Genomic DNA, 63786 nt, shown 5'->3' with positions numbered 1-63786 from the left:
TGCAGTGGTAGTTGCTACTGCAAGCCATATCTGCTGGGTTGAGGAATGTATACATGACACTGTATGCAGACTGTCAAATCTGGGAGGAAACTGGCCTGCTACAGTTTGCTTTTTGGCTTGCTGATCTGCTAACCATGAAGAAGTGTGTAGGAGCTCAGGGACAATATCTGCATATGTAGGTTTTGGTGCACACAGGACACTTTCCATTCTAGTGTGAGCCTAAATACTATTGTATCTAGCTGCCAACACTGTGTAGGTGGGTAGACTTGGGCTCCGCATTGGAAAGCCTCAGGAGATCTGGGCTCAAAAGATTTTCTTGTTGTTGCTACCTTACCCCTGTCCAGTTTTGCTTCCTCTCCCACCCCTGTTCTGCCCATCCTCCCCTGCTCTGTTTCATCCCTTCCTGCCCCTTTGAGAAGGGGCCGAAAAGAAAATTTGCACCCCCTGATAAAATTCCTCTCTGAGGCTCTGACAGAGTGCTAAGTGATAAATGCTTCTGTCTTTAAAGCAATGTGGATGAAGAGAAACTGAGCTTTAGATATTCTATTCTGTCACTCATGAAGTACACAGAATGCACATAAATGCCGATTTTGTAGAAAAGTAAATTTAAACCCCAAATTCAGCAAAAGAGGAGAAAGCTGAAGTGAATATACACTGGAGACTTTGAATCTTTAGCTATTGGACCTAATAAAACAGATTCAGCTTCACTATTTTGAAATGTGACCTCCAGCTATTGGCTCAGCTACTGAAGCATTATAGAATGTTTATGAACATTGTAACTGTTCAGAAAGTTTTTCTCCTTATAGATTAATTTCCCACCAGATTCATCCATCCAAAAATTCTTTTCCTGTTCTGCAAATTTATTTTTCTCCATGTCCCCCATTCATTATTCTGTTCCCCCCACAAAAAAAATCTGCACACTTGACTCTTATGCATGAAACCAACACTCCTATCCTCCTCCTATCTCTGTAGCCTGATAAAAGGACAGATCTGTAAAGAGATAACCATCACTAGGTATGTTGTTAAACAGTGGATCACCTCTTTACAATGGTTCTGGAGACAAGGTTGTATTGTGAAAATATTATTTTTTGGTCAGTCATTGCAAATCCTTGGAAACTGAAGTTTCTGCCAAAGAATAAAACTAATAAAGATTCTGCCAAAGCTAAAACTAAAACTGATTTAAACTATAACTCTAAAACCAATTTAAAAGGTGTCTGCTCTTTAGGGGGCCATGATTATTATTGTCATTATACAACATAATGTAATTATAAAACACAAATTACAAGGCTGTATTTTTCTCTCAATACACATAGCCACAATGCTAAAAATGCTGCCACTAGTAAGTGGTGTATCTAGGGTGTGGCAAGTGGGAACATCTGCCCTGGGCTCCACTTCAAGGGAGGCACTGGGTGCTGACCTCCTCATATTCTACCAGTGATGCGTTTCCACACCACCACCAATGGTGCATTTTTGCACCAGTTTCAGGGGACCTCCAAAAAGTGGTAAATGCCTGCAGAAAAATTTCACTGTTTCCATACACCTGAAAAAGAGGCATTGCAAATGTGCAACTCTTGTAAGAAAGCGAATCATTTTTTGCAGTACTGTCCAGGGTTTTTACATATAGATCCTAATCTACAGCATAGTCAGAAGCTGACCTCAGCCAAGAAAAACTCAAAAATTAAAAAAAAAAATCTGCACCCACCCCATTTTGCCACACACCCCTTTCTCTGTTTGATTTTTTTTATCAGTGCTTTGTTCTGTCCCTTGCATTTTTCCATCAATTTTTAAATTATTATTTAGCCTTTTAAATAAATGCCTTTCATATTTACAGCTTGTCTGCACTTGGGAAAGATGAGTTTTCCCATCTACCAGACCTCATGGGTTCCATTACTGGTTGGCTTTAAGGAGATACCCCAGTCTCCAATTTGGGGGCTTTCTGTTTATCTGGGAGAGATTGTTTCTCAGGATGATTTTTTTTTTTTTTTGCCTTGGATTTCTAGCTTTAGGTGGTGGCAACAAACTACCTTTCCCCAGTTTATTTTCAATTTCACTAGTAGAAAAAAGAGCAAGGGAGAATGGTGCTATCACTAACTCTTAGGTGCTGTGCCCGTTTTGTTCTCTGTCCTATAGTTCATGGATGATGAAATTCCCTCCGATGAGAGGAGTGTTTTGTAGCATCTCTGATGGCCTTCGGCTGCTAGATTAAAACTTTTTTGTTCCAGCAATCGATCAATCTACTGATTGTATGTAGGTGGGGCTCCAATTTGAGCTGTGTGACTACACAGCTGTACAGCTTAGAGCAGTGATTTTCAACCTTTTTCATCTCATGGCACACTGACAAGGCACTACATCAATTTCTTGACAACTGACAAGGCACAGCATGCTGCAGGCAGAGGGCTGACATTCTCCAATGGCCTTAATAATAAATCACCCTCCCCCAAACTCTTGGGGCACACCAATGTGCCATGGCAGAGTGTTGAAAATTGCTGGCCTAGAGGAAACAGTGGCTATGGAACAGAAACATGTGCTATGAACACACATATCATTTAATATGTGGGGCTGGTTTAGGAGGAGGGAGGTCATCTGAACCAGCCTGTCATGATTTTAATTTGATTTGATGCATTTATACTATTGGTTTTGTCTGTCTTTGTCTTTTTAACATTTGTATGTAATTATAAATCATTTATGCAGATTTTATCTGGAAAAATGGTATACAGCTACATTAAACAAGTAATATGAAGGTAACACAGAGGCTAATTTTTGCCAGGGCTCAACCTTGCAACATAGGAAAGAATGGATGAAAGTACCTCTGAGTTGGTATAGAGCACATTTCTTAAATCACAAGTCATTGTAGAGAATCTCTATGACTCAGGGATTGGGGGAAGGACTTCCAGACCAACTTGAAGCCTGGCATGCTTTTGCTTGTTTTTCCTAGAAAGAACTGAGTGTGTGCTGTTTGAACTGAAACTGAAAGGCGGGGTAGTGGAATAGCCCTCTCCTACGTACCTTGCATGAAATGTTGCCATAGTAACAGTAGTGTACAATGCTCACTCAGTGGACTATCACACCTACTTGCATGCAGAATATCCGGATGGAAATCTGAGGGTGTCTGTCAGTTTTTATTCAGCATTACACTGCAATCCTATGCATACTTCCTTGGAAGTGAGCCCAATGTATGTTAATTGGGCTTACTTTCAGGTAAACATGCATAGGATTGCACAGCACAACTTTATTTGTCAAGAATATAGGGTGACTTTTTTCGAGCACAAGGGAAAAATATCTCCAATGTTTCCTTCACAGTTTACTGGGCATGCACATCTTTTATTATTTTTTGCATTGTTGCCAAGGAAGAATTCTTCATCTTACAAGTGCAGCAACCACCTGTTACTTGCTTAATTGACATCTAAATTTTCCAACTGGTTTCCTAAAAACACAACAATCCACCTGATTCAGAACTCATCACAGTCAAATCCAAGGTCAACCACATTCTTCTTCAGCTGTGAAAGCATGTCAACAATACTGGTCATATGACCAAATATGACTTGGTTGTTTGTTTCAATCATGCCAAATTAAACAGAGTACAATATCAGTACATTTCCTCTGAAGGAAACAGTTTTGCAAAAAGGTTGTGGCTTATTAAAAATAGAGATCTACACAGCAGATCTTTTAAGACCGTGATCACAGCTTTATGTTTCATTCAGCAAAAGATTTAAAGGCTGTATAATTAATACAGTTTCATTCATGCAAAGAAGTAAATTTATGGCCAGGATCCAAAAAATATTAGAGAGTATGCCATCTGCATGTGTCCCAGAGCTTCGCAGGCCCTAAAACTAATCCTGTGAACTGGCCAAAGAACTTTTTAAAGTGGCATTCTCTAAAATTTAACAGAAAGAGAGCAGCTGACCTTGGATATATCCTCACATATATCCAGGGAATACCTTTTTGAGCAAAACAGAGCAAGGATAGAAAGACTGCTCAGAAGAGGGCAGTCATGTGAAACAAGGGTTCATATGACAAGAGTTCAATCCCTGTGGGCACATTCATTGGGTAACCAGATACAATGTGGAATAGAGTTCCTATACCTTTAAACATTGTACCAGTTGAGCCACCTTATCTGTGGATTTTCTATCTGCAGAGTGGATTTTCTATCCGACCCACATTGAGCCCAACATGGCTCAACCTGAAGCCTCCAAAGGTGACTGGAGCTGTTCCCTTACCCCAAGGAGGGATCCAGGGTCTAAAACTCTCCCACAGGATACAGCATGTGCCCCATTGGCACAGCTGTATCACCACGCAAGCATAGGAGTGGAAAACGTGTGTGTAGTAACCCACTTGCCAGCAATAGACAACTGTGTGGTATGCTCCTTGGGGTACAATGAATCTGAATTACCAGGGCCTTTGATGTGGAATTACCCTCTCACATCAGTGGAGGTAGAAGCTGCCTACATGCACTTAGAAAACAGCACCTATGTGTGTGTGTGTGTGTGTGTAATTATTATTATACAGTATTTATATACTGCCTTTCTCTCAGCAAGTGAGAGTTTTCCAGACCCAAGGCAGTTAACATAGGCAGGCTATCACCAAACTCCTTTTTTTTTTTTTTAAATGCTGTTTTTACAATTAATGTTCTATGAGAAATACATAAAACTCATTTTCCAGATATCTTCCCTCACAGAGTGGTCATCATTCTTTTTGCTGCAACTTACTGTCCGAGCTACAAGCAGCCACATCTTGCAGCTTATCACAGTGACTCCTTCGTCCTCTCATGGCCCAGTAATCAGCAGCAACAGTAACAGCAACTCCTCATGGCTCCATACTCTCCCTATGGCTTGTCAAATTCATCGATCTTTCTTTCAAAGAAAGCCTTTCTTTCAAAGGCTACTGAAAAACCTCCACAGTCAGGGAATTAGAGGACAGGTCCTCTCATGTATTGAGAACTGGTTGAAGACCAGGAAACAGAGAGTGGGTGTCAATGGGCAATTTTCACAATGGAGAGAAGTGAAAAGCGGTGTGCCCCAAGGATCTGTCCTGGGACCGGTGCTTTTCAACCTCTTCATAAATGACCTGGAGACAGGGTTGAGCAGTGAGGTGGCAAAGTTTGCAGACGACACCAAACTTTTCCAAGTGATGAAGACCAGAAGTGATTGTGAGGAGCTCCAGAAGGATCTCTCCAGACTGGCAGAATGGGCAGCAAAATGGCAGATGCGCTACAATGTCAGTAAGTGTAAGGGCAAAAAGGCACATTGGGGCACATTGGGGCAAAAAATCAAAACTTCACATATAGTCTGATGGGTTCTGAGCTGTCTGTGACAGATCAGGAGAGAGATCTTGGGGTGGTGGTGAACAGGTCGATGAAAGTGTCAACCCAATGTGCGGCGGCAGTGAAGAAGGCCAATTCTATGCTTGGGATCATTAGAAAAGGTATTGAGAACAAAACTGCTAATATTATACTGCTGTTGTACAAATCAATGGTAAGGTCACACCTGGAGTATTGCATCCAGTTCTGGTCGCCACATCTCAAAAAAGGCATAGTGGAAATGGAAAAGTGCAAAAGAGAGCGACTAAGATGATTACGGGGCTGAGGCACCTTCCTTATGAGGAAAGGCTACGGCGTTTGGGCCTCTTCAGCCTAGAAAAGAGGCACCTGAGGGGGGACATGATTGAGACATACAAAATTAGGCACGGGAAGGACAGAGTGGATAGAGAGATGCTCTTTACACTCTCACATAACACCAGAACCAGGGGACATCCACTAAAATTGAGGGTTGGGAGAGTTAGAACAGAGAAAATAAAATATTTCTTTACTCAGCGTGTGGTTGGTCTGTGGAACTCCTTGCCACATGATGTGGTGATGGCGTCTGGCCTGGACCCCTTTAAAAGGGGATTGGACATGTTTCTGGAGGAAATATCCATTACGGGTTACAAGCCATGATGTGTATGTACAACCTCCTGATTTTAGAAATGGGCTATGTCAGAATGCCAGATGCAGGGGAGAGCATCAGGATGCAGGTCTCTTGTTATCTGGTGTGCTCCCTGGGGCATTTGGTGGGCCGCTGTGAGATACAGGAAGCTGGACTAGATGGGCCTATGGCCTTATCCAGTGGGGCTGTTCTTATGTTCTTAACAGCCAGGGTTTCAGGCAGCCCAATCCTGAGCTGCCCAGAGCTCCCAGACCCGGAGGCTCCATGGAGGGCTCCTGCCAGATCCTGTGCCTCCTACACTATCATGGGATGCTCCTCGGGAGAAGGGGACATTCATCCCCTTCCCCCAAGTAAGCGAAGCAGCCCCGCAATGGGGCTACTCACTTTATTGGTGACCTTTTGGTTGCCGCTAAAGTAAAGGCGCTCATGTAGGGCAAGCAGCCCTGCCCGAGCGCCTTGGTTCCTGCGGGGCTCAGCTCCATGGATCCGCCTCTCCCCCTCTCCCCGACATGCCTCCCCCATGCCTCTGGCCATGCCTGCCCCCTTCCCGGAACACCTCCCCCACGCCCCTGGCCACGCCCCCACCTCCCGTTCCACAGCCTGGTGGTCCAGGGGACCGCCAAGCCACGGAACCCAGGCACCCGCCATGCACCAGCCCAGCTCTAGCTGGTGCTGGGCTAGCTCTGGCAGGAGCCCGGCGGTAAGCCCCACAAACGTGCCTTACGGCATGTCTGCAACTGTGGTCCGCACCGCGGAGCCACGGCACAGACCACAGGATCGGGCTCTTAGTTTCTTCAGGCAAGGCAGCAACTTAACCTTCTGGCCACTCCTCCTAGATAGATAGATAGATAGATAGATAGATAGATAGATAGATAGATAGATAGATAATCAGCAATTGCTCTGGCTGCTGCAAATGAACAGAAAGCAGATAATTACCAACTTTTTTTAAAAGGGGGTTTTAACTAGGAAGCTACTATTCAAAGGATGGTGGTAGGGAGAAGGTGAATGGGACTTAACAAAATCTTGTTGAGTTTTAACTCAAGTTTTACATTTTTCTTTCTGGATCATCAGTCCAAAATAGTCATCCCTAACCTACTGCAGCCTGTTCTTTGCATCCTCACAGGGACATTTGAAAGAAAGCCCATTAATTTGTGGGTGGGAAAAGAAGTTGGTCCTCCTTCTCCTGCCTTCCTACTAATCAATGGGAACATTTGTTTATTTTTCAAAATTATGCCCTGAGCTTTCTCTACTGGGAGACTCCAAATCCACTAAAGGCCCACTGATGATGCAGGGGTCCTGGAGAATGCTGCCGTTTGTAGATGGGGTGTGAAGTGCAGTGATGTTATGAGTTTCATGATTGACTCATGCCGCCAGCACTGGGGCATTAACTAACTTTGGTTTTTTAACTGCCTTCAAGGGTAGCCCTGTGTAGAGTGCACTGCAATAGTCTAATCTCAATGTCACTATAATATGGGGTCACTGTGGCCAAGTCCATATGACTGAATGTGCACTAGTGTATGGCCTGCAAGCCATCTTTTCTCCATACCTTCCATTTTCTGAAAGTTGTTTTCTCACTGAACATTCCAATGAGAAGTTGGTCCCAAAAAACAATGACCACAACTGCAACATTGTTCTAAGCACATTACATAGTGCTTTCCCCAGAAATGTAAGGTTTGTTGTTACCTTTTGTTTGTACCAGCCTCACCAATTACTTGGTTGCACCTGTTTGATAAGAATTTCCCAAATAATGAGAGCCTGGAATGTTGTTATACATAGTTTATATTTTCAGTAACACATATCACCTTGCTGTCAATTAGCCTATCCTTGGTAATTTTGATGATTCCCTATAGAAGTAAACAATCAGCCTATATAACTATGTAATTAACCTAGTATAGCAGCTGTTACCCTGCACATGCCTGATCTTGTCTTATCTTAGAAGCTAAGCAGGGTCAGGCCTGGTTAGTACTTGGATGGGAGACTGCCTGGGAATACAGGTTGCTGTAAGCTTATACCATAGTCTTTCGAGACTGAAGGGTTGCCAACCAATTAACCTAGCTTGTTGACTAGACCTGGCTGTGAGCACCAGTATGCAGTGTTAGTTTGTGAGCCCACCTGATAATAGTAAGTTTTACTCTGTATGCTTTGCTCTTAGATTCAGAGATAATAAGGTTTTTTTGTTTGTTGCATACTGACTGTGAACTGAACATATTTTCTTCCTCAAAATTCAAAAGAAACTCAAGCCCACAGCTGGGGCCTGAGAACTAGTATGCTGACTCTTTTTTCCTGACTGCTATGTTGGATCTTGTTTCCTGTTAGGCTTTGCTTACTTATGTACTTCTGGCTTCTCTGATTCCATTTGCTACTCTAGAACTTGACCCCCCCTTCCTTGGATAACACATTTGCTTCTGGCCTATGGGCAGTAATGTAGCTAGAGGGGGTCAAAACATTAAGTACTGCAGGCAATGTGCTATGTAAATATTCCCTCCCACTCACATTGTAGCCATTCCTGGCAGCAATGGCAATGCGCAGGAGATGCCTTTGGTTCAGCTGGCTCCTGTGCATTGCCATTGCTGCCTAGAATGACTCTGACAGTGAATGGGAGGAACCATTTACACAACGCACTGCAGTGCCTGCAGTATTTACCGTTTTAACCCCCCCAGCTACACTATTGCCCATGAGACTGAGCACCAACTCTCTTAGATCCTAAAATGCGACTGCTAGACACTTGACTCATGACATACCTCACTTCTGTGTTACTATAATAGGAACAATAATGATCCTATTAAAATGATCCTGATTTTTTTTAATGTCAGTTACTCAGATATTAAGTAAATGCAAATTAAGAGACCCTAATTACCCTGGTGCCTGTGCTCTTTCCCTCAGATCAACCCCTTGACAATGTGAAATGTTATAATTTCAGTAGACCTGCATTGTTGCATCGTGAACACAAACAAGCAGCACACATAATTATGTGTTTTGTAGAGCTAGTCCTTCTTACACAGTCCTACTCACCTCCCCCTTTATTTTCCTTTTTTTCTCAGAATACAGTATGCCACTTACACGTTCCTATAAATACACTATAAATCAGCAGTCAATATTACAAAAAGGGCATATGGGGGACCACTACTTAGATTTTAGTGTAAGAAAAAAGAAGATTCCTTTTCCATTTTTTTTAAAATCAGGATGCTCTTCTTGCCATAAAAGACATTTTTTCTAACATCTTGTCTTGTTGTATTTAAGAGGCAGGAGGCATTAATGGCACACATCGTTGTCATCAATAATATCAGGTGGTTTGGTTACTAGTTTTAGTTCATTACGTCACAAATTAAGTGTATCCAGTTCCTACAAACTGGCAGGTCATCAGTGCCCCATTCCGCTATCCTGCTTTTCAGCACATCAATTGGGGACAATGGCCAGGCCAAGCACAAATCTAAGATGCAATGTTGACATAAGTATTGCTTTGCTGGCTCAGACCAAAGTTCACCTAGTCCAGCATTTTCTTTCCAAACAACAGGCATTAATTATTTTTGTTATTTATCTGGGGATTTATACCCTATCTTTCCACCCCCAAATGGGCTTTTCCTGCACCATTTTGTGCAGACTTCTCCCAAACACTTTCAGGTTTGATGCTAAGAGACGTCCCTGTCCTGGCAGCTACACCCTTACACACACCTGCAGTTAGCACTCATGGTGTAAGTAAAATGCGTTTTATATCTGAAATTGCTCTTCCCTTCTGTGCTTGTATAATTTCATCTTCAGAAAATTCTTGGAGTTAGGTTATTTTATCCTTTCCAGGAGTGTGTCAGGAACATTTAAAATGTTCTGAGTTGTTGCATTACCTCTGTGTGATCTGGACTATAATCAGGCTTTCTGGAAATTGAAAAATGGCAAATGACTGGCTTGAACTGGCACTGAAATGACTGGCATTTCTAACAGTATGAAGATGAGTATTTCTAACAGTGCATTTCTAACAGAGCATTTCTAACTGTTAAAATAAATAATTTTACATGAAGCAATTCCATTTCACAATACTGTATCATCAGTTTGGAAAAAACGTAGAACAGTGTCAGCAAGTAAGTGGAAAATACTCAAGAGCCAAGATGAATAAATCAGTATCCATACATCAGAAAAATACTCGATTTTTCACTGAATATTTCCACGTGGGTAAAACTTTGATGAGTTCCCCTGTCCAACACCAGTACTGTATTTCTACCTTTGACAGCCAATCCTAACCTGCACTGGCACAGCAAGCCACATGGCCTGCACTGTATCCAGCACAGGTTAGGAGATTGTTGGAGCTCTCCTTGATGTAAGGCAGTGGTTTTCAACTCTCAGGGAGAGTTTGAATTGCAGTAAGTTCTTGCAGGGGCAGTGGGGAGAGGCAGCGATGCAATTCTACATTCTGTATTCTACAAAATAGAATGGGATCTACTGTTACAAGGTGTCATAAGAACATAAGAACAGCCCCACTGGATCAGCTTCCTCTAGTCCAGCTTCCTGTATCTCACAGCGGCCCACCAAATGCCCCAGGGAGCACACCAGATAACAAGAGATCTGCATCCTGGTGCCCTCCCTTGCATCTGACATAGCCCATTTCTAAAATCAGGAGGTTGCACATACACATCATGGCTTGTAACCAGAGCTTTTTTTGTAGAAAAAAAGGTGCAGGAACTCACAACTTGTTAATCTTATTTATTTATTTATTTATTTATAAACCATTTTTTTTATTGGAGAAATAAAATATTTTTATGTGCTTCCCCCTAAAGATGAACTTACTTCTGAGTAGACATGCATAGGATTGGGCTGTCAATCTCCACATCCCCTTCCCTGTAGCTACTTTTTCTAAGCATGGGGGAAAATACATTAGAGTCAATGGGGCTTCCTCCCAGGAAAGTGTAGAGAGGACTGCAGCCTCAGAGCCAAAGCCTATAGCTGTCTCCTCAGAAGTCAGTCCCATTAGAGGCAGTGGGGCTTCCCCCCAGGAAAGTGTAGACAGGACTGCAGCCTCAGAGCCCCTCCTGTGACTGTCTCCTCAGAAGTCAGTCCCACTAGAGGCAGTGGGGCTTCCTCCCAGGAAAGTGTGGAGAGGACTGCAGCCTCAGAGCCAAAGCCTATGGCTGTCTCCTCAGAAGTCAGTCCCACTAGAGGCAGTGGAGCTCACTCCCAGGAAGGTGTGGAGAGGACTACAGCCTCAGAGCCCTCCTCTGCCTGTCTCCTCAGAAGTCAGTCCCAGTAGAGGCAGTGTGGCTTCCTCTCAGGAAAGTGTGGAGAGGACTGCAGCCTCAGAGCCTGTTCCTCTGCCTGTCTACTCAGGCTGCAAGGCTATGACACTTTCCCAGGAGCAAACCCCATTGAGCACAATGAGACTTACTTCTGAGTAGACACACCTAGGCTCGTGCTGCAGATTGGCACGGGGACTGCACGAGCCAGCTTCCTTCCCCTCCTCCTCTGCCAAGCCAGTACCTGGGCATTCCGTGGGTGCCGCAGCCCGTCTCCCTGGCTGGCTGGCTGGCTGTCCATCCTCCTCCTCGGCGTCGGCGCGTGTCCCCCGCGCCCTCCACTGGCTTGGAAGCGGGGAAGCAGAGCGTGGGGAGAGGGGAGGCAGGCTGGGCTCAGGCGAGAGCTTGGGGATGGGGGCAGGAGGGGGTCGTTGTGCAGTCAGGCAGGGGCCAGGCGCCTGCCCACCCTGCACCCCCCACGACCCACCCAGCGAATGCCTCTGTTTTGCTCCCCCCCCCAGAATGCCTCCGAAGGGGAGGGGCCCCTGCAAAAAGGTGCAGGAACTCAGTCCCCGGGTGTTCCATTAGAAAAAAAGCCCTGCTTGTAACCCATAATGGATTTTTCCTCCAGAAACTTGTCCAATCCCCTTTTAAAGGTATCCAGGCCAGATGCCGTCACCACATCCTGTGGCAAGGAGTTCCACAGACCAACCACACGCTGAGTAAATAAATACTTTCTTTTGTCTGTCCTAACTCTCCCAACACTCAATTTTAGTGGATGTCCCCTGGTTCTGGTGTTATGTGAGAGTGCAAACAGCATCTCTCTATCCACTTTATCCTTCCCATGCATAATTTTGTATGTCTCAATCATGTCCCCCCTCAGGCGTCTCTTTTCTAGGCTGAAGAGGCTCAAACACTGTAGCCTTTCCTCATAAGGAAGGTGCCCTAGCCCAGCAATCATCTTAGTTGCTCTCTTTTGCACCGTTTCCATTTCCACTATGTCATTTATACTGATGTGATGCTTTTGAAGTCTGAGCTCTCAGAGCTTTGCTAAATCAGTAAACTGTAGTTCCTAAAGATTAGGGGAGACAAAGAAGATAAAATGGCATACTTTATTGGACAAACTTAGGTTGGTGAGGGCATGGTCATTCATTCATTCATTTCAATGCTTTATATCCTGCTTTTCGATCAAAGTGGCTTACAATATTACAATACACAAAGCATAGTGTAAAAACATCAATTACAAAACAAGCATGGTAGATAGCAGCCATCATACTGAATATAATTAGAAATAAAATCACGAAGCATACAACTTAATTAAAAATCCAGCACAATAAAGAGATATCATTGGCAGAAGTCCCATTCAACCCAACTTCCATTCTCTCCAAAAGCTTTCCAAAATAAGAATGTCCCAATCCTATCCATTTTTCCAGTGCCGGTGCTGCTGTACCAATGGTGTAGGCACTGCTTCCTGTGTTGGGAAGGCAGTCACAGAGCTATGGAAACATTTGTTCCCTTACCTGGAGGCTGCATTGTGGCTGCACAGGTGCTGGAAAATTGGATGTCTGGGCCCCTAAGTCCTCACCAGAACAAAGATAGCATAGTTCTTAATGCAAAAGGGAGAGAGTTCCAAATTAGAGGTGCTAACAGTAATAATTAGAGGTCTGTAACAGTAATAAAGATTTGATATGATTTATAAAATTATTCTTGTGCTTTTTTCTCCAAAGGGAACTGGACTCTGATCCACATTGCCCCTTGTACTTCTCACTATTCAGGGAAGTGGGGTGTGCCCATAAGTGTTATTTATTGTCACCTTTATGGCAATACTTTTGTTGATGGATGAAAAATAGACCAGTCCACCTTATTGTCTGGATCAGTGTTTCTCAAACTGTGGGTTGAGACCCACTAGGTGAGTTGCGAGCCAATTTCAGGTGGGCCCCCATTCATTTCAATATTTTATTTTAAATATATTAGACTTGATGTTACCATGATATGTGACTGTATTTAGGAAAATGTTACAGACCTGTACTTTTATTAAGCTACTATGTATAATCTTTTAACAATGATAGTGAATGAGATCTTGGGGTGGTGGTGGATAGGTCGATGAAAGTGTCAACTCAATGTGCGGTGGCAATAAAGAAGGCCAATCTATGCTTGGGATCATTAGAAAAGATATTGAGAACAAAACTGCTAATATTATACTGCTGTTGTACAAATCGATGGTAAGGCCACACCTGGAGTATTGTGTCCAGTTCTGGTCACCGCATCTCAAAAAAGACATAGTGGAAATGGAAAAGGTGCAAAAGAGAGCGACTAAGATGATTACGGGGCTGGGGCACCTTCCTTATGAGGAAAGACGCAGCGTTTGGGCCTCTTCAGCCTAGAAAAGAGGCGCCTGAGGGGGGACATGATTGAGACATACAAAATTATGCAGGGGATGGACAGAGTGGATAGAGAGATGCTCTTTACACTCTCACATAACACCAGAACCAGGGGATAACCACTAAAATTGAGTGTTGGGAGAGTTAGAACAGACAAAAGAAAATATTTCTTTACTCAGTGTGTGGTTGGTCTGTGGAACTCCTTGCCACAGGATGTTGTGATGGCGTCTGGCCTGGACGCCTTTAAAAGGGGATTGGACAAGTTTCTGGAGGAAAAATCCATTACGGGTTACAAGCCATGATGTGCATGTACAACCTCCTGATTTTAGAAATGGGCTATGTCAAAATGCCAGATGCAAGGGAGGGCACCAGAATGAGGTATCTTGTTATCTGGTGTGCTTCCTGGGGCATTTGGTGGGCTGATGTGAGATAGAGGAAGCTGGACTAGATGGGCCTATGGCCTGATCCAGTGGGGCTGTTCTTATGTTCTTAATGTGATTTTTTAAAATTCGCATATTGCGCTTTGGAAATAGTCAGGCTTCAGGGCCCAGTCCTATCCAACTTTCCAGTGCTGGTGCAGTTGTGCCAAGGGGGCATGCACTGCATCCTGCTGTGGAGGGCAGTCACGGAGGACACCTCAATTTACCTTTGAGAATGTTTGTTCTCTTGCCTAGGGGCTACATTGTGGCTGCATCAGTGTTGGAAAGTTGGATAGGATTGGCTCCTTGGGCCCAATTTTATCCAATTTTCCTGTGCTGATGTAGCCATGCCAAGGGGGCAGGCACTGTGTCCTGTGGTAGGAAGGCAGAGACCTCCTCAAGGTATCTGAACATTTGTTCCCTTACCTCGAGGCTGCAATGTAGTGGCATTGGTGTTGGAAAGTTGAATGGGATTGGCTTTTTAGTGCCAAATCCTATCCAACCTTCCAGTGCCGATGCAGCTGTGCCAAGGGTGGATGCGCTGCATCCCATGGGGGTGGGGGGAGAAGTCACAGTGGCTCCTCAAGGTAAGGAAATGTTTGTTCTCTTTGTGGCTGCATCAACGCTGGAAAGTTGGATAGCATTGGGCCCTTAGTTGCTTCTGATGTGACTCTGAACTAACTCATGAGAGTTCCCACCTCCTGATTTTAATGCTGTGGCTCAAGACAGGGACGTGCAGTGGGTGAGCCTCCCCAGCAGAGTCCTTTGAAAAGCTTCAGGGATCTGTGGGTGGAGAGGTAGGTGAGGCAGAGCCTCCCCACGGGAGTCATTCAAAAAGCGTCAGGGACGTGTGGTGGGCGGGGAGGCAGAGCCTCCCCAGTGGAGTCCTTCGAAAAGCCTCAGGGACGTGTGTTGGGTGGGGGGCAGAGCCTCCCCAGTGGAGTCCTTCGAAAAGCATCAGGGACTAGTGGTGGGCGGGGATAGAGCTTCCCCACCGGAGTCTGTGGAAAAGCCTTGCCGCCACTGCCGTTTGAGGTGTGCAAGCACTCACGACCCAAGCGGGTCGTGGTGGCTCTTTGCAAAGGACTCCGCTGGGGAGGCTCTGCCTCACCTGCCTCCCCACCCATGACACCTCCCTGGATCAAGGCGGCATTCAAGTGCAGCCTGCAGTCCGGGAAGCGGCATACTGTGGCGCTGATGCTCACAATCAGTGCGGTGGAGTGTGCATGTCACAACTCTGGGGGGGGGGCACATCCCACAGGTTGTTGTTGGCTGTGGGGAGAAGTGACACTGAGGAGGTTTAGAAAGTTCTGGGTGTGTGAGGCGGGGGCTGCAGGGGGAGGAAGAGCCTTTGGGCGACCCCAGAGCCTCCTGGACCCCCCAGGGGGGTGCTGGGGGTCTGTGCTGCCAGGCCCACCCCACCCAAAGGCTGGGTGGCGTGTTGCAGGCGTGGGTGCCCCCCACCCTGCCAGACCCCCAGGTACTGAGGGAGCCCCTGTCAAACTCGGGTCCTTCCTGTCAGGCGCGGGTGTGCCTGAGGCGGGGCGACCCACGGTGCCTGGGGGCAGACACGAGGGGGGCGCCCCCACCAGCCCGCTCGCCCCGGACTGCAGGCGCCTCTCTCGCCTCGCCCCCTCCCGGGCCGGCCGCGGCCTCAGCCTCTGCCATTGGCTTAGCGGCCCCATCCGGGCACTTGGCGCATCGCCGCCGCTCAGCCCGAGCGCTCCCAATATGGCGGAGGTGAGCGGGGAAAGCGGGCAGGGGCGCCGGGGTCCGGCGGGCTCCTGGCGGGGCTCTGCCGCCGGGCGGCTTCCCACGGCGGGCGCGGCGGCTCTAGGACGCGCTCCCGAGCGCCGCAGCCCGCCGGGAGGACCCCGAGCGCCGCCTGGGCCGCTACGGGCGCCGGGAAGCCGCAGCCTGCGCGACTAGGCCGCGGCCAGCTCCGTCTCCCTCCCTCCCTCCCGGGAGCTGTCTACGGGCGCCGGGCCGGGCGGTCTCCGCCCACAGCTCCGTCGCTGGGAGCCCCTCGCAGCCGGGCCCCGAGAGGGGCGAGCGGGCTGGGGTCGGGGGAGAGTCGTCCCCGGGAAGTCCGGTTCCCCTCTCGCGGCAGCCACTGTCACCTCCCTGACGGGCCTGGCCGAGGTGGGGCCGGAGTGTCGGGGCCCGGCGCTGGTGTCAGCGGGAGCGGGGAGGCGAGCGGGCCGGAGACAGCTCGGAGGCGGGAGGGGAAGTCCGGGCGGCGGGCGGGAGAGGGATGGAGACCCGGTAGGGGCGCCCATCCAGTGGGGGGGAGAGGGAGGGATGCGGAGACGGGACGGGACGGACGGGACGGGACGAGAGGCCAAGAGCGGAGGCAGGAGTTGGGAGGGAGCCTCATCCTGTGCCTGTCTACTCAGAAGCAAGTTCCTTTAGAGTCATTGGGGCTTCCTCCCAGGGAAGGGTGGATAGGATGGCAGCCTGAGAGCCCCATCCTATGCATGTCTACTCAGAAGTTAGTGCCATGTTAGTCAATGGGGTTTACTCCCAGGAAAGTGTGGATAGGATGGCAGTCTCTGAGCCCCATCCCATGCCTGTCAACTCAGAAGTAAGTTCCATTATAGTAAGTGGGGCTTACTCCTAGGAAAGTATGGATTGAATGGCAGCCTCAGACCCCCATCCTATGCCTGTCAACTCAGAAGTTAATCCCATGATAGTCAATGGGGCTTCCTCCCAGGAAAGTATGGATAGGATTGCAACCTCAGAGCGCCATCCTATGCCTGTCTACTCAGAAGCCAGTCACATGATAGTCAATGGTATTTACTCCCAGGTAAGTTGGATAGGATTGCAGCTTTAAAAGGAGTGCGGGAGAGTAGAAAAGGGCAAGTTGGAAGAGTTCCCTCCTTCACAAGCTCCTTCTTGAGGCTTCTTGGGTGAGCCTGCCTCTAACCTCTTCTTTCTCCCCTTGCTTGTTTCAGGCTTCCTTTGGGAGTTCGAGCCCAGGTTTGTCCTGTTCAGTTCCTTCTTCTGTGATTCCGGCAGTGGGAAGCTTTTGGGTACGGTTAAGGGCCAGGTTACAGGTGCATCTGTCAAAAGATGCATTTTCCTGCATTTTATCAAATATGTTACAGTGATTCCCCCCTTCCTGTTTGTTTTATTCTCAGTTTTTAATTTTAAGATCAATGGTGTGGTTTTTTAAGAAAATGAAAATGTGGCACACCTTGCAACCTCTCTCTCTCTCTCTCAATCTATAGTGCAGTGTTTCTCAAACTGTGGGTTGGGACCCACTGTTGTGAGCCAATTTTAGGTGGGTCCCCATTCATTTAATGTGTATTTTTATTTTTTAATAGACTTGTTGCATCTATGCTATATGACTGCATGGGGAAATGTTATAGATCTGTTCTTTTAATAGTGATAGTCAATGGGACTTACTCCCAGATGAGTGTGGATAGGATTGCAGCCTATAGGATGTTTTTCTTAAACAGAGCAGCAACTGCTTGGAAGGGTTAGTATCGTTCTTTATTTTAAATAATTTTTAAACATATACTTATTGTAATCTTTTACTTTAATTGATATAATTTTGTTATACGTTGGCATTAAAAATTTTCCTGCTTGGTGATGTTACTTCCGGCCATGGCATAACTTCCAGGTTAATGACATCACTTCCGGTGGCTCCCCATAGATTGTCATTCTAAAAAGTGGGTCCTGGTGCTTAAGAGTTTGAGAACCATTGCTATAGTTATTGGTTGTAAACTGTTGTGGGTGTTGCAAGTAAATATTTTCTTCGTAAGATTAATATTTTCCAAGAAAACTTATCCTAAAACGCATTCTGGTTAAACTATGTTTATGCTGTTTGTTTCATACTTTAAGTAGTTACTTATAAAGCAGCCCTAAGCCCCCTACTCCAGAATAACATCAGAGAAACTGCTTTGTAGTAAGTAACTTAAGACTAATCTTAAACATGTTTGCTTGGAAGTAAATTCTCCTGAGTTCAAAATGACTTATTTCCTTGAAAGTAAGTTAAGAATTGCAGTCTTGCAGTTTGATCTTGGCGATGTGGTTTTGGAAGTAAATGCTGTTCATTTAAATAGGTCATATTTTATTTTTTTACCCTGCCTTTCTACAAGAAGCCTTTATAGTTGTTTGTAACAGTAAAAACAATAAAATACAACAAACCCATAACTTATTAAAACTTTCAAGTCATAGTATCCTATAACTTACTCCTGACAGACTGCCTTTATTGTCATCTATGTCAAAGTAGATTCAGTGAAGTGAATGGGTGTCCTTCTAAGTAAACATGTTTAAGATCACAATGTGAATGTGCATAGAATTCCAATTGTGCAGTCTTATCCTGTACATTTTTACTTAAAGGAACATCTCCTTGAGAGTGTGTGGGTGGCCTTGAGCTCAGTGCTTTAGTAGGAATGGCTATGTTCATAGCAGCTACTTAACTTTAACTAATAGAACTACCAGTATCAATGAAGGTGAAGTATGTTGATCTTAAACTTGCTGTGCTATCCTAAACATGTTTATGCAGAAGTAAGTTCCACTATGGGGCTTACTCCCAGATAAGCGTGTTTACGATTATAGCCCTAGGGCCCAATCCTATCCAATTTTCCAGTGCTGGTGCAACTGTGCCAGTGGGGTATGCACTGCATCCTGTGGTGGGGAGGCAGTCATAGAGGCCTCCTCAAGATAAGGGAATGTTTGTTCCCTTACCTCGGAGCTGAATTGTGGCTGCACCGTTGCTGGAAAGTTGAATAGGATTGGGCCCCTAGTCTGCAGTTCTGAGCTCACTTAATAGGGAGTAAATGTCATTGTGGCTAAGTATATAGTACATAGTATTTATAGTGGGATTTATTTCTGAGTAAACATTTTTTAGGATTTCACTGTAAATTTCTTTCAATGAAATCAAAAGAAGAATTTTGCAAACCTGGTTTCATTAATATTATAGTAAACATTGCCACTTATGTTACTAAAATTTGAGAAAACTGGGCAAGAGTTTGCTCATAGTTATTTTAAATATATATTGTATAAGAAGTGTTAACTACTTCAAGTTAGCTAAGTAAATTTTTTTTCATTTACAGCCTATAACTGGAATACGCTTTCTTCTTTAACTATATAAACAAATATAAAACAACCAAGAACAGCACTTGGCAAGTATAGTTTTCAGAATAAATAATGTACAACATTTGGTGTATTAAATTTATTGCAAGTCATTTACATAAAAGTTAATTTAACATAATTCACCACTTTCTTGATCAGGCACCAAATACGCAGTTTTATAACATACTTCTTCTAAATGTAATCTATGCATTTAGTTCTAGAATGAGTTTAATTTTAAAGAAAGTCATGAAGGGCTCAGTCCCATCAAAGCTAAGCACATTATAAGTTATTGATTTCAGTGGGAGAGTGAAGTACATTCTTAACTATTTTCCACTTAAACAAGTAAGACTTCACAACACTATGACTGGATCATGCACCATATATTTAAAAATATGAATTATAGATCTAAAGCACACACACATTACTAGCTTGAGCAGTACTGCTAGCAACAGTTTTGCTAATTAAGATTAAATAATACATTTTCACTATATTGGTATAAGCAGTAGTTGTCAAAGAAGGGGAAACACTATTTAAAAAAATACAGAAGTACTATGAATTTAAACAAAATTATGTTTGTACTCACTATTGGAAAATTATAATTTGTTCAAAATATGTCCATCTATTCCAACATCATTCGGTAAAATATCTAAATTTTGAGTCTGAATTGTCCTGATACAGATGCTTAGGAAGAAATTTTACTTTTTGAAATTGATCTAGGGTGTTTATAAAACAAAAATGGAGATCCTCTGACTTTCAGGCTTATCTAGGCAGAAGAAATGACATTCGCTGCCATATGTGTTGTCATAAATATGCAACACAACTATATGTTTTGTTCTGAGATCTATCTAAAAACAAAGAGTTGTATATCCAAGGCTAACCTTTAAATGTTTCATATAACTATTAAACTTTTCACTTATCCTAAGCTTGGTTTTCACTTGTTGATGGCTTCAAGCTTTGAACTGTGCTAGTTTAAATCAACTTTTACAATTACTTAATTGTAGTTAGTAACAACGTTTTTTTAATTAAATAGGTGTGCAGCTACTGACAGTACCTTTCTGCAAACTCTGATTCAAATTTCATTGGATTTTCCACAAGAACAATTAGGCTTTTTTTGGTACATGTTCATATAGTGGTTATGAACTGAAAAGCTACTAATACAGCATTTCTCAGTGTTTGTCCCCTGCCATACCACTTCGCATGGTCCACCTATTGGAAGTACCACTGGAAGTAACTAGTGATGTGTCATTGCCAGTTACTTCCAGATTGAGAGCTCGGTCACAAACACCAGTAAGAGACTAGGGGCTTAAGGGAGGGTTTTTTGAGTGTACAGAAAGTGTATGCTGGAGCACTGCTTGCCAAGCCTCCTACTGCTGCTTATTGTGTTGTATTGCTGGTCTCATTGCCAGGCAGCAGGGGTCTGGGAATCCCATGAGAACCATCAGACACCACCACAAGTACCATTGGTAGTAGTAGGACCACTGGTTGAGAGATGCTGGTCTAATAAGAATAGCTACAATGTACTGGTGTAGCAATTTTATTTTCATAACCTCTGCTCTGGCTTTCCATGTTAAATCATGCTGAAGGCAACATGTATTGAAATGCATATTTATCACACATGCAAATATAGTTGGTATATATGCTATGGGAGAAGAAAGTCCATTTGTGTGGGGGTGTGTGTGATGATTTTTGCTTTCCCTCTGCAGCCCTCCTAGAGGGCATAGGACACTCAAGCAGATATTTAGAGGGCACAGCTGCAGTGGGAAAGTGAGATGGCACTTGTGAGAAAGTGCAGTGGGAAAATGAGATGGCACTTCCCCACTTGTGGGAGAAGACCAGATTAAACCTGCTGTGTTTAACTTCTGATACTTGCAATATATTCAGAAGTGGAATTCTATGCATGTCTACTCAGAAGTAAGACCTACTGAGTTCAGAGGGACTTATTCCTTAATAAGTGCATATAGGATTGTAGCCTAAGTGATCCTGTGATGTCAGGTAGGCTTCTGCTCCAGCAGATTCACTTCACTACTCCAATAGGGCTGTTGTAAAATAAGGGGCATACAAGCACAGTTATATCTTGAGTAACTAAATTTGAGGTCATAGGTGATCCGTTTGAGCACTGACCTTGAATTAAAATATATATCATTTTTTTAACCATGTGTGTTACTTTGTGTGTTGCTAAATAGTTTTGTTTTTTTTTTAATAGTTGGCTCTTTATCTTCTGAAGATCATGACTTTGACCCTTCAGCTGAAATGTTGGTACATGACTATGATGATGAGAGAACTCTTGAAGAAGAAGAAATGATGGATGAGGGCAAAAATTTTAGTTCTGAGATTGAAGACTTAGAAAAGGTAAGGAATACCTTTTCCTATACATGTTTCTGTTTAATAAAGAAAAGAAGCACCTTTCAATACCAAAAAGGCCCTACTTGTATTCTTGTCTTTTTAGAGGGTGTTAGACAATGTTCATAGCTCTATTGATATAAGTCAAGCAATTAAATAGTTTCTGTGTGCATCCATTTAAGGAACAGCAACTGGAAGCCCAATCTGCTGATATGTTCAGATGATTCAGGGGATGGATAGTCACATATCCAGGGAAGTGGTTCTTCAAGTACTTGGTCTTAGTGTGTTAGACAAAGTAAACTGAAGCAGGAGCCAGTGCTACTGGCATAGCAGTATATGTATGCTATGTCTTAATTGCAGTTTCTTTAAACTTGTTATACCTAGTGACTACCTTGCACTCAAAACAATAATTTCTTTGGTGTGCAGCCATTATTGCTGCACCAGCACTTGGTGGAAGCCCAAGGGTAGCATAGTTGTATTATTTGTCTTTTCAAGCACAATGGTAGAGCTATATTGCTCTGCCCTAATGACAGGATGCTTGTTATCTGTTGCAGCTAAAATGACAGCAGGGGATCAGATTGCAAGTGTTTATGTGTAACAATTAAAATCACATATTTAAAGATGACCACAATTTGGATATGTATATTTCAAGTCTAGATCAGTATTTCTCAATGTTTGTCCCCCTGCTGTACCACCTTGTGTGGTCCACTATTGGAAGTACCACCAGAAGTAACTGGTGATGATGTCGTCACCAGTTATGTCTGGATAAGGAGGCAGACGCAACCCTACAAACACCAGTAAGAAGCTCAGGGCAGATAGGAGGGCTTTTTTCAGCATGCAAAAAATGTACTCTGGAGCTCTTCCCACAGAGCTAACCTCCAACTGCTGCTTGTCACACTGCATTGCTGGTCTCGCTGCCATGTGGTGGGGATCTGGGGATCCTACCTGTACCCCCTGGTGGTATGACTACCACTGTTTGAGAAATGCTGGTTTTGATAATTTTCACTGAGTTTTTAAAGTCATTTTGTTTCTCTATGTATGTGCAAAAGTACACTGTTTTCTACAAATTGTAATACTCTTTTCCTTCTTTTTCTTTTAAAAAACTTTCAGGAAGGCAGCATGCCCTTAGAAGATTTATTGGCATTCTATGGCTATGAACCTACAATTCCAGTTATAGCAAGTTCCAGTGCAGATAGTTCCCCAAGTGAACTTGGGGATGAACTGCCAGATATGACTTTAGATAAAGTAAGTTGTAAACACCATATTGTGTAATGCAGGAGATTCTGTATGGTTGGTGTGGTTTTTACTTGGAAGTTATTTCCACAGAAATCCAAGGAGATGTACTTCTGAGTAAAAGGATGGGGCTGTAAGTAGATAACAGAATTCCTGAATGGAAAGGGGATGATACATTTATAATACTGAAGACTTTTAAGAATACTATAAAATGTGATTCTAGTAGTGTGTGCAGAAATGGTAGTAAGAATTATACCCAGATATATCTTTTTCAAATGTTACTTTGTATAGTGACTTGAGCACCAAAGTCTTTCAACTGGATACTTGGTGCTTGAGCTACTAGATATGGGATATATTAGATTTCTTATACAGCCGGCCTATATCTTACATGTGATTTGCACAAATTCAAGTACAGGTTGAGACTAATTATTTGCATGGGTTCCTTTCCAAGCACTCACATGGATGGCAAAAAAAGCACTATAGCAATCAATTTAAAAAACAGTTTCTTTGCTCTGGTGTTTTAAAAACAGCCTTGCTGACCTTTTGACTCTAAGATGAGAGTAATTAAGAACACAATCCATCAATTAGCCCTCCTCCAAGGGCTTCACTCAGTCCCTCCCTTCACCAATGCAAAGCGATCACCTTTCTTTCACGTGCTCAGGGGGAAGGGAAGGGTCGCCTGGAGAGAGAAGGGTTGATGGATTGTCAGCCAGCTGCCCTCTCTCTCTCTCTCTCATTAAGGAGGCTGTTGTTAAAGGACTGTTCAGTTTTTTAAACTGATTTTAAAGGGGTGCATTTTTCCCCTTCTCCAGGGATCAGCACATTCCTTCTCATTTGCAGTGGCCATTTGTGTTGAGTCAAATCTGTGTATAAAAAAATCCATGTATAAATAGGCTGGACCTGTATGTGCACTCAGCCCTCCTAAAAACAGAATAAAACAGTTAAAATAGTGTGAGCAGTAACACCCACCATTTGACTTTACCTGGATGCCTAGAAGCAAGCCTGAATTGAGAGAATGAAGCTGCTATTCCCTCAGTTTCTGCATGTCTCTCATACTGAAAGTGACAGTACATCTTTGTTGGATTTAAGGAAGTTTAACTATACATGATTTTGACTTTACGTCAGAACATAATCCTCGCATAAGGTGCAGGTCAACTCTAGACGGTCCAGGTGCTTTTTGTAATTAGTGAAACCTAAAACTGCTGGATGTTGTAATCTGTCGTCCCCGTCCCCAAACTTTCTGGTGTGATTCAAATCAAGACTGGCATAAGTAGTAAATGAGATGCTCCTCTGAAGACTTGCTTTCACAGAGAGGACTGCTGTAGGCAGGATTTCAAAATCTAATGACTTTTTTCCAAAGCTGAAGGATTCTAATGCTCAACTCTTCTGCTTATAGGAGGAAATAGCCAAAGATCTCTTGTCAGGGGATGACGAAGAAACACAGTCTTCTGCTGATGATTTGACACCATCGGTCACTTCACATGAAGCCACAGACTTTTTTCCTCGACCTTTAAGATGTAGGGAAATAAATATTCACCTTATCTACCTAATCTATAGGGCTTCCTACCACTGTGTTGAAATTCTAATTAGGTCTGTGTAGGTCTTTTGGTCATGCATTTTGCACTCCATCTGAGGAACACATTCTTTAAAATATAGGAATGATAATAGGCTGTCAGAACAGACTTTTGGTTTTTCTTAATACCTCTTGTGCTTGTACATCAGGTTAGGATGCCATCCTGTATGATGACACATGGTTGTATCTTAACCTGATTTTTGCACAAACCTAAGGAACTTCAGGAATCATGAGTTGCTTTGGAAAGATAAAAAAATATGATAGATAAATTTAATCCATCTACATGTCAGCTAAATACTAATGTTGTTTTGATTAAGTTGAAGTTGTTATTTCTAGAATGTCTATATGGACAAGGCTTTGTACATAAAACAGAAGATACAGGCCCTCAGGTTTACAATCTAAGTAGATAAGACACTAAAGGGGAGTGGTGGGAAATGGCAAAGGTGCAAGATCAGTTAGTTTAAATAAGCTAACAGAAGGAGTGAGAGGGATGCCAGGCAGTGAAACATTCCAGTGGTGAGGCAAAACTGAAATGGAAAATACAACTTTGAATTTACAAGGTTCTGTTAAGATTGATATGTATAAATTTGTTAATTGGTGTCCAAAAAGTTCTAAAACTTTCAGCCTTATAACTCATACTAGTAAATTGTGCCAAGTGGAAGAAAGTGCTAAGGATCAACAAAGGAGAGGGCTGTTCTGTCATGCCTTGTTTGTGGGCTTCCCAGAAGGATCTGGTTGGCCCCTGTAAAAGGCAGCTTACTGAACTTTAGTCTGATGCAGAAGGGCTGTTCTTATCATGGATTCACACATTGATACTTGCAGCTGCTTGTTAATCAGTAGACTGTAACTAAGCTAATAACTGACATTACCTGGATTCCGAAATATAAGTAAAATATTAGTCTGGATGTTACAGCATATAAAATTATACATTTTTAATGCTGAATTCAGTCTTGTTTCTCTTTCATTTATAAAAAGCAAACACTGCATGTGACGGTGATAAAGAATCGGATGGTGAAGATGTGGAGGTGGATACTGGTAATTCGTCTGAAGATTTGCGGAAGGTAAATCTTTGAGTGATCCGTATTAATGGATTTAAATGTATTCTTCTCAATAAATGTGATCACGTGTCATGTATTGAGAAAAGACTGAGGTCAAAATAAATTTTAAAACTCCCTCATCTCATTATTGGGCAGGATCCAAAGCACTGTGTGAAGTGTCTATGGTTTTTTTTGTTTTGTTTTTTTGTCTATAGGGTTTTTTAAACTCCCTGTCTGTTGGCAACCCCCTAAAATTCTTTCTATCCCAAGTCATGGAGGCATATACTGTCCCATGAGGCACTTGGGACTACTGCGGGAAGAAATACTGCTCCCTTTCTTGCATAAGCACAGAGTTTGGCATTCAGAATTTATAAGTAAATTCTGGTGAGAGTTATGTATGAATAATGTATAGTTAAAATACTTTTTTAAAAACATTTCTTCAGGAAATAATGATCGGCTCACAATACCAAGCAGAAATTCCACCATATTTAGGCAAAACCAGTGATGATGAAAAGGGTAAGTTCATTTTGTTTTACTTGATTACATATTGAATATTTTGTTTTCTCTGTCAATTAAACTGCATTTTGAAAAGTTGCAGTTACTTCTCAGATACAGTATTAACACATCAGAGGACTGTTGTTTGCAGGAGATAGACTTGAATACAGGCGTGCTCCAGTATCTGCAGGGGCTCCGTTCTGTAACCTCCCTGCAGTTGAGTGAAACTTCAGATAACCAGGAACGCCCCTCCAGAAGCGAGGGGAACAGAGCTCCACTGGCCTCCAGAGGATCTTCTGAGGCCTGTGGAAATGACCAAAAATGTCAAAAAAACCATGACTTCCAATTTTTGATTGAAAATCAGAAGTTGTGGTTTTTTCTGTCTTTTTGGACATTCTGAGACCTGCAGCAGCTGTAGGTGGTCATGCGCCAGCCTCTGACAACCCTCTGGAGGTGAGGGAAGTCCAGCTCCCCTCACTTCTGGAGGGGTGTGCGGGGAGGCTGCGAACCCGATCTGCGGATACCAGAAACCATGGATATGGGCCCCCCTGCATATACTATCAGTGTCCAAATGTACATTTATGCATAAGCCAAAGAGATCCCAACAGAACCATAGAAATACAGAGCCTAATGTGTAGGGAGAAGACTCATGGGCAGCCCAAGCTAAACTCCCCCTTGAGCCATTGCAGGCATCCCTCCGGCAGCTCACTGTTGCAAATATGCCATAAGGCACATCTCTGTTTACTTGGGAGCCAGTTGAGCTGGCGCAGAGATCCATGCCAGTTTGGCCAGGCTGGTTCCAGATCCTTTGCTGATTGGCACAAATATCTGTGCATTGGAAGGAGGCGGGGAGAGTTTTTTTTGGGATGGGGGAGAGGTGTTTTTCGGGAGTGTTTTGGGTGGGGCAGGGCGGAATGGTGGTGGTTCAGGCACAGGAGGGGGGAGGTAGCAGTGCATGCCGTTTGCTAACCACCACTCCTAGGTTGGGAAGCCCTATGTGGGCTTCTTGGATGTGTGCCAGCTAAATAGCTGGTGCAGGTCCAAGTAGCCCCATAGGGCAGATTAGGGCTTGACATTGGATAAAGGGAAAAACATCCCCTTATCCTGAGGTGACCTCCAGCCTGCTGCTAGCCTGCATTGAATACAGCACAAGCTGTGTGACCTAGCAATACTGGTTCAGGTTAGGATTGCGCTGTTGTATCCCAAGTTTATTTACTTGTAACTAAGGAAGTTAATTCTAACTAAATTTACGATACAACCCAGTGCATGTAACTCTATAAATAAGACAACTACGGTATCAATTTATTACATGTATAATACTATACAGTTATAATAATGCCACATTAAGACACATTATGAACTGAAAACTATTTCAGACACTCTTCCAACCATTACTGAAATACCTTGACTGTTTTTAATCATTAATGCTCATTTGTAAATGTACAGCATGCACTTGTATAAAACTATAGTTCTTTAATCTGGAATAAGTTCTATCCAATTACACATGCTTTTCTAGAAGGATAAATTCTTGTGGTTTTTCAAGGTGCTTGATTTTCATTAACAAGTTTTTGACAAGTGACAAGTTTTTCACTTTTTCATTGAAATACTGTGGTCAGTATATTTGATAAACTTCCATAATTCTCTATCTTTTTATGCTCTATGTGTCACATAACTAGAATTTCAATGGCTTTGCTTAACAGTATATGAAAATGAAGACCAGCTGCTTTGGCAACCTGACATGATTTCAGAGAGTAAAATAAAAGAGTACCTTTTTGAGACTTCGTTAAGAACTGGAAATGAAAAAATTATTAGCAGAATTCCTGAGGGAATACATCCACGTGACAATGAACAGGTATGTTTCTAATCTTATGTGTGTTGACCTTTCTAGCTAGTGTCTGCCTTTATGCTTGTGAACAAGAAAACCTTAATTTTTTTCTACCTTTTTTAAAAGTTGTGATTATACTATGTTTTGACTGACATAAACAGTTGTTGGGATAGCTCACTTGCATTTTAGTTATACACATTGAAATTAACACTATGCCCTACCCCATGGGATAAGAATAATATGTTTTTAAAAAATATGTTATAAATTAGCTAAAGGAAAAATGGCTTATTCTCAGTCAATAAAAAGCATACAAAAATGTTTTGATATAATTTCCAAAAAAGGGTTAATTTATCTAAAAAGCCAAGTTGATTAGTTTCCTTTTTTTTTCTTTGTGGATTGTCGTAATTCTGAATTAAAACTCCACTGGTAAACATACTGAGATTACATGGAGCCACAGTTAATCAGGGCTTCTCCTAACAATTCCAGAAGTGTTTTATGACGAGTGTCAGGCGTTCTTGCTTCTTATATGAAAATCCACGGGGTCTGTTTGTTTTTAGATTTTTTAATTATTGTAAATTGTTTTTAATGATTGTTTTTAATGTTGTATTTTTAAAGTGTAAGCCGCCTTGTGTGCCCGTTGGGCAAAAAGGCGGGTTATAAATTAATAAAATAATAATAATAATGTAGCCACCAAGAACCATCATTCTAAATGATGCTATTAATACAGTACATAGTACCTTCTGAGTTTATGCACACTATTTTGTGGTGCATAAAATCTCATTTTATACTGCCTTATATAAATAGGAATTGCAGTATTATGGTTAAAATCAAATTATTGACTTGAGAGTATAATCACTTTATTGTGTGTCTTGCTTTTGAGTTATTCTAACAAAAATATTGAAATGTCTCTTAGGCACTCTATGAACTTCTCAAGTGTAACCACAACATAAAAGAAGCAATTGAAAGGTATTGCTCAAATGGAAAGGTATCTCAAGGTAAGAAAACTCTAGTAAGAATTGTTTTGAAGACTAACAAGTTGCAAGGTGCAATAATGAATTGAAGTGGCAAGTTGTCCACCACAGTTCCTCATCCCTTATGACGGTGTTTCTCAACCCAATAGTACGGGTACCACCAGTGGTACTTAAGGTGGTGTCTAGTGACCAGGAATATGACACTCCAGCAAGACCAGGAATATGACACTACAAACAGCGGCAGGAGGCTTGGCAGGCAGAGCTCCAAAGCATGGTTTTCCATGCTAGAAAAAACCCTCCTGTCCACCCTGAGCCTCTTACTGGTGTTTGTCACATCGCATCTGGCCTCCCACCCCAGAAGTAACTGGCGATGGTGTCATCGTCAGTAACTTCCGGTGGTACTTCGAATAGGTGGACCCTGTGAAGTGGTATAGCAGAGGGCAAACGTTGAGGAAACACTGCCTTATGAGAGTAGAGCGAATTGCTTAGCTACTATAAGAAAGATGCTAGAATAAAAACTGGAATATAATTATGCAGTGTTTCTCAAACTGTGCGTCAGGACCCACTAGGTGTGTTGTGAGCCAATTTCAGGTGGATCCCCATTCATTTCAATATTTTATTTTTAATATAGTAGTCTTGATACTACCCTGGTTTGTGACTGCGTTTGGGGAAATGTTACTGATCTATACGTTTAACAGGCTACTATGTATATGCTTTTGACAATGATAATCAATGGAACTTACTCCTGTGTAAGTGTGGGTAACATTGCAGCTTAGGATTGTTAAAAAATTTTCCTGCCTGATGATGTCACTTCCAGTTATGACATCACTTCTGCTGCAATAGTGTATATTTAGATAATGGAAGAAGCCTCTAAAAGATTTTGTATGGCTATAACTACTTTCTATATTATACTATAATTTACAGATATATTGAGGGAGATAAAACACAGCATCAACAGCCTTATATCTCTTGTAGAATTATAGTTTCAGATACAGTAGTATTTGGATGTACTTATAACAAGTATTCCATGACAGTGAAGATCATGTATAACAGTTGATTGTGTAAGTGCATCAAGTTGCATTACTTTTAGCTATTCTGAACAAGTTGACATTCTCAAAATGATTTTTTTTTTTCCCATAAGCAAATTTAGGTATATCATATAAAAAGAGCACCTGTTCAGTTTAGCAGGGAGCGCGTAACTGTTTACAGTAGCACAGGGGTCTCCAGACTTTTCAGTATGAGGGTATTTTACATTTTTTCAGGCTGAAGGCCTTAGGATTGGACCTCAGCAGATGGGGAAACCTTGGCCTCTGAGCGTCCTACTTGGAGGCAGGCTGTGCAGCATGGCCTTTCCTAGTTTGAAGAGACACTTGCCCAACAGACTGAGGCAAAGAGGCAAAGAAAGGAGGCCAGTAGCCAGGGAGACGGACCAGGGACAGACTACATTTGCTCTCAGAATGGAAGAGAGTGTCACTTCCGAACTGGCCTTTTCAGCCACACTAGATGCTGTCCCAGAACCACAATTCAGAGCGCGATACCATAGTCTTCCGAGATGGAAGGATGCCAACACAAAGGATAGCACAGTAAATTTGAGTGTTTTGTAGAAAAAGTAAAAACAGAGCTGTGTGCTCCAGGACAAGCCTGCTGCCTAGGGACTCAAATAGCGAAATGGATGCAGTTCTGCATGCATAAACATGTACGTAGTTATTAGCCTTCCACTTCCCCCCCCCCCCCCAGTATTTTTTGGATAAAAAAGTCCTCCACTTTTTTACTAGCCAGTTGCGATCCTTGCTACTGCTGGTCCACAAGTGAAAGCCCATTTCAGTATGAGGGTCACTGTTATTGGATTGCAGTAGTTCTCTTTGGTGTCTAAATGCTAGGGCCAGAATCGTTATATATTTGACTAGAATATTGATCTTTGTTGTTCTGTCTCTAGAGATGACAGCCTGGACAGAAGAAGAATGTAGAAACTTTGAACATGCACTTCTAATTTATGGGAAAGATTTTCATCTCATACAAAAAAACAAGGTAAGTTGATAAATGAAACAATGACTGTTAAGTCATTTTAAAATGTTAAAAGGAACTAATTTAATCTGATTTGTCTAGAATAAAATAAACTGCATATTGTTTGGCCATTTGCATGCTAATTTTAATTTTACAAGAGTCATTAAAGCAGCTCTTTAAAGGAGTGAACCAGTTTGTCTCTGAAAGTCTGCAGCAGACTCTTATTGCTTTGTATGATTATACTTCACAAAATTAGCTTCTGCCCTCCATTTAGTTTCTGGCTATTGCACAACCACATACAGGTATTGGATTATTGTTTCAGGCTAGAAAAATATTTGATCCTTTCTGAGTTGCAGGAACTTGAGTGTCTTCTATCACCAATAGAATTTTGCTGCTTCTGTTATGAAATCACAGTTGCAATTTGCTGGTTTCTGCTGGGTTAAATGTGGTCCATGAATGTCTATACCACCATAAATTTGTTAGTCTTTTTAGATGCATAAGATTCTTGGTTGGTATTTGCCATAGACTCATTGATGAAAGTAACATTGTAAATACTATAGAAGTTAAAAGAGGAAGCAGATATTTTGAAAAAGAAGCGTGACCAGGAGACTTACTTTATACCAACTGTTTTGTTACTGGTTTTATACATTCAGTGTAATATTTCACTTACTTAAATTCCATTTTGTGTTTTTGTATTGTTGCCCTCTTAAACTTTATTTTAAAGTTGATATATATATAAAGTTGATATATTTTATCTTTATATGTATAAAATACGAAGAGCTTCAACAAATGAAAAAGTCACTGTAAAAGTAAAAGATGTAAATTTGTGTTCTTGAATATCAAGCGGTGTAGTGGATATGAAAAACACAGCAGAATCATGGAATTGTATTAATCAAGGAGAGCATCCTAAAGAACCTAAGTCTTATTCAAAGGGGGAATGAAGCCCTTACATGAAATTTTATGTAAATTTATTCAAATTGTAAATTGTAAATTAATTCTTTTTTTTCTCGGCCCCCGACACAGTGTCAGAGATTATGTGACCCTCCTGCCCAAAAGTTTGGACACCCCTGTTCTAGAGCAGAGGTGTCCAAACATTTTGGCAGGAAGGCCACATCATCTCTCTGACACTGTGTCGGAGCGGAAAAAGAATTAATTTACAATTTACAATTTGAATAAATTTACATAAATGAATATATTAGAGATGTGACGTATATGAATGAATGAAGGTCTTGGAATAGCTCAATGCCTATAAAAGACCTGGCACAAAGCAAGGCCAGCCTTTCCTTCACTGCCACAGCAATATCACAGACATGAAACAGGAAGTAGTGGAGGGAGTCCTCATCCCACAGCTCAGGTGAGAGGTCGAACAGTCGTCCTCATGCTGAGAGTAGTTGTGTCGGGCCAGCACGGGCTCCAGCAAGTCTCCGGAGGGCCAGAGGGTCATTGGAGACTGGGGGCTCCCCGAGGGCCTGATTGGGAGCCTCCGAGGGCCACAAGTGGCCCCCGGGCTGGGGTTTGGGCACCCCTGTTCTAGAGAAGCAAGATCCATGGAGTAATTTACTAGCTTATTATAAATGGCCCAAATGGTGACTTTCTCTGCCTTCAGAGGGCTAAATTGGAAAGAAGCATGGTGTCGGTGATTTCATGCACTTGGCACTCAAGCTGTCTTTCTGCACAGCTTGCTCCCTGTATAGTATATGTTGGGCTGGAAGTGGGAGAAATCAGGTTACAGTGAGACAAGGACTGTCTTCCCAGCACAGTTTGTATTTTGAGTGTGCATTTTAAATGAAAAGGTGGCATCCCTCCCATAGTCGTGAACTGAACTGCATATTACCAACCAAGCTTATGTTTCTAGATGCCTGTCCATCCACTGCAAGGTAGTTGTAGAGATGATAAACAACAGGGCAGGAGGAAGAGTGATTCACTCTGTTTTTCCACCCACTGCAGTTCAGATGTATGTATTGACATACAGAAATGTGAATTGGTCAGTAATATGTAGTTCCAGACTAATCTGAAGGGCAGCCTCATATTGCTATAGTAGTTCTGTTCAACATGGGATTTCTGTAGAGCCAGTGCACTGGTGTCAGTCATCCCTTCTGTGACTCTTTAAGTCTAGAAAGGAGTAGAGAAAGCCATGTAGCTAGTTCTACTAAAGTCTTGTGTAAGCAGAGGACAGCAGTGCATACAGCTATGTCCCCCTTTCTTCTGTTTGCCTGCAATCAGTTTTTCAAGCTGGTACAGGCTATGAGGTGAGGTAATCACAAGCCTACATGCAAAGAATCTCAGAAAGTGTATCAAAGTGTATTATTAGACTATTGTCTATAGATCAAAATACATTTACATACCTAATTATCTGCTTTGTATATCCATAGGCCCTGGTGATATGAAATAGGATATAAAGCTAGAGAAAGATACTAGTTTAGCTATCAAATTCTTGTTAAGGGTCTGTGACAGTACTCTCTGAAGATTCTTATGGCAGTTGCCTTTTAAAAGTGTAAAAGTCTAGGAAAGAATTTGGATTTTTATTCCAAGTAGCACCCATTGTACTAGAATTAATTCCTACCAAATACAAAGCAAACATTTCTTTTGTAGTTGATCATATATTTGACTACCTAGATGTAGATATTTCTTACTGGCGTCCATTGAACTGCTCTTTTTGGTGATGACATTAGACTATCATTGGACACATTACATGGCACAGCAACTAATTCTATAGAAAACTTGCATTTCAAGCAATATAAAACCACTGCCGTCAAGCTTCTGTGCTGACGGGTAGTGTTTGTTATTAATAGTAATATTGTGTCATCCATGTTCCTGGAGTTTTACAAAGAATGAGGTGACAGATTCCTTTCCTGAGGAGCTCCCATTCTAAAAATCAGCATGAGGGAGTCAGTGGAAGAAGGAGAAGAGGCAGGAGAACTGGGAAGGAGAACTGGGAAGACTTAGTACAGTACATGTAAATGAAATGGTTCAAGCAGAGTAAGGGAACAAGGGGGCTGGGAAAAGATGGAATTTGAGGAGGGATTTGAAGGATTCAGGAGATGCATTGTGGTCTTCATACCTTTAACCTGGAGTGAAACCAAAAATGCAGACTTTTAATATTTTAAAAGGTACAAATATTTGCATGTACAAATAAGAATTTAACAGAAGTTTATGCATGCTAATTCTTCATTTTTTTCCCCTTTTGTAGGTGAGAACCAGAACTGTAGCTGAATGTGTAGCATTTTACTACATGTGGAAGAAATCAGAACGATATGATTATTTTGCTCAGCAAACAAGATTTGGAAAAAAGAGGTACAACCACCATCCTGGAGTCACGTAAGTTCAAAGACTTTGGAAAGTCTCTTTTTTTTTTTGTGAGATTAATTTTCTCTTTTAGAATTTTCCAATGCCATCAGTGTTGTGATAGTGATCTACCTGTAGGGCACTTTCCTTGCACTTTCCTTGCATAGAGGAGATCCTTTGGAATCCGGCCATCATCCATTCTCACAACATGACCGAGCCAACGCAGGCGTCTCTGTTTCAGCAGTGCATACATGCTAGGGATTCCAGCACGTTCCAGGACTGTGTTGTTAGGAACTTTGTCCTGCCAGGTGATGCCGAGAATGCGCCGGAGGCAGCGCATGTGGAAAGTGTTCAGTTTTCTCTCCTGTTGTGAGCGGAGAGTCCATGACTCGCTGCAGTACAGAAGTGTACTCAGGACGCAAGCTCTGTAGACCTGGATCTTGGTATGTTCCGTCACCTTCTTGTTGGACCAGACTCTCTTTGTGAGTCTGGAAAACGTGGTAGCTGCTTTACCAATGCGTTTGTTTAGCTCAGTATCGAGAGAGAGAGTGTCGGAGATCGTTGAGCCAAGGTACACAAAGTCATGGACAACCTCCAGTTCATGCGCAGAGATTGTAATGCAGGGAGGTGAGTCCACATCCTGAACCATGACCTGTGTTTTCTACCACAGCAAGAGGGACCTGAAGGCCTTAGGGATGGACCTCAACAAGTGGGAAACCCTGGCCTCTGAGCGACCCGCTTGGAGGCAGGCTGTGCAGCATGGCCTTTCCCAGTTTGAAAAGACACTTTGCCAACAGTCTGAGGCAAAGAAGGAAGGCCCATAGCCAGGGAGACAGACCAGGGACAGACTGCACTTGCTCCTGGTGTGGAAGGGATTGTCACTCCCAGATTGGCCTTTTCAGCCACACTAGACGCTGTGCCAGAACCACCTTTCAGAGCGCGATACCATAGTCTTTCGAGACTGAAGGTTGCCAATACAATGTGATAGTGACTAGATTTTATATCTCCAGAATATCATTGTACTTCCAGTTGGAGCCCATTAAACTGTTTGAATCCAATCATCTCAATACAGGGACTATATGGATCGCTTGGTGGATGAAGCAGAAGCTCTTGGTGGAGCTGTTCATTCTTCAGCCATAACAACAAACAGCAGAACAGAGCCCATTCCTGACCAACAGCTAAGCATCTTGAACTCTATCACTGCCAATGATTTGACAGGTAAATCAAGTTCAGGAAAGAGTACATGGAATAGGAAAAAAGTTCTTATAGATTTTCTTGCCACTGTTGTACTTAAAATGCCACTATCATATGTAAAAATCAAAATCATTCTCTCTCTTCCAGCACTGACCAACAGTGTCGCCACAGTCTGCCATTCTACAGATGTGAACTGCTTAGATGATGCCTTCCCACCTCTGGACAGCTTGCCTCGAACAGCAGTTAATCATGTGCCTGTCGTAACAGAAGATTTGCTTAACTTGCCTAGTAATGGCGAAAGTGATTGTTTTAATTTATTTGAGACTGGATTTTATCACTCTGAGCTAAACCCAATGAACATGTGCAGCGAGGAGTCAGAAAGGCCTGCCAAGAGACTAAAAATGGGGATTTCAGTTCCAGAATCCTTCATGAATGATGTCTCTGTAAATAACTTGGGTGTTGATTTTGAGAATCATACACATCATATTACCAGTGCCAAAATGGCAGTCTCGGTAGCTGACTTCAGTAGTTTATCTGCAAATGAGACAAATGGCTTCATCAGTGCCCATGCGTTACACCAGCACACTGCCCTCCACTCAGAATGAATCCAGCAGCAAATTGAAGGAGACAGTGGACACTTTTGGCAGTTTGTGGTAAACTTGATGGGAACGATCAGGTTTACTTAGTCTTTCACTGGAAGTTTGAACTGTATGACATCAATGATGTCTTTATGTACAGAACTATATCTTGATTTATCAAGAGTAATTCATTTTTTTCCAATCCATAAATGTGGAAACTTCGTACAATGTTTAGCAGAGTTTGGGGACTAAGAGAACTCTGTGGTGCAGCTTTAAGCTCTGCTTTCTCTCTCTCTTTCTCTTTGTTTTTTTAAACCTGTAGACAGAGACTGCTGTCTCAAAACCAGCACAGAAGTTCTGAACTGATTGGAGTGGCTTTTTAGTCTAAGTTGCTTCTGCCCTAATGGATGCAGTGGAATTAATGATTGTTTACAGGTACCAGTCCTGATCCCTGCTCAATGTAGCATTTAAAAAGTTAAAGCAGGGAAAGGTTTCTTTAGTTTAAACTGCACAAACATACAAGGAGCTTTTTAAATGGAACTTTATCTCATCTGATACTAAACCAGAGCACTTCAGTTTACAAAACAACAGGTTCATCTTGATGGATACTAGCACAAGGGACTGTGTGAGCTAAATCTGAAGACACACATTTGGATGCTCTTACCAAATTACAGGCCATGGCTACCTTTACACAGATTATTATACTGTCTGAAGGTTCCTGTGTACTTAAACTGATTGGTTGAAATGATGTAATATTCTGTTGGTGGGGGAGGGGGGTTGTCCACACTTCTGAGGAGTGTAATGTGAAAAACAGCATCAAATGTTTATGTAACTTTTCCTAAGGCCACTGAGAAGTAATGGTACAGTCTGTACAGCTTAGGAGCTACCACTAATGGTTTACATCTTAGGACTCGCCTTAAGTTCAGAGTACTGCAGTTCAAAGTGTTAAAACTTATGAGGAACTCTAGATTCATAGATGACTATGATGCAGTAGAACCTTGAAGTATGTCTAATTGTATTTTCAAGCATGGATCTATTTTTTCTTTCTGGATTGACAGAAGTTCAAGTGCATTTTATGCTCTAAGAGGAACCTTTGTTAATTAATAAGACTGTTTTATGTTTTTGTTTGTATTTTGGCTAACCTTTACAGGTGAATATTTGTGAAAGGCCACGAGTACTTTTGCTTTTAAATGGCTATTGGTTGTAATAATCAAAAGGCATTAGTTACATGTTTTGAATGACACAAATTTCTGTTTCACTAAAATGCTGAATTTTCTTAAATTGAAATGCAGTAAAATGTGTCTAGTTTTGCACTGGCCATTATAGGTATTTAATTTCTTTTAATGATATTGCAATTTTGTTTTTAAAAGGGTAAGTTTTTCAGTGTTGCTAGTAATGCTTTCACAGTTGTGCTGCACAAATAGTAAGCAGATGCCTTAGTTAGTACTTCAAAGGGAGGGTATTTATTCTACAAACTGTGAACTGCATTGACATCCTGAGTTTGAAATGCAGCATAGTGCTGTCTTCATGGTATTGTAACAAAGATGGCTTTTGAAGAATTTGACCCAATAGCACATTTAACAGTTTTTAGCAACTTAATTTAACACCGTGGACAAAGGTTGGTGGCAAGGACATGTTCTACATCTGAAGTCTACGATACTAGCGTACACAGTCCAACACGGGTAGCCTTGGTGTGTCATATTCTGACATTTTTAGCCAAACTGTCAGCTTCCTGTTGCTGTGATTTGTGCTGAACTCTGTACCTTGTTTCTTTTGTTTCTGAACCAACACATCGTGTATAATTTTGTAAGATACTGGCCATATTGTTTTCTGTTATACATTCAAGTCTATGGGTTTACAGTGGCTGGTCTGTATAAGAATCATTACACACAAATGTCTGCTTATGCCAGTTGCACTTAAATGACTACACCCATTCTCATTAGCTGATGCAGTACTATGTTCAGTTTATCTATGCATTGCTGGGGTCTTAATGAAGACCGAGACAGTCTAGTTTCTTGTCTAAAGTTTTGATTGTCAGCAAGTTGAATGGACACTTTAGTTATTTAATAAAGACTTTTGACCAAAATTCTGAAAATGGTATGAGAGAACAATGAATTCCGGCTAGTTTTAATAGATTTTTAATTGCTGATCTAATTTAGCCTGTTGGCTAGCTAGCTGGTAATGTTTACTTTTAATTCCTTGTTAAAATGAGGCAATAATTTGCAAGATTATGTAAATATGTACATTCTGCATATCTTTTTAGATATCTATTTCAATATTTTCTGACTACTTCTGTGTATAGTAACATTTTGTGCATGCTTGATGTGACATTCATAAAATTTGTACCACTATGAATTTATTCATGTAAAATAGCTATTTATTGAATTTTTCTTTTAAAAGCTGGACTTAACCTGTTTTTTCTCTGTTTTAAACACTTTTAATGGAGAACTTATTGCTGTTTATTAAAAGAATTGCGTTTTGAGGGTCAATATGAAGATGACAGAATTGCAACCATATGAAGAAGTCTGTTGCTTTACTTCTTAATGGGTGAAGCCCAATTCTTCTAACAAACTGTGATGGCTTCTCTGTTTTTGATCAAATATATTCTCCCTCCTTTCCCCCCACAAATAAGAACAAACCAAAAATCCATCATGGGCAACTGCAGTTCGGTAGATGTATCACTTAACTACAGGGACTCTGAAAAGGGGATAGCTGTTTCATTTAGAAGTATAACTGGTGCAGTGATTAGAGCAATATTTCTGCTTTTGTTAGTCATCTTCTTATTAATCGGATCTTAAACATTTTTTTCTCTTGTCATTGTCAAACTGCTGACTTTACTTGAAGGCTGTACGATACTGTCTGATGTATACTAAACTGTGTACAATTAGATTGAATTTGCAGTTTCCTTCTAGAACTGAGAATCAAAACCATATGTTAATTTCAGATCCAGTAGAGTATTAGTGATACTATTTAATTTAACCAAAGTCTTTAGTGGCTATTTCAATTTTGAATGTAAACTAGTGGATTAACTGACCAATAGACTCTGTTTGCGCAGTGTTACAAGCACATTGTCTATAAATGGCAAACTAAATTTATGCAGTATCATGGTTATGATTTTTCCATTGCTATGGGAAAACTTTCCAGTTATTGTTTTAAGAACAGTTGAGGACTACAGTCATTCCTAGTTCCGGTTGGTATCCCCTGTGCATCATGATCGAAATCAGTGACAATCGCAACCCATTTTAGTATTGGATGTCCAAGCGGAAGTTGCTATTGTTGCATTGGTTTTAATATTTGTACATATACACTGATTTTTTTGAACATTATTTTGTATTTGTTGTACTTTAATACCTGGTGTACAGTTCCAGAAATAAATGTCTGGAAACCTTTTTTTCCTTTGTGAAAGTTTTCATGCCTCTGCAACATTATTTGCCACTTCAGTATTTTTACACACACCTAACTTTTAGTGTTTAGGTTTCAGTCAGTAAGGAGTGGAAACTGAGTGGTAAAATTTTGTTACCTTTGTACTGGGTTGTAGAAAAGACTCGGTCATATGGAATTGATAGGCCCTTTTCAGGTAAGTGGCCAGTCTATCCTAAACGCAGTGTTTAATGTGCAAAATGTGGTAGTAAGGAGAACTGCTAAATAGGAAGTGATCTTACTCTGCTCCTGGTGTCACAACAGTCTTGATGTATACCATTTTAATGTATTTGTTTGCCCTTCTGGATACAGGTACTCTCCTGATAGGTCTAATGTTTAGGGAGTGGCAATGCTGCATAACCTCATGCATAACCTGCATAATGCTCATACTCCAGGTTAATGTTACAGAGGAATTTACCTGTCAATAACTGTTCTTGGTCCTTAAGAGTTACAGCCACTTAAAAACATGTTCTTTTTTTCTTATCTCTGGATGAAGATTATGCAGAGAACCCTTAGCACTGTGCTTGGACTCAAATGTACCTCATGTGAGCAGAAAAGACTTCTTACTAGCAGAAGTTGTTTGTAAGGGAAGAGTGTTGTATGGGAGAAGTAACTCTTATCTGTAGAGGAGTTTGAAGCTTTTCATAATCCACTAGAATATTTATATACTAGTGTCTGTTCTTCCTTACTCAACATGTTTCTCATACTGTGAACACCAGCCAGATGCATTTTGGCTCTGTGCTGTGAGAAATCTAGTGCCTGCCCTATAGTTTAAGGAACACCACTGACATATTTTCCTCAAACTCATTGTTAATCTGGTTACAAACGCAGCTCACTTGGAATAGCAACCCAAAAAAACAGTTTGTCTGTAGAATTCTTGAAGGGGTATCAGGAAGCCCCAGGGCTTGATGGAGTGCACTTCCCCTGAAATCACAGCTTGAGAGTGCTTCTGGATCCAGAATTGACCTTAGATGCCCAAGAGACAGCAGTTAGAAGAAGTGCCTTTTATCAGCAATGCCTGATTTGCCAGCTGTGGCCCTAGCTGGAGAAGTTGAACCTGACTTCAACTGGTCCATGCTTCCATGCGTTGGTCATACCCAGACTGGTCTACTGTAATGCACCTTATATAGGGCCACCCTTGAAGATGGTTTGGAAACTTCAGGTGATGCAATATGCAGCAGAAATTTTGCTAATGGGTGTGAGGCATTCAAAGCATATGCTTATTTCAGCTGCACTGCCTGCCAGTTCATTTCCAAGCCCAATTCAAAGTACTCATATTGAGCTTTAAAGCACAACAGGTCTGATGTATATTACTTGAAGGACCTCCTTTGTCCATATGAACATAACTATGCCTTTCTCTTCTTAGTCCCTGCTCTCTGACTGATAGGCCAATTTCTGTCTCTTAGGAATGGAATGAACATAAGAACAGCCCCGCTGGATCAGGCCATAGGCCCAGGCTTGATACAGGGAAAACCATCAGCTCCAACCCCCACATGCCCACTTTTAAGCATTCCTGTTCTACCTGGCTTTAAATGGGTTTATATTTGTCATGCTGGTTTTATACTGCTGAGTTTGATGATTTTAGTTGTGCACTGATTTTCAAAAGTCTGTTTTTATTGTGACTTGCTTTGTGCAGATTTCAATTTGAAAAATGGTATTTAAATATATTACATAAATTTTAAAAACCACCACAACAAACATCACAGATGCAACCTATGTGGACAACTTCATGGTCCAACATGTAAGTTTCTACCAATATGATGAATGATGAAGATACCAAAATGAACTATAACAGCTTACCTGTGAATTTCCCTTCTTGGTGGTCTCCATGGCAGGGTCAGTCCTTGACAACTGGGAAGCTCCTCTCTCTCAGGCAGGCAGGTCAGGTTACAAAGTCTTCCTGAGGGGAGGGGCTCCCTCAATTCCCCAGACTGACCTTGCCTCTAGGTTGGGTTTTTTTCTTGGTCAGCTTGCCTGACCTTCAAAACTGTTTTTTTCTGGGGCTTTGGCCCCTTTTTTACTTTTAAACAAGCTGTGAGGAAAAGGACTGCAACTGTCCTGCCTGAGCTCCCCTGACTGCCGTCCTTGTTGGGGCAGAAAATGGGGTTGCATCTTGCCCCTTAAGCAGCCGGACAACTGTAGGGTTCATGCTTCCCCCTGGTTTTGGGACAGCATAGGAGCCTGGCCGCAGGGCAATTACTGGCAGTGGATGACAGCTCAAGCCCTTTCCTGCCAAAACTACCACAGCAAAACTGCGTCACAGCGGTGGGCGGTGTTTTTCCCGCCAAAACTGCACCACAGCGGTGGGCTGCTGCCCAGAAGCTGTGTGGAGAAGGCAGATCTACTCTCCCGATTCCTGCTCAAACAACGGTGCCGACAAGACAACCCTGTTCCCTGCCAAAGCACCACACAGCAGGTAAGGTGCTGCTGAGACCCTGTGAGGGCCAGGCAGAGGGCGCCACAGACCTTCAGAAGCCAGGTGAGGCATTTTCTGATTCAATAAGGGGGTGATTGTGGGAGATGGCAAGCCCCTCTAGAGAGGCATCTGAGACCCCAAGTCCAGGCTCTCTGCCTCTACAACTGGGAGAAATTAATGGCTGTGCTTCAGGCCAATGTTTCCTCCAGCTCGGCCACAGCCGTGGCGACCCTCCAGAGGTAGCTGACCCATGTGGCTTCGATCCCTTCTAAGCCTGAGCTGGCTGTTGAGCTCCCCCCCCCCCCAATGTACTAAATTCCTCAGTGTCAAGGGGGGGGGGGGGACCTCAGAATTTTTCCCTCAGTAGCTGCTAGAGGATTGTTCAGCTCCTGCCTGGCACATCCCTTTCCTCAGCATCTCAGCTGAGGGGGATTTTGGCCTGTTCTATCAGGCATGGAGGTTGCACTCCTAAGATATCGTGAGGCTGCCAACTGAGTTGTCCCTGATGAGGCACCACATCCTGCTGGGACTGTTACCCTTCACATCTCAAACAGTGAGGCAGAGGGTTCAGGAGCTTGCAGACCTCCTGTTGACCATGCGCTGTGCTTTGGCATGCTGAGGGTCAGGCAGACTCAAAAGCAATCTGGCGCCCAGCCTGTCCCACACTCCAAGCTTCGCCTTTTCTCCACAGCATTTGCTGAGGAGTGCCTTAAGGACTCCATTTTGTGAGTCATGGTTCTCTCATGGCTTCCAGGGACATGCCAACATGCCTGAAGTCTCTGCTTTAGTGTATGCAGGGTCAAGTTCCCTTTGCCCCGAGCATTGGGGAAAGTGCTGGTTTGACTGGATTTTGGCCTGAGAGGGGATTTGGCACATCCTGGGGCAGCTGTTTCTCCCCCCAGGACAGGATTCTCCAGGCACAGGATGCCTGCCAGTGTCCCAGGAAGCATGAAATTTAGTGCAAAGCTGGGATTCAGGCTTGTGAATCAGACTGCGGCTGTCAAATTGGGGCAGCTCATGAGGACTCAGCAGGGGGTGAGAGGACAGGACCTTGTCCTATAGCTTCAAGCGCCAGTGTTCACCTCCCCCCCCAATCTTCATTGGATTCTATTTTCTCTAACTCTGAGGGGACTCCTCTAAGATGTGCAAGTCTCAATCATCTTCCATGCCGCCCCAAAGCTCCTACAGGGTGGTCAACATAAGAGGGCTCAACTGCTAAAGGTAACTGGCTTCTTGAAATGGGCACAACAGACTCCATACTCTCTGGAGAGGAAGGATATCCCTAGGGGGAGGAAGTCGCTAACACATAATTCCCTGAACAGGCTTTTACCAGTGTCCTATTTTCTAAACTGTTACCTAAGGCAACTAGGGGCACAATCCTAACCCCTTATGTCAGTGCTTTTAGCACTGACATAAGGGCAATGAAGCTCTGAGGTAAGGGAACAAACATTCCTTTACTTTGAGGAGGCCTCCATGAGTGACACCCAACTGCAGGATGCAGCACATGTCCCATTGGCACCGCTATGCCAGTGCTGGAAAGCACTGACATAAGGGGTTAGGATTGCGCCCTAGGTCTCTCAATCTTGGCTCAGAGGCTGGGTCACCTTCTGCCTCTGCCAGTGTAATGAGGCCAAAGGCCAGGTATCAGTTTTTTTCCTCAGGATCCCATAGGTCACCTGAGGGTCCCTTCCGGAGGCATTTAAGTCCATCTGGAAGGACTTAAACCATCTGGACAACACCATCTCAGAGGAAACCTACTTCCAAACTGCTTGGTAAGCTTTATTCTCTGCCTCAGATTACTCTGCAAACTCCGTCAATGCCCCCATTGCTACCTTGTCTTCACATGTGGTGATTCTGTCAGAGGGTGAAGGGGAACCGAGGGACCCTTGTGATACAGAGATGTCTGTCAAGAGGGCCTTAGAACCTCTTCTTATGCTTTCAAGGCAGCTTCCACTAGCCTCCAAATGTCTAAAACTACCTTTTTGAGGGCAGAAGAGTTGGCATTTCAGACCACAACCTATCCAGGAGTGGCAAAAAGGTGCTGAGGAAAATTGCTCTTTAAGTAGCCTTTTCTACAGATGCCCCTCTTGATGCTTGTCAGTTTGCTGCAAGATCCATGGCCTCTGCCTTGGTGGCTAGAAGAAATGCTTACCTCTGACCCTGGAATATTGACACAGGTTCCCAGGCCAGATTGATTGTCCTCCCCTTTGAAGGGAATAAAGCCTTTGGGGAGCACAATATCCCATTCTTATTGAGAAAGGGGTCAGAGAGAGGTTTTGCCCACTCTTTGAAAGGACTATTCCAAATATATATAACATCAGTCCTTTCATGGTCACAAGCTATCCTTTGTCCCAAGGGTCAATCCAAGTTTAGATCTCAGTGGTACAAATTTAAGTCCCATCATCCCTCGGGCAGATCTCCAAAATCTGCATCCTCCAGCCAGAGCATCATGTCTAACAGATAATGCAACACCTGATGCCAGGTTTACCTTTGAGTCAACTGGAGTAGGTTAGTAGACCCCATCACAAGTCGTCTTATACTGAGGGGGGAACAAAGATTAATATGGGTTACTCCCTATAAGTGCAAAGCACACTGGCTGAGCCTCCAGAAGATAGACCAGGCTGAATGGTAAATTTACAACCAGGTGTTCTCATTTCTGAATAGATGGTTCAGATCATTGGTGCTAGACCTGTTTTGTAAGCCAGCACTGCAACCAGCTGATGGGATTCTTTTCTAAGAGAGATGCTAAAGGGGTGAACACCCTTCATCTCACTTGACCCTGAGGTGTTCTGTAATGCTTTCCTTCCTATCAGAGGTCTTCCAGAGGTGTTACTAAAGATAGAAGGGATTTCCAACCTCAAAGTCCCCTGAGTATATCAGCCTTTTCACCTTCCACTGAGGCTGAACCTCAGCATCCATCCTAAGATAGTGATGCTGCAGCTAACTGTTACCCTGTGCATACCAGATCTCATCTGATCTTGGAAGTTAAGCAGGCTCAGGCCTGGTTAGTACTTGGATGGGAGACCACCTGGGGACCCTGGGTGCTGTAGGCTTATACCATAATCTTTCGAGACTGAAGGTTGCCAACCAACCAACCAGCTAACTGTATGGAGCTTGAGCGACAAACACTGTCCTAACTTCAGATATTGAGGGCTAGTTCTCAAGATCCTACTTGCTGATAGGAGGACCATCTAGAGGGTTCATATTCTACCCAGAGGGGGTTGGTGGGCTGGTGTTTCCAAAACCAGGTCCATTCAGAAAAAATTAAAGTGAGGGAACTCTTAGAGTTCCTTTGTCAGGTCTGGATAAGGGTGTGAGTACGGCCACTCTGATAAGTATTTGAAATTTCATGTATTTAGGGTATCCTGAGGGTTGACTCTTGTCTTCCTACACCCATGTTAGAAAATTCACTGGCATTGATCAACTCCCCTCTGGTGGCCAGTGCCCCTTTGGGGAACTTAGGTCTAGTTCTCAAGACATTAACACAGCCTCCTTTCAGGCCTATGGCTACTTTACATAATTTTTTCCCAGAAAACTGCCCTTTTTTAGTGGGAATAACATCATCTAGATGGGTGTCTGCATTGACATAAGAACAGCCCCACTGGATCAGGCCATAGGCCCATCTAGTCCAGCTTCCTGAATCTCACAGCGGCCCACCAAATGCCCCAGGGAGCACACCAGATAACAAGAGACCTCATCCTGGTGCCCTCCCTTGCATCTGGCATTCTGACATAACCCATTTCTAAAATCAGGAGGTTGCGCATACACATCATGGCTTGTACCCCGTAATGGATTTTTCCTCCAGAAACTTGTCCAATCCCCTTTTAAAGGCGTCCAGGCTAGACGCCATCACCACATCCTGTAGCAAGGAGTTCCACAGACTGACCACATGCTGAGTAAAGAAATTTTTTTTGTCTGTCCTAACTCTCCCAACACTCAATTTTAGTGGATGTTCCCTGGTTCTGGTGTTATGTGAGAGTGTAAAGAGCATCTCTCTATCCACTTTATCCTTCCCGTGCATAATTTTGTATGTCTCAATCATGTCCCCCCTCAGGTGCCTCTTTTCTAGGCTGAAGTGGCTCAAACGCCATAGCCTTTCCTCATAAGGAAGGTGCCCTAGCCCAGTAATCATCTTAGTCACTCTCTTTTGCACCTTTTCCATTTCCACTATGTCTTTTTTGAGATGCGGCGACCAGAACTGGACACAATACTCCATAAGAACATAAGAACAGCCCCACTGGATCAGGCCATAGGCCCATCTAGTCCAGCTTCCTGTATCTCACGGCGGCCCACCAAATGCCCCAGGGAGCACACCAGATAACAAGAGACCTCATCCTGGTGCTCTCCCCTACATCTGGCATTCTGACTTAACCCATTCCTAAAATCAGGAGGTTGCGCATACACATCATCGCTTGTACCCCATAATGGATTTTTCCTCCAGAAACTCGTCCAATCCCCTTTTAAAGGCGTCTAGGCTAGACGCCAGCACCACATCCTGTGGCAAAGAGTTCCACAGACCGACCACGCGCTGAGTAAAGAAATATTTTCTTTTGTCTGTCCTAACCCGCCTAACACTCAATTTTAGTGGATGTCCCCTGGTTCTGGTATTATGTGAGAGTGTAAAGAGCATCTCCCTATCCACTCTGTCCATCCCCTGCATAATTTTGTATGTCTCAATCATGTCCCCCCTCAAGCGTCTCTTTTCTAGGCTGAAGAGGCCCAAACGCCGTAGCCTTTCCTCATAAGGAAGGTGCCCCAGCCCCGTAATCATCTTAGTCATTCTCTTTTGCACCTTTTCCATTTCCACTATGTCTTTTTTGAGATGCGGCGACCAGAACTGGACACAATACTCCAGGTGTGGCCTTACCATAGATTTGTACAACGGCATTATAATATTAGCTGTTTTGTTCTCAATACCCTTCCTAATGATCCCAAGCATAGAATTGGCCTTCTTCACTGCCGCCGCACATTGGGTCGACACTTTCATCGACCTGTCCACCACCACCCCAAGATCTCTCTCCTGATCTGTCACAGACAGCTCAGAACCCATCAGCCTATATCGAAAGTTTTGATTTTTTTGCCCCAATGTGCATGACTTTACACTTACTGACATTGAAGCGCATCTGCCATTTTGCTGCCCATTCTGCCAGTCTGGAGAGATCCTTCTGGAGCTCCTCACAATCACTTCTGGTCTTTACCACTCGGAAAAGTTTGGTGTCGTCTGCAAACTTAGCCACTTCACTGCTCAACCCTGTCTCCAGGTCATTTATGAAGAGGTTGAAAAGCACCGGCCCCAGGACAGATCCTTGGGGCACACCGCTTTTCACCTCTCTCCATTGTGAAAATTGCCCATTGACACCCACTCTCTGCCTCCTGGCCTCCAACCAGTTCTCAATCCACGAGAGGACCTGTCCTCTAATTCCCTGACTGTGGAGTTTTTTCAGTAGCCTTTGGTGAGGGACCGTGTCAAACGCCTTCTGAAAGTCCAGATATATAATGTCCACGGGTTCTCCCGCATCCACATGCCTGTTGACCTTTTCAAAGAATTCTATAAGGTTGGTGAGGCAAGACTTACCCTTACAGAAGCCATGCTGACTCTCCCTCAGCAAGGCCTGTTCGTCTATGTGTTTTGAGATCCTATCTTTGATGAGGCATTCCACCATCTTACCCGGTATAGATGTTAGGCTGACCGGCCTATAGTTTCCCAGGTCCCCCCTCTTTCCCTTTTTAAAAATAGGCGTGACATTTGCTATCCTCCAATCTTCTGGTACCGTGGCCGTTTTGAGGGACAAGTTGCATACCTTAGTCAAGAGATCTGCAACTTCATTCTTCAATTCCTTAATAACCCTTGGGTGTATGCCATCAGGGCCCGGTGACTTATTGATCTTTAATTTATCAATGAGGTCTGAAACATCTTCTCTTTTAACCTCTGTCTGACTTAACTCCTCGGTCAGGAGGGGCCGTTCGGGCAGCGGTATCTGCCCGAGGTCTTCTGCCGTGAAGACAGATGCAAAGAACTCATTTAATTTCTCTGCCATCTCTAAGTCTCCTTTTATCTCCCCTTTCCCTCCCTCACCATCCAGAGGGCCAACCGCTTCTCTGGCGGGTTTCCTGCTTCTAACATATTTGAAGAAGCTTTTATTATTCCCCTTAATGTTGCTGGCCATGCGTTCCTCATAGTCTCGCTTGGCCTCCCCTATCACCTTCTTACATTTCTTTTGCCACAGTTTATGTTCCTTTTTATTCTCTTCATTAGGGCAAGACTTCCATTTACGGAAGGAAGCTTCCTTGCCCTTCACAGCCTCTCTAACTTGGCTGGTTAGCCATGCGGGCACCCTCCTGGATTTAGTGGAACCCTTCTTTCTTTGCAGTATACACCTCTGCTGGGCCTCTATTACTGTTGTTTTAAGCAGCCTCCATGCACTCTGGAGAGATTGGACTCTTTTTACCCTCCCTTTCAACCTCCTTCTAACCAGCCTCCTCATTTGAGGGAAGTCCGCCCGTCGGAAGTCAAGGGTTTTTGTTAGAGATTTGCCTGGTATTCTTCCCCCAACGTGCACGTCAAAACGGATCGCAGCATGATCACTGTTCCCCAATGGCTCAGTAACGTTTACATCTCTAACCAGGTCCTGCGTACCGCACAAAATTAAATCCAGAGTCACCTGTCCTCTGGTGGGCTCCGTGACTAGCTGATCTAAGCCACAGTCATTTAGCACGTCAAGAAATCCGGTTTCCTTATCGTGACCAGAACACAAATTGACCCAGTCAATATGAGGATAATTGAAGTCCCCCATGATTACAACCCTGTCCTTCCTTGTCACCTCTCTGATCTGTTTCCTCATTTCAAGGTCCCCATCAGATTTCTGGTCTGGAGGACGATAGCACGCCCCCAGTATTACATCGCTGCACAAGCCTGGTAATTTAACCCACAGAGATTCTACGGTGGAGTCGGACCCACCTTCAATCTCTACTTTGCTGGATTCTATCCCTTCCTTAACATAAAGGGCCACCCCACCTCCAACACGCCCCTGCCTGTCCCTCCTGTAGAGTTTATAGCCCGGGATTGCGGTATCCCACTGATTCTCCGCATTCCACCAGGTTTCCGTTATGCCCACTATGTCAATATTTTCCCTTGTCACCAGACATTCCAGTTCTCCCACCTTTGCTCGTAGACTTCGGGCATTCGCATAAAAGCATTTATACACGGAATGCCCCAGGATGGGCTGCTTATTCGCTCCTTTGTCCCCGCATCCTCTCATTGTGCCAAACCGTCTATCACATCCCATCACCCTACCTTTCCCAATTTCTTCTCCTACCCTGCCTTTTTTTCAGTAGCCTTTCAGAGTTTTTTCAGTAGCCTTTGGTGAGGGACCGTGTCAAACGCCTTCTGAAAGTCCAGATATATAATGTCCACGGGTTCTCCCGCATCCACATGCCTGTTGACCTTTTCAAAGAATTCTATAAGGTTCTTGAGGCAAGACTTACCCTTACAGAAGCCATGCTGACTCTCCCTCAGCAAGGCCTGTTCGTCTATGTGTTTTGAGATCCTATCTTTGATGAGGCATTCCACCATCTTACCCGGTATAGATGTTAGGCTGACCGGCCTATAGTTTCCTATAGACAGATTTTTCTGTAGCTAGGACTTGTGTCTGTTTCAAAAGAACAGGGTAGTTCTCCTCACCAACCCTACCTAAGGTTAATTCTGTTTCCCAGATCCTGTCTTTCTTTCCAAACCTTTCAACCTAGAGAGTGGGATTGGCACATTTTGGATGTGCAGGGAGTATATCTCCAGAAACTCCACCTTCAGACATATGAAAACTGTTTTTGCTGCACAACGAACAGAGATTTAAGGTTTCACAATTCACCATCTCCAGATGGGTAAGGGATGTGATAGTTGAGGCCTATAGGGCTCATGGAAGGGAGCTGCCTCAGGGCATAGTTGCTCATTCATTAAGGGCTGCTGCTACCGCTGGCATTCAGGGTGGCAGCATGTCTTTGGAGATGGTTTGTAGAGCAGCCACCTGCAGCTCCCACCATATGTTCATAAAGCACTACTAGGCAGATGCCTATGCTTCCAGGGACGCAGCCTTTGCCAGGTGCGTGCTGTACTGCATAGTTTCAGATGCTTCAGGCAGCTCCCACCCTTGGGGAGACATGGCTTGGGTATTTCCCAGTTGTCAAGGACTGACCCTGCCATGGAGATTCCACCGGAGAAAGGGGAGATTTGAGCTTACCTGTGAATTCCCCTTCTCAGTGGTCTCCATGGCAGGGTCAGTACGCCCACCCTCATAGCCTGAAGCATATGAAAAAAAGACAACAAACCCAAAACAATGGGGCGGTAGAAGATAAGGACAAAACATCCCTGACAGGTCCAGTATGAATTTAAAACGTGGATAAATAGATAAAAATAGTACTGGTGTTCAGATATGACAGTAATTTGGGAAATGTTCAATGTCAATGACTCAAGTTTATTAAGCATCATGCAAACTTAATTTTATGATGTCAAAATAGATGACAAAAACCAATCCTAAGATAGGGTCACAAGTTTAGACACAACGTGAAGCAGTGATGGCAATGGCGTACAAAGAGGGCGTCGGGGGGGCAGGTGCTGGGGGGGTGTCCAAGAGGCCACTCTAAGATGGTGGCAGTGCTGGCAGCAAAGATGACACTGACTGCAGCCACAATTTGGTTAGTGCTGACTGCAGCAACCGACAAGACAAGCACGTTTATTGGTATGATTATATATATACAAAGTTACAAAGTTTATATATAAATATACAAACTTACAAAGTTAGTGTGTGTCTGTGTGTGTATATGCACCACACACACACACACAGTTCCATAAAAGAAAGTGTTCACAGTCTGCTCTTCTCTGGCTATTATTCATTTCATGTCATGACTACTGATGAAAATAATTTTGTCATGGGGGTGGTGCCAAAACTGTATGGGACTCAGATGTCAAATGACCTTGGTATGCCGCTGAGTGATGGTTGAATCCATGCTGTTTCAAAAACCACATAGATTTTGGCACAACTGCGAAGGATTGGAGTGTTGGGCTCTAGAATCCTTTCATGAGCTGGAAGGCACAGCCACAGAGTTGCACTCTCCAAGAACAGCAGGCATGATTTAAATATAAGTACTTGAAGATTCCAAAGCTGTTCAGTTGATGGTTCTTCAGGTTCAGCTGATAACTGTGTAGTAGTTCGAGAAAAGCTCTTCCCCTGGCCCAATATCTCGAAGAGCTACCAGAACTACACACCTCAGTGACCTGCAGGAAGCACAATGGAGGCAAAGAGGAACTCTTGAGAGACAATTCTACCGAAGCAGAACATCTACAAGAAGCACGGCAGTTAATAAACATAAATATCCCTGTCAGAGTTCTGATTAACCAATGTTTAAATGCTTGATCTATTTGGTCAGGAACTTTTTTTTTTATCACATTCTCAGTTCTGATCCTGTCACGGGTTGATCCCTAGTACTGACGTGTAATTTACTGGCTGCATAGTAGCAGGCCTGAAGCCTTGGCCAGAGCAAGCCAGCACAGCCCCCTGGGAACTTGGAGCTGATGCAACATTGGGTGATGTGCATCATGTGACCTTATGTGAGTGCGTGTGTGCGTGACTGCACCTGCATAGTCAGCATGACTGTGCAGTATTTCCTGCACTGTGATTGGTCACTAGAAGTATAAGTTCCAGCAGGGGCAAGCAAAGTTGTGGGAGACGCAGAGTAGTGTTGAGCCGGAGGCTACGCCCGTTGGAATTGAGAATTGTGTACTTTATGTACTATCTGGACATTGTAAATATTTTGTATATAGTAAAGAAGGAGTGTGGTGGAGAACTTCTGCCTTTGAGTCCTTCTTTCTCGCCGGGAGCAGAGAGCGCTCCGACCTTGGGAGATAGGCACACAATAACAACTGGGCAGCTATCTGTGTGCCACACCGTCGGCGGAGCTCCAGCAGCAGCAGATATCGGAGCGGAGTCCCAGCGGCCTGAGCACAGCAGCTCGCAACAGATCCAGATTAGCAAATGATACTAATTTAAATTCTTACCTCTGTATTTCATGGCTGTAGCTGATATTTGGAAGATACTGTTTAAATTCTATAGGAAAACATTCAGGTATGTCAAATTCTTGGTAACATACATTGGCTGCTTTGTCTAACAGGAAAAGGGGAAATATTAAGAAAAAGAGAGAGGAAGGAAGTTAGCAGAAGGCTGCACTCAATATTGTGTCCTTTGGATTTGTTTTAAGGAAAGCATCAAAAATCCTATTTCTGTACCATTCTACAAACCCTCTACATGGAACATCTCCAAAGATGCTGCCATGTGGAAGAAATCATGTTTGATGTGTCACAAACATGCTGAGAGGTGCCACTTGCCAGTATGTAAAAATAGGTCCCAAAGCTCAAAGGAACTGCAACCAGGAACCAACAACACTGTTGGCTTAGTAGCCCTGGGTCAAGCATGAATCCTCCACAGAGTTGTATCCACAAAAACTTTGATGTGATAGATTTTAGTGCACCTGAATCTGGCCTAGGAAAAAGCAGTTCCTACCTACCTACCTGTTGAGCAATTGTTGACATATTGTCCCACTGCCAGTGGATTCTGCATCACAGTTGTAAGCCAAAAGACATCACACATTTTTAGAGGGCCAAGTTGATCTCTTTTGCTACATGACCTGAAAGAAAGTTACAGTATTAACCAGAAAAAGATGCGTTGCTTTGAGAGCAATGATATATGCTTGCGCATGTTTAAAACATGTGCTACTGTGAACACTACACAACTCAGCACTTAGATCATAATAGGTGAGATTGTAAAAAGTACAATGCTTTGAAAATGGCATTTTCTGCCAGTTACCCACCTGTATATAGCTTTTGATATGCCCTTGTCATTCCCATCAATAAGCACTCCATCTATGCATCTAAATATAAATGGGTTGCCAATGGACTGGAAAAATATGGGCTCATACTTTTCATAGACTGTACCTGTTTAAGACAAAAGTGACTCTTAGTTTTCAATGGCAGGACATGTAGCAGAATTAGTCACAATCAGCAAAAATGGCCAGGTCCAATGAATGTAAATATGGGTATAGAGGTGGAACCTTGGTATCTGCTGGGGTTTGGTTCTGGGAGTCCCCACAGATACAAAAAGACATGTTAAATAAAAGTAGTTAGAACAAAAAATACACGCAAGTCAGGCAGTCAATTAGAACTGCTATTTTGCAGCTCCCTCTGAAAAGAGTGACGCCCTCCCTTCACCCTGGCTCATGGCTCATTTTTGCATTTCATTGTTCAGTGAGTCAGGGTAAGGGGAGGGAGTTACTTTTCTTAGAGCAAGCTGCAAAATAGCAGGTCTAATAGTCTGACTCCCTAGAAAAGTGGTTTTTAGAAGGGGGATTATAAAGGGACTCCCCCCCCTTCTCCAGAGCTCAGCGGGATCCTTCTTATCTGCAATGGCCATCAGTGTTGAGTATCCGTGGATTAAAAAAAATCAGTGTATAAAAGGTTGGACCTGTAAATGTTTCCTTACACCCTGTAGGGTACAGTTGCCAAACGAATTCAGACTGAACTGGATTGCTCTAGAGTAAGCATTTGAAAAACCATGACCACGTGGCACATGCAGAATCTGTGTTTTGTTTTTTTAAACTATTTAGAAAAAGTTTTTTGCAATTCTATAAAAGAAAAACACCTTCTAATTTCTTTCCATAGCACCATCTATGAACACTAAATTAACATTTCATTACTTGACGTTTGTATTCGAAAAAATAGCAACTGGGCCAAGATCACTAAGTGAACTTCATGGCTGAGCAATCATTTGAAACCCGGTTTCTCAAGTCCAAGCCTAAGACTATTCATTGCACCACAGACACAGTGGTTCTGTTATACAAATGCTCACACAGTTACTTGCCATATTTTTCCCCTGGCAGGGCTCTCATGTTTTTAATGTCCCCATGAGCTCCAAATGTTCAGAAAGTGCATTTCTTTCTGGAGGTACAGTAAAGATAAAGCACTGCCTATTGATTTTGTTCCTGTCACGCAACTGTAAAAGATGCAGGGTTCTTGTAAGAAAATTGATGGGATCCATAGGAATGCAGTCACTAGTTCTGAAAAAGTTTCTGAGCTCAGGTTGAAAAAGGTTTCTTCTCAGCCCCAAAGAACGTTAAAATTTTTACTTCAGCACCATTCAAGAGAGCAAACCAAAGTACTATATCATGTTATTCAAATCTATTTAGTAATAAACTATTTCAGTACCAGGATACATTGATAAAACCATTCCTTTTGGGACAAAACCTTTGGAGACAAAGACCCCAGTTCCAGCAGAAATCAGTGAACTCTGCCTTCGGGTAATGCTGAATCCTAATGTATTAAACATCACTTCTTCTGGATCAAAGATGATTTGACTCTGCTGGTGGTTCCCAACTGTTTTGCATGTCTCGGGCTGGGCTGTCTGTAGTTCCAGATATTTAGATTTAACTTCTGGCAGAAAATTAAGAAGACACATTTGTCTGTTCAAGTCATTTGCAAATAAAGCCCGAAATGTTTTCAGTAGTGTTTGAAGTACTTCTTCATCAGAAATTATTTTGTCTTTAGATTCTTCTGGTACAAATCGTAGAGTTCTGCAACAGAGGGGGGAAAATGGTCCTATAAGCACCAGAAGTGAGACAGTTCACAAGTGAAAATAAGGTGACTACAAAATAACCAGTTTTGCTTTTTTTTAAATCATAGTTTTATTACAACAGTGAAAAATATCAAAATATTTTAGAACACCTGCGACAAACTGCAGATATTGTTGAATAACTATGCTAAACACAAATATCTGGATCTACAGCTGCTCACCAACATGTACAAGGGTATTTCTACTTAAGGCTCTTCTAACTCTTGCACTAGACTAGAGCATTGCACAAGAAAAGTGAAACTAAATCCAAATTCTGCTTGTGCAAGAGGAGGTATCACAAGCAGTTGTGCACCATCTTGACCAAGTGGAAGTATACGAATTGCTTTAGATCCCTCCTGTCATAGCCTGGAATGAATTCTGTGCTAAGATTTGTGAACAGCACTACCTGCTGTTTTCCTTCTGCTCTTGGTTCTCTGGATCCAACCTGAAGTTTATATCTATACATCTTATCTACAGCAAAATACTATAAATTCTATGTGCCTATCATTACCTAGTTGCCAATGGTTATTTTTCTCCTAGTGACTCAGGCCGACAGATCTGAAAATACAATACAGTGCCCTCATAAAATACATGAGCAGCTGAGCAGCATGAGTAGCTTAAAGAGCTACTGACAAGAAAGGAATGCACACAACCTATAAGCCTTATAAAAGCCCATAGTATATAGACTATAACAGGGGTGTCAAACTCATTTCATACAGAGGGCCGAATAGCATTCATGATGCCTGCTGAGGGTCGGAGATGATAAATAATAATAATAATAAACTTTATTTATATCCCGCCCTTCTCCCTAAAAGGGACCCATTAAAGGGAAAAGATGATGTCTTTACACAGGAAGTGATGTCATTAAACAAGTCAAAACCAGCAATAAGCACTCTGTCCTCCTGTCAGAACTCATTAGCTGCAAATGACAGAAGAGAAAATACACAAATCTTGATCATATTTCAAGATATGGGAAAGCCCAATTATCACACGGGCCACCCTTTCAGCAGTGTCACCTCAGCATTGCTCAGGCAGCTGAGAGCCAGAAGGCCAGATAAAAAGCTTCTGTGGGCTGCACCTGGTCCCCAGGCCTTATGTTTGACACCCCTGGGCTAAAAGACAACTGATTTCTGAATTGATTATAAGTACACAGTTCTATGGTTTTCCTCCAGTATCCAAAATGCTGGCTTGAACAGGGGCCTTGTGCTTAAGGAAGGTAGCAGCCAATAATGAGCTTGGTCTCCCATCCAAAGGGCTAGTAGTGGCAAGCTGGCAACCCAATTGAAATGGGAAGTCCAAATAGAAGCCCAAATGTCTGCGTAATCCTTATTCAATATAAGATTGTGCTGAAAAGTGAAAGAAAACATTATAACACGCAGGCATTTTTCCACACCTTTTTAAGAAGGCACACAAAATTAAGAACAAAAGCTATATTTTGAATTAATTTTAATAATTTATAGAATCAGTAGATTTTCTACACACACAGTGCAATCCTATTCCTATCTTCTCAGAAGCAAGTCCCTTTGCAGTCAATGGGGTTTACTCCCAGGCAACTGTATATAGGACTGCGGCCACAATCACTCCTAAACTAAGTTAAACAGCATAAACATTAAGAACATAAGAACAGCCCCACTGGATCAGGCCATAGGCCCAACTAGTCCAGCTTCCTGTATCTCACAGCGGCCCACCAAATGCCCCAGGGAGCACACCAGATAACAAGAGAACTGCATCCTGCTGCCCTCCCTTGCATCTGGCATAGCCCATTTCTAAAATCAGGAGGTTGCACATACACATCATGGCTTGCAACCAATAATGGAGTTTTCCTCCAGAAACTTGTCCAATCCCCTTTTAAAGGCATCCAGGCCAGATGCCGCACCACATCCTGCGGCAAGGAGTTCCACAGACCGACCACATGCTGAATAAAGAAATATTTTCTTTTGTCTGTCCTAACTCTCCCAACACTCAATTTTAGTGGATGTTCCCTGGTTCTGGTGTTATGTGAGAGTGTAAAGAGCATCTCTCTATCCACTTTATCCTTCCCGTGCATAATTTTGTATGTCTCAATCATGTCCCCCCTCAGGTGCCTCTTTTCTAGGCTGAAGAGGCCCAAATGCCATAGCCTTTCCTCATAAGGAAGGTGCCCTAGCCCAGTAATCATCTTAGTCGCTCTCTTTTGCACCTTTTCCATTTCCACTATATCCTTTTTGAGATGTGGTAACCAGAACTGGACACAATACTCCAGGTGTGGCCTTACCATCGATTTGTACAATGGCATTATAATATTACCCGTTTTATTCTCAATACGTTTTCTAATGATCCCAAGCATAGAACTGGCCTTCTTCACTGCCGCTGCACATTGGGTCGACACTTTCATCAACCTGTCCACCACCACCCCAAGATCTCTCTCCTGATCTGTCACAGACAGCTCAGAACCCATTAGCCTATATGTCAAGTTTTGATTTTTTGCCCCAATGTGCATGACTTTACACTTACTTACATTGAAATGCATCTGCCATTTTGCTGCCCATTCTGCCAGTTTGGAGAGATCCTTCTGGAGCTCCTCACAATCACTTCTGGTCTTCACCACTCAGAAAAGTTTGGTGTCTTCTGCAAACTTAGCCACCTCACTGCTCACCCCTGTCTCCAGGTCATTTATGAAGAGGTTGAAAAGCACGGGTCCCAGGACAGATCCTTGGAGCACACCGCTTTTCACCACTCTCCATTGTGAAAATTGCCCATTGACACCCACTCTTCTGTTTCCTGGTCTTCAACATTCTAATAAACGATTCTCAACTGAAGATGACTGTGATTCATGATAATCTTAACTGAGATAATTAAATCTCAAGTATTTAGTATACTTGAGATTTAGTATATACAGTATTTATTCATTCCACCAAAGAGCAAAGAATTGCTTTAAACATATACTCACTTCAAGGTATACCAGAAATTAGAGATGAGAAAACATAATCAAGGCTGCAATTCTATATACTTTCCTGGGAGTAAGCACCATGGAACACAATGGGGCTTGCGTTGAGGTAGATATGCATAGGATTGCACTGTTAGACCTTCTAATACACTCAGAGTAGAACTATATCCTAGACATAAAACATATCTCCAAATGCTTTGTTTCTCATTTTAATTATTCACTTCCCTTAGGAAAACATTTTATAGTCTCTTTGAAGGGATATGTGTCTTCATTGATCTATCATACAGTATTCATGGGCGCTTGAGAGTAAAACAGAATCCATATAGAGCGAATGGTTTGTAAAGGATTAAATAAGGAAACGTAGCTTCAATGGGAAAATAACACTATGAAAACAAGGTTCATAAAGTCACTGCCAATGCAGCTATTAGAAACCATGTTGGTCCACACTGCGTTATGTTCTTTAAAACAGAAGTTGCTTGAACTGCTGATTCACAAACTACAACTGAAACCTTCTCTGCTGTCAGTAGGATTTTTGCTAATTGTATTGGGATCAGATCATTTTTCACTAGGTTTTGTACAGTGCCATACTGAATGCAATATGCCAGTGTTTCTTAAACTGTGGGTTGGGACCCACTAGGTGGGTCACGAGCCAATTTCAGGTGGGTCCCCATTATTTCAGTATTTTATTTTTAATATATTAGACTTGATGCTTGCATTGGAATCACGGATGATCAGGCAAGGAGATAGCATGTGGTGTCACTTACTCCTGGGTAAGTGGTAGGACTGCAGCCTAGGATTGTTAAAAATTTCCCTGCTTGATGATGTCACTTTTGGTCATGATATCTCTTCTGGTGGGTCCTGACAGATTCTCATTCTAAAAAGTGGTGTTAAAGGTTTGAGAACCACTGTAATATGCCATATAGAATATGGCATTCCACACTGGAAGCATGTGAGAAAAGGTCACCACATGGTTTTTCTGGTCAGCTGCTAACTCTATTTAGTCTGCCACTGTGCCTTTAACAACAGTATGACCTGCAGAAATCAACAGAGGGCACTAAATAGATGACAACAGTCTGTTTATTAACATGACATTTTGCACTGAGAACAATATCATCACCTCCCTGCTAGAGTCAGACATGGTGTGGGGGACATGTACCTAAGGCACAGCCTCTCCACCTTACTGTCACACACAATAAGGGGGGCATGTGGTGCATGGGGAGGCAGGTGACAGCTTTCCCACTGGAGTCCTTTGAAAAGTACTGCAGCCCTGTAAAGTGTGCAAGCACATATAACCCATATGCAGAAGCAGGTGAGGCAGAGCCTCCCCACTGGAGTCCTTTGAAAAGCGCCATTGCCATGTGAGGCGCCCAAGCACCCACAATCCATGTACAGAGGCAGGGGAGGCAGAGCCTCCCCACTGGAGTGCTTTGAAAAGCGCCATGACTGTGTGAGCTGTGCAAACACAACCCACGTGCAAAGGCAGATAAGGCAGAGCCCCCCCACAACCCATGCGCTCTGCGCTCTCCACACTCTGCACACGGGTTGTGGGTGCTGAGGTGCCTCACGGGGGCTTTTCGAAGGACTCTGGTGGGGAGGCTCTGCCTCTGCGCATGGGTTGCATGTGCTTGCACACCTCACACGGCAGCGGCGCTTTTCAGAGCACTCCAGCGGGGAGGCTCTGCCTCACCTGCCTCCGCGCCCACCACACGTCCCTGGAAGAATCAGGGAGGTGTCCCCGAAATGGAAAGCCCCCATGTGTGCCCCTCCCCCCTTCACCTGCGCTTGTGGAGGAGGTTGAGTGCGATCCAGGGCACGAAGCGGTACTTGTAGGACGCCCAGCGCCTCCGCAGGGCTCTCAGCATGGCGGAGCTCGGAGGAGGCTTCCAGGCGGGGCGGCTCCGCAGCGCCTCCCCCCGCTTGCTGGCTGGAGTCCTCCCGGGCAGGCTGAACCGTCAGGAGCCCGTCCCGCAGAAGCCCCGCGGGGCAACACAGCGAGGCGCCTGAGGCTTCAAGCCTGCCCACACTTCCCTGGGAGGAAGCCCCACTGAACACAGTAGGGCTGGCTTCTGAGGAGGGGGCTCCTGGGCTACACTTTCCTGGGAGGAAGCCCCATAAGGGGACTTCCTTCCGAGTAGACAGGCACAGGATGGGCTCTGATGCACCCAGGCAGGGGCTGGAGGCGTCTCCAGGTCTGGCTCTTATTGCCAAGGAACGGGCAGGCGCTCCCGCTGGCCACAGTCCCCCCCACGCCTCCCGCTGCCCACCAGGAGGGCCTCGGGGCTCCCCCCGCACTCTGCGCCCCGCAAGAGTCACGCAAAGACCAGGAACCCTGTTGCCGCGGAACTCGCGTGTCTCAGGCAGCGTTGCACCGGGGAATGACTTAGGCAACGGACCGCAGGCGCCTGCGGGCTTCTCCGGCAGGTTTATCTTTCTGTCCCAGCGGAGTCCCCTGAGTGCTCCCAGCCGCCGTGTTCCCCTGGGGCACTTCCTGTTGGCGCAAAACTGGGCCCTGGACGGAAAAGACCCAGCTCAGCCCATTCAGAGCCCAATCCTAGCCACGCTTACCTCAGAGTAAGCCCCACTGACTATAATGGGACTGACTTCTGAGTAGACATGTATAAGATCAGGCTCTATGGCTGCCATCCTCTCCACGCTTCCCTGGGAGGAAGCTCCAGTGACTGCAGTGGCACTTACAGGATTAGGCTTGCGCTCTAAAAGCGCTGCAGCAACGAATGCGATGCTAGTCTTCAATCCACTTCTGCCCAATTTTGCATATATGCAACAGGGATCACATGGGTACAGCTGGGGGCTGGACCAGGAACTTGTGGTGCATTGAAGGCAGGTGAGGCAGTCCCTCCCCACCAGAGTCTTTCAAAAAGCACCACTGTCATGGGAAGTGTGCAAGCACAGCGCATGGGTTGTGAGTGCTTGCACACCTCTCACAAATGCAGCACTTTTCAAAGGACTCCAGTGGGGTCACCTGCCTCCCCACCCACTGCATGTCCCTGGGCTGGGCAGAAATGGGTCAAAGGTGATGCTACACCACCTAACAGGAACCTGCTTCTGTCTGTCTCTGGCCACCCCAGTTTAGGCTGCAGTCCAGTCCTAGGTGCACAGTGGGAGCAAGAGTCCCTTCCGCACCATGGGAGTGACTGACTTCCCAGCACACATCTGGAGGATGTGTTGCAAGATCAAAAGCAAACTCAAAAGCAAACTCAGTAGGCAAGAGTGGTGATCGTCTGCAAGCTTTATTTCGTTGCCAGCAATGGGCTTCTCAGGGACTCCTGTCCAAAGCGAAGAGAGCATTGAGAGCCATGTGGGAGCTCTCAGAGCCCTCAGAGCAAGTGATTTTCCAGTGTGAGCCTCTCACTTATGTTTGATTCTGGCTCCTTTGTTTGGAGTCTTACACTTCTCATTGGCTGGTGTGTGACATCAGAAATGGGGGCTTTCTCAGGGTTGGCCACAGATAACTTTACAAACATTTGATTGGTTGGTTTCAAGTTACGGACTCAAAAAAGGAGAAAACATACATTGAGACATATAGAAAACATTGTTTCCAACAACCACTAGATGGCACTGTTTACTCATTTATCATTCAGGACTTATTTTTGGTATGTCCTTTGCACCTATCTTTTGCCCTTCCTCTCTGGCCTGACCTTGTCATGAGCTACTAGTGCTATCTTTCTAAATTCCTTTCTGTCTGGTCTCATTAATCACTGTGGGCTTTCTGCTAACCTCTGTTTAAACTAAGCCCTTTGGTCTTCCCTCTATTCCATGTATAATTCTCTATATGTGATCTGTATAGTGTTGTAATTTCATTTATTTAATACAGGACAAACTAAACTCTTATTGTACAAAAGGATTCTCTTTTAGAACTCTTTTCTTATTTAAAACAAATCTCATTTCCCTCTGTGTCAGCTTAGAGGCTCTCATTATGTTTTGGCTTAATTAGGGGACTTTCTCAGGAATTTGTTGCCAGCAATTGTTCTTATCTGTTCCTGTCTAGCTGGTGTCTGTATCTTAGAAAACTCTATCTCTGTCTGTCAAACAAGATAAACTGTCTGCTTAGATCTCCTCATTAAAAATGCTTCTAACCTGCCTATAACCTTTAGTTTTATCGTTTCTTGGTGCCAAGAGATATAACTCTTCCTAATTAATTGGTGCAAGTGCATCCTGCTTTTGCCTAAGATAACAGTCTTATCTGTGAGGTGCAATAAATTCTGCAAGACTTGAAGTTTTCAAGGTAGCAGAGATACAGCTCCCATATTCTATATCTGTGAGCTATCTGTGAGACAGACCCTGATTAGAGCTGAAATGGCTTTTGCCAGGCATTTGCTTCTCAAGGTCACATTTGAATTACATTTTCAGACTTGTGGCTTTAAGTAAAACTTAATAACTTTTAACCTTTCTGTGTATTTTATGCTTTGATCAAACTATTCTAACAGCTAAAATTCATTACTATGCCTTTATATATGTTGATTACATTTTAAAAAACAATCTCTATAATTATTGAGGCATTAAAGAACTATTGGCATGCAAGCATGCTAACGTAGTAATTTATTTGGCATTTCTATGATGCTCTGGTGTAAATAACTCTTCCCAGTGCATATTTTGGTTTAAAAGGAAAAGCCTGTTTGAATTATATTTTAAAATCCAAAAAGCCTTTTCTTGCCATGGGTTTCATCTGTTCAGTTTAGTTTCATTTGGTTGGCACCTTCAGTCTCGAAAGACTATGGTATAAGCCTACAGCACCCAGTATTCCCAGGCGGTCTCCCATCCAAGTACTAACCAGGCCTGACCCTGCTTAGCTTCCAAGATCAGATGAGATCAGGCATGTGCAGGGTAACAGTTGCATTTATCATACTAGCAATTAAGCTTGACAGATGGAAATTCCAGCTTCTTACTCCCTTTTTACAAACAGTGCTTTGAAGCCTGAACCATTATCTAGTCCTTGACAGTTTGCCAAGAAACATTCCTTTGCTAATTTACAGCCTGCTTGCAATTTGCCATTTCAGACAAAGACCAGAAAAATGCTTTTTGGTACTGAACATATAAGCATGCTGAGCATATGAATATAACATTTTCCCTATTTCTTAAACATATAAACTAATATGTTTGTGAGCATGCTAAACATAAACACCCATAGCATAGCATAAACATTTGCTTTGTTCTATAACATTAGTGGCTGTCATGGCCTTGCCTCAGATGGAGTTGCTCCTTTGTTAGGGCTACTACAGGAGGACTAGAAACAGGTCCTCTAAGAGGAGTTATAGCAGGGGATACAAAGTTTCTTTTGGGCCTCTTCCCCAAAGGGGAAGGGGTAGAACAGAACAGGGTAGGGTAGTGATGGCTGGAAAAGTCTTTGAAGCCCAGGTCTACTGGGCTTAAGACAACAGCCCTGCTGGATCAGGCCATAGACCCATCTAGTCCAGCTTCCTGTATCTCACAGCGGCCCACCCCATGCCTCAGGGAGCACACAAGACAACAAGAGACCTGCATCATGGTGCCCTCTCTTGCATCTGGCATTCTGATCCCTTGCATCTGGCTTCCCATTGTGGAGCCCAGTTCTACCCACCCACACAGCAAAGGGAGTTAATACAGAAAACTAAACACCCTCCTAAGTCTCTCTAAAAACTTTTAAATATAAAAGTAAATTAGCATCATCATATTTACACTCACACCAGGATGGGAAGTGTCTGCTGTGTACCAAAACTTACTTCTGCAGCAGTTGTAGAACCTCAGCTATGTCCCTGAGCTCTTTATGGTAAGCGGATCCTCAAGCCAAAGAGCTACTGTTGCAGTCCAGTTTCCTCCCACATTTGACACTGTGTTAAGGAGTGTCAAGTATGTCTTCCTCAGCCCAGCACATATGGCTTGTGACAGCAGCAGCCAACACCATACACCCGCGCATCCCACAAAGGCAGCAAGTCTGGGTGTGATCAGAATATGTAAGAACCCAGGAAATTGCTGGGCCCCCTCCTTTGGCTCCTGGGCCCCCCATTTGACCTTGGGCCGGGGTACAAATTACTCCCTTTACTCCTCTCTCATGGGCCCTGACTAGAAATTCTTCAAAGTCAGGCAGCATAAAACCCATAAGCACATGAGAAACTACAGCAGTGAGCCTCAGGACTCTAGGAAATAAGTAGGTCATGATGGGCCTAATGGCATGGCCTTTCAAAGTCTTTCCCATATTGTTTGCACATTGACACTCACTTGATGAGGCTCTTTCATCTTCCTGTTCCAAAAGAGCCACGTTTATGTGTAACAGCAAGTAGAAACCAAGGTGCTTACACTTTAAGGAAAGCAATAGACATTTGTTAAAGGCCATTTTTATTTATTTGGGATTTGTTTTGCTTTTTAAAAAAATTCCCAAATTTCCATCACGTGCATTTTTTCATTGCCACTGCAGTAGAAATTTGACCAAGAGTATATTTGACTCATAGAAAGTATCTGGTTAAGTGATGGATCTATTATGAACCAAGTGTTGGTGACAATGTCCTAAAAGCAAAAAATTGCAGCAGCACAAACTTGCTTCTGGGGTCCAAAATAACCACCCCAAGGAGAGCCTTAGGGCTACAAATGTGTCCTGGTCACTGGAGCACAACCTTTGTGAAGGATGCCTTCCATTTAGCTTCTTTCAAAATGGAGGCTTTCGGTGCTCTATTGATGTTTGAAACATGTCATCAACACTCAAAAATAGGTTGTTTGGGGGGAAAATTTAAATTAAAAACTAAATATCCCAGGAACAAAGTAAAAATATCTGAAATGAACTAAATGCACAGATTGTTTTGTTCAGCTGTTGTCAGAGTTGGAGCAC

The 63786-nt window shown here is 43.4% G+C and overlaps 2 protein-coding genes and 1 pseudogene across 4 annotated transcripts; 1 reads left to right on the top strand and 2 right to left on the bottom strand.

Moving 5' to 3' along the window:
- The first annotated feature begins 16891 nt into the window (after positions 1 to 16891).
- MIER3 (MIER family member 3) lies at positions 16892 to 38946 on the top strand. 2 transcript variants are annotated; one of them, XM_066614175.1, is made up of 12 exons: positions 16892 to 16919; positions 21226 to 21371; positions 22473 to 22607; positions 23992 to 24112; positions 25144 to 25229; positions 25649 to 25721; positions 27401 to 27552; positions 28439 to 28520; positions 30433 to 30524; positions 33691 to 33818; positions 34858 to 35003; positions 35127 to 38946. In XM_066614175.1, the coding sequence occupies exons 2-12, from the start codon at positions 21273 to 21275 to the stop codon at positions 35582 to 35584; spliced, it is 1572 nt and encodes a 523-aa protein (XP_066470272.1). In that variant the 5' UTR covers positions 16892 to 16919; positions 21226 to 21272; the 3' UTR covers positions 35585 to 38946. The 2 variants fall into 2 exon arrangements, with proteins under 2 accessions (XP_066470272.1, XP_066470271.1); XM_066614174.1 differs by having other exon boundaries at positions 16899 to 16972.
- A 10894-nt stretch (positions 38947 to 49840) lies between these two features.
- On the bottom strand, positions 49841 to 59195 carry SETD9 (SET domain containing 9). 2 transcript variants are annotated; one of them, XM_066616096.1, is made up of 6 exons: positions 58746 to 59195; positions 53641 to 54005; positions 52251 to 52374; positions 51952 to 52067; positions 51442 to 51547; positions 49841 to 50661 (listed from the first exon to the last, which is right to left on the bottom strand). In XM_066616096.1, the coding sequence occupies exons 1-6, from the start codon at positions 58829 to 58831 to the stop codon at positions 50574 to 50576; spliced, it is 885 nt and encodes a 294-aa protein (XP_066472193.1). In that variant the 5' UTR covers positions 58832 to 59195; the 3' UTR covers positions 49841 to 50573. The 2 variants fall into 2 exon arrangements, 1 of the variants encoding a protein (XP_066472193.1); XR_010793825.1 differs by having other exon boundaries at positions 50574 to 50661; positions 51948 to 52067.
- A 2514-nt stretch (positions 59196 to 61709) lies between these two features.
- Positions 61710 to 61826, bottom strand: LOC136643027 (5S ribosomal RNA; annotated as a pseudogene).
- Between the last annotated feature and the right edge of the window lie 1960 nt (positions 61827 to 63786).

This window comes from Tiliqua scincoides, chromosome 2 (assembly GCF_035046505.1).
Source record: "Tiliqua scincoides isolate rTilSci1 chromosome 2, rTilSci1.hap2, whole genome shotgun sequence".
Classification (NCBI taxonomy): Eukaryota; Metazoa; Chordata; class Lepidosauria; order Squamata; family Scincidae; genus Tiliqua; species Tiliqua scincoides.
Note: the sequence above shows the minus strand (reverse complement) of the source record. Positions and strands in the feature narration are given on the sequence as shown.

Bases quoted from the DNA above. Each gene is read 5' to 3' on its own strand.
- MIER3 (XM_066614175.1), top strand. From the start codon at position 21,273: ATGTTGGTACATGACTATGATGATGAGAGAACTCTTGAAGAAGAAGAA. The intron at 25,722-27,400 runs GTAAGTTCATTT...TTTGCTTAACAG, and splicing joins AACCAGTGATGATGAAAAGG to TATATGAAAATGAAGACCAG. The intron at 33,819-34,857 runs GTAAGTTCAAAG...ATCTCAATACAG, and splicing joins AACCACCATCCTGGAGTCAC to GGACTATATGGATCGCTTGG.
- SETD9 (XM_066616096.1), bottom strand. From the start codon at position 58,831: ATGCTGAGAGCCCTGCGGAGGCGCTGGGCGTCCTACAAGTACCGCTTC. The intron at 54,006-58,745 runs GTGAAGGGGGGA...CCTCTGTTGCAG, and splicing joins AACCTCCTCCACAAGCGCAG to AACTCTACGATTTGTACCAG. The intron at 52,068-52,250 runs GTGGGTAACTGG...ACTTTCTTTCAG, and splicing joins ATATCAAAAGCTATATACAG to GTCATGTAGCAAAAGAGATC.